Raw genomic sequence first — 71,725 nt, 5'->3', positions numbered from 1 at the left:
CGGTCGACCGCGCTGTTTAAGGAAGGAAATCGGGCACCGGACAGTGTCCGGTGTGCACCGGACTGTCCGGTGCGCCCGATGACAGAAGGCAAGATCAGCCTTCCAGAATTGCTCTCAACGGCTCCTAGCTGCCTTGGGGCTATAAAAGGGACCCCTAGGCGCATGGAGGAGAACACGAAGCAACCTTTGAGCATTCTTGATCATCCACACTCAGTCTTTGCGCATCCGTTTGTTATTCTAAGTGATTCGAGCTCCGTTCTTGTGAGAACTTTGAGATAGTCTTTGAGCTCGATTCTTGGCCGTGTGCGTGCGCATTTCGCTGTGGATTTGTGTGTGTTGCTTCCCTCCCTTACTCCGTGCTTCTTTGTGAATCGTAAGTGTAAGGGCGAGAGACTCCAATTTGTGGAGATTCCTCGCAAGTGGGATAAAGATAAGCAAGGCAAAACACCGTGGTATTCAAGTGGGTCTTTGGACCGCTTGAGAGGGGTTGATTGCAACCCTCGTCCGTTGGGACGCCACAACGTGGAGTAGGCAAGTTTTGTACTTGGCCGAACCACGGGATAAATCACCGTGTCTTCTCTGTGTTGAATTCTTTGTGATTGTCATATTGTGCAAGATCTCCTCTCTAGCCACTTGGCAATTATTGTGCTAACCCTTAACAAGTTTTTGTGGCTATAAGTTTAAAGTTTCGCAGGATCACCTATTCACCCCCCCCCCTCTAGGTGCTCTCAATTGGTATCAGAGCCGTTCTCTTCAAGAAGGGACTAATCGCCCGAAGAGATGGATCCTAAGGGAAAGGGGATGGTGGTCGACAACAACGAGAAGGAGTCTATCTTCAACGAGCCAAAGAATGACAAGTCTACCGACTTGGGCTCAAGTCACAAGCGCAAAGATGGGAAGAAGAAGAAGACAAGGCGCATCAAGGAGATTGTCTACTACGACAGCGACGAATCCTCTTCTTCCCAAAAGGACGACGACAACGACTACAGGAAGACGGTCAATTCGAACTTTTCATTTGATTATTCTCGTATTCCACATAGTTCGAATTCGCATTTGCTTTCCATTCCTCTTGGCAAACCTCCACACTTTGATGGGGAGGACTACGGATTTTGGAGTCACAAAATGCGTAGTCATTTATTCTCTCTCCATCCAAGCATATGGGAGATTGTAGAGAATGGAATGAAATTTGATAGCTCGGATAGCCCTATGTTTATTAATGAACAAATTCATAAAAACGCACAAGCTACTACTGTGTTGCTAGCCTCTTTGTGCAGGGACGAGTACAATAAGGTGAGCGGCTTGGACAATGCCAAGCAGATATGGAACACCCTCAAGATTTCTCACGAGGGGAACGACATCACCATGCTCACTAAAATGGAGTTGGTGGAGGGCGAGCTTGGAAGGTTTGCAATGATAAGGGGCGAGGAGCCAACCCAAACATACAACCGGCTCAAGACCCTTATCAACAAAATAAGGAGTTATGGAAGCATGCTATGGACGGACCATGACGTCGTCCGACTATTACTAAGGTCCTTTACCATTCTTGATCCTCATTTGGTGAATAATATTCGTGAGAATCCCAGGTACACCAAAATGTCGCCCGAAGAAGTCCTAGGAAAATTCGTCAGCGGGCGAATGATGATTAAGGAAGCAAGGTACGTGGACGACGCCTTGAATGGACCGATCAACGAGCCGCAACCTCTCGCTCTCAAAGCAACAAGAAGCAAGGAGGCGCTACCCAGCAAGGTGGCACAAATTGAGGCGGCCGGACTTAATGATGAAGAGATGGCTCTCATCATCAAACGCTTCAAGACGGTGCTAAAAGGTCACAAGGGGCAGCCAAGCAAGACCAAGACAAAGGGGAAGCGGTCATGCTTCAAGTGCGGTAAGATTGGTCATTTTATCGCTAACTGCCCCGATAACGATAGTGACCAGGAACAGGGGAACAAGAGGGAAAAGAAGAAGAATTACAAGAAGGCCAAGGGCGAGGCACATATCGGAAAGGAGTGGGATTCGGATTGCTCCTCCGACTCCGACAATGAAGGACTCGCCGCCACCGCCTTCAACAAGTCATCTCTCTTCCCCAACGAGCGTCACACTTGCCTCATGGCAAGGGAGAAGAAAGTAAGTACTCGAAACTCTACTTATGCTTCTTCTAGTGAGGATGAATCTAGTGATGATGATGACATAGACTATTCATATCTATTTAAGGGCCTAGATAGAACCAAGGTAGATAAAATAAATGAATTGATTGATGCCTTGAATGATAAAAATAGGCTTTTAGAAAAGCAAGAGGATTTGTTGTATGAAGAACATGACAAATTTGTAGAAGCACAAAAATCACTTGCATTAGAGATTAAGAGAAATGAAATGCTTTCTTGTGAGTTGTCTACATGTCATGATTCAATTGCTAGTTTAAAGAGCAAAAATGATGATTTAAATGTTAAACTAGAAAAATCTAGTAAATCAACATCTTGTGTAGAACATGTTGAGATTTGCACTAGGTGTAAAGATTTCGATGTTGATGCCTGTAGTGATCATTTAGTTTCAATTTCCAAACTAACTGAGGAATTGGCTAGTCTTAATGCCCAACTTAAGACTAGCAAGAATGAATTTGATAAGCTAAAATTTGCAAGGGATGCCTACACAATTGGTAGACACCCCTCAATTAAGGATGGACTTGGCTACAAAAGGGAAGCCAAGAACTTAACAAGCCATAAGGCTCCCATTCCCGCTAAGGAGAAAGGGAAGGCCCCTATGACTACTAGTGTTAAAAAGAACCATGCCTTTTTGTATCATGATAGAAAAAATTCTAGAAATGCTTTTAGAAGTTATGATGCTTTTTCACATGCTTATGATTCTTATGCTATGACTGCTTCTAGTTCTCATGTTGTGCATGATAGAAAGGTTGGTAGAAGAAATGTTATTCACAATATCCCTAGGAGAAATGTTGTTAATGCTCATAAGAAAGCTCATGGACCTTCTACAATTTATCATGCCCTAAATGCTTCCTTTGCTATTTGTAGAAAGGATAGGAAGATAGTTGCTAGGAAGTTAGGGGCAAAATGCAAGGGAGACAAAACTTGCATTTGGGTCCCTAAGGATATTTGCACTAACCTTGTAGGACCCAACAAGAGTTGGGTACCTAAGTCCCAAGCCTAAATTTGCCTTGCAGGTTTATGCATCCGGGGGTTCAAGCTGGATTATCGACAGCGGATGCACAAATCATATGACGGGGGAGAAGAAAATGTTCACCTCCTACGTCAAGAATAAGGATTCCCAAGATTCAATTATATTCGGTGATGGGAATCAAGGCAAGGTAAAAGGGTTAGGTAAAATTGCAATTTCTAATGAGCACTCTATCTCTAATGTGTTTTTAGTTGAGTCTCTTGGTTATAATCTGCTATCTGTTAGTCAATTATGCAACATGGGGTATAACTGTCTATTTACAAATGTAGATGTGTCTGTCTTTAGAAGAAGTGATGGTTCACTAGCTTTTAAGGGTGTATTAGACGGCAAACTTTATTTAGTTGATTTTGCAAAAGAAGAGGCCGGTCTAGATGCATGCTTAATAGCTAAGACTAGCATGGGCTGGCTGTGGCATCACCGCTTAGCACATGTGGGGATGAAGAACCTTCACAAGCTTCTAAAGGGAGAACATGTGATAGGTTTAACTAACGTGCAATTCGAAAAAGATAGACCTTGTGCAGCTTGTCAAGCAGGTAAACAAGTGGGAGGAGCGCATCACGGCAAAAATGTGATGACCACTTCAAGACCCCTGGAGCTGCTGCATATGGACCTCTTCGGACCCGTCGCCTATCTGAGCATAGGAGGGAGTAAGTATGGTTTAGTTATTGTTGATGACTTTTCCCGCTTCACTTGGGTGTTCTTTTTGCAGGATAAGTCTGAAACCCAAGGGACCCTCAAGCGCTTCCTCAGGAGAGCTCAAAATGAGTTTGAGCTCAAGGTGAAGAAGATAAGAAGCGACAACGGGTCCGAGTTCAAGAACCTTCAAGTGGAGGAGTTCCTTGAGGAGGAAGGGATCAAGCATGAGTTCTCCGCTCCCTACACACCACAGCAAAATGGTGTGGTAGAGAGGAAGAACAGGACGCTAATCGACATGGCGAGGACTATGCTTGGAGAATTCAAGACCCCCGAGCGTTTTTGGTCGGAAGCCGTGAACACGGCTTGCCACGCCATCAACAGGGTCTACCTTCATCGCCTCCTCAAGAAGACGTCATATGAGCTTCTAACCGGTAACAAACCCAATGTATCTTACTTTCGTGTATTTGGGAGCAAGTGCTACATTCTAGTGAAGAAAGGTAGAAATTCTAAGTTTGCTCCCAAAGCTGTAGAAGGGTTTTTGTTAGGTTATGACTCAAATACAAAGGCGTATAGAGTCTTCAACAAATCATCGGGTTTGGTTGAAGTCTCTAGCGACGTTGTATTTGATGAGACTAATGGCTCTCCAAGAGAGCAAGTTGTTGATTGTGATGATGTAGATGAAGAAGATGTTCCGATGGCCGCTATACGTACCATGGCGATTGGAGAAGTGCGGCCACAGGAACAAAATGCACGAGATCAACCTTCTTCCCCAACAACGGTGCATCCCCCAACTCAAGACGATGAACAGGTTCATCAAAAGGAGATGTGTGATCAAGGGGGAGCACAAGGTGATCATGTGATGGAGGAAGATGCACAACCTGCACCTCCAACCCAAGTTCGAGCGATGATTCAAAGGGATCATCCCGTCGACCAAATTCTGGGTGACATTAGCAAGGGAGTAACTACTCGTTCTCGATTAGTTAATTTTTGTGAGCATTACTCCTTTGTCTCTTCTATTGAGCCTTTCAGGGTAGAGGAGGCCTTGCTAGATCCGGATTGGGTGTTGGCCATGCAGGAGGAGCTCAACAACTTCAAGCGCAATGAAGTTTGGACACTGGTGCCTCGTCCGAAGCAAAATGTTGTGGGAACCAAGTGGGTGTTCCGCAACAAACAGGACGAGCACGGGGTGGTGACGAGGAACAAGGCTCGACTTGTGGCAAAAGGTTATGCCCAAGTCGCAGGTTTGGACTTTGAGGAGACTTTTGCTCCTGTGGCTAGGCTAGAGTCCATTCGTATTTTGCTAGCATATGCCGCTCACCATTCTTTCAGGTTGTACCAAATGGATGTGAAGAGCGCTTTCCTCAACGGGCCGATCAAGGAGGAGGTGTACGTAGAGCAACCCCCTGGCTTTGAGGATGAACGGTACCCCGACCACGTGTGTAAGCTCTCTAAGGCGCTCTATGGACTTAAGCAAGCCCCAAGAGCATGGTATGAATGCCTTAGAGACTTTTTACTTGCTAATGCTTTCAAGGTTGGGAAAGCCGATCCAACTCTGTTCACTAAGACATGTGATGGTGATTTGTTTGTGTGCCAAATTTATGTCGATGACATAATATTTGGTTCTACTAACCAAAAGTCTTGTGAAGAGTTTAGCAGGGTGATGACGCAGAAATTCGAGATGTCAATGATGGGCGAGTTGAACTACTTCCTTGGGTTCCAAGTGAAGCAACTCAAGGACGGCACCTTCATCTCCCAAACGAAGTACACGCAAGATCTGCTAAAGCGGTTTGGGATGAAGGACGCCAAGCCCGCAAAGACTCCGATGGGGACCGACGGACACACCGATCTCAACAAAGGAGGTAAGTCCGTTGATCAAAAAGCATACCGGTCAATGATAGGTTCTTTGCTTTACTTATGTGCTAGTAGACCGGATATTATGCTTAGCGTATGCATGTGTGCTAGATTTCAATCCGATCCTAAGGAGTGTCACTTAGTGGCGGTGAAGCGAATTCTTAGATATTTGGTTGCTACGCCTTGCTTCGGGCTCTGGTATCCAAAGGGGTCTACCTTTGACTTAGTTGGATACTCAGACTCCGACTATGCTGGATGTAAGGTCGATAGGAAGAGTACATCGGGGACGTGCCAATTCTTAGGAAGGTCCCTGGTGTCATGGAACTCTAAGAAACAAACCTCTGTTGCCCTATCCACCGCTGAGGCCGAGTACGTTGCCGCAGGTCAGTGTTGCGCGCAACTGCTTTGGATGAGGCAAACCCTCCGGGACTTTGGCTACAATCTGAGCAAAGTCCCACTCCTATGTGATAATGAGAGTGCTATCCGCATGGCGGAGAATCCTGTTGAGCACAGCCGCACAAAGCACATAGACATCCGGCATCACTTTTTGAGAGACCACCAGCAAAAGGGAGATATCGAAGTGTTTCATGTTAGCACCGAGAACCAGCTAGCCGATATCTTCACCAAGCCTCTAGATGAGAAGACCTTTTGCAGGTTGCGTAGTGAGCTAAATGTCTTAGATTCGCGGAACCTGGATTGAATTGTAGCATACATGTATTTATGCTTTTGATCATGTTCCTTTTGCATTTTGTTGCTTATTATGGTGCTCAAGTTGTACAAACACTCCCTGGACCTCACAAGTCCGTTGCAAAGTGATGCACATGTTTAGGGGGAGATGTGTTACAACTTGACCCTTTGAGACTAACCATGTGCTTGAGTTTGATGATTTAGTCTCGAAGAAGGATTGAAAGGGAAAAGGTGGACTTGGACCATGAAAGACTTACTCCGATGAGAGGGTAACTTATTCCAAGTTCATCTTTAGACTCTTATTGCCTATTTGCTCTTAATTGAAGATTTTGGTGAGGCAATGGGGTTAAAAGGGCCAAGATTGATCCCGTTTTGGTGCTTGATGCCAAAGGGGGAGAAAATAAAGGCCAAAGCGATAAATGGATCAGCTACCACTTGAGAAATTTTGAAAATAGTAGAATAGAGTTTTTGTTGTGTCAAACGCTTTTATTGTCTATTATTGTCTCTCTTGTCAAAAGTTGGCTTCTTGTGGGGAGAAGTGTTGATTATGGGAAATAGGGGGAGTTTTTGAAATCTTTGATCAATCTCTTTTGGAATGACTCTCTTTATGCTTCAATATGTGTGTTTGACATAGAGATAGAGATTTGAGTTTGATTTGAAAAAAAAACAAACCAAGTGGTGGCAAAGGATGATCCATATATGCCAAAATTGAATCAAAATAAATTTGAGTTTTATTTGAGTGATATTGCACTTGTTCTAGTTGTTTTATGTTGTGTTGGCATAAATCACCAAAAAGGGGGAGATTGAAAGGGAAATGTGCCCTTGGGCCATTTCTAAGTATTTTGGTGATTGAGTGCCAACACAAGTACTTAAATGTGAATCTTTGCCCATGGATGAACAAAGTGCAAATCAAGAGCTAGGTATGTTTCTAAGTCTTAGTACATTGGTTTTGTATACTAATATACTTGTCTAAGTATTGGAAACAGGAAGAAAAAGAGTTGGCTGTGTACAGTCAGGAGGCTTCGGTCTGGAGCACCGGACTGTCCGGTGGTGCACCGGACAGTGTCCGGTGGTGCACCAGACAGTGTCCGGTGCGCCAGGCTGCCTCGGCCGAAGTGGCCGCTCTCGGGAATTCGCCGACGGCGTACGGCTAAAATTCACCGGACTGTCCGGTGTGCACCGGACTGTCCGGTGAGCCAACGGTCGGCTAGGGCCAACGGTCGGCCGCGGATTCTGCGCGCGACACGTGGCCAAGCCAACGGTCGGAAGGGGGCACCGGACTGTCCGGTGTGCACCGGACATGTCCGGTGCGCCAACGGCTCCCGCATCTGCAACGGTCGACTGCGCTGTTTAAGGAAGGAAATCGGGCACCGGACAGTGTCCGGTGTGCACCGGACTGTCCGGTGCGCCCGATGACAGAAGGCAAGATCAGCCTTCCAGAATTGCTCTCAACGGCTCCTAGCTGCCTTGGGGCTATAAAAGGGACCCCTAGGCGCATGGAGGAGAACACGAAGCAACCTTTGAGCATTCTTGATCATCCACACTCAGTCTTTGCGCATTCGTTTGTTATTCTAAGTGATTCGAGCTCCGTTCTTGTGAGAACTTTGAGATAGTCTTTGAGCTCGATTCTTGGCCGTGTGCGTGCGCATTTCGCTGTGGATTTGTGTGTGTTGCTTCCCTCCCTTACTCCGTGCTTCTTTGTGAATCGTAAGTGTAAGGGCGAGAGACTCCAATTTGTGGAGATTCCTCGCAAGTGGGATAAAGATAAGCAAGGCAAAACACCGTGGTATTCAAGTGGGTCTTTGGACCGCTTGAGAGGGGTTGATTGCAACCCTCGTCCGTTGGGACGCCACAACGTGGAGTAGGCAAGTTTTGTACTTGGCCGAACCACGGGATAAATCACCGTGTCTTCTCTGTGTTGAATTCTTTGTGATTGTCATATTGTGCAAGATCTCCTCTCTAGCCACTTGGCAATTATTGTGCTAACCCTTAACAAGTTTTTGTGGCTATAAGTTTAAAGTTTCGCAGGATCACCTATTCACCCCCCCTCTAGGTGCTCTCAGCCTCGCCCTTCGCCTTCTTATAAACCTCCTTCTTCTCCCTCTTCCCATGCTTTTCTTGTTCCTGGTCATTATCATTATCGGGGCATTGTGCTATGAAATGACCAGTCTTACCGTATTTGAAACAGGAGCGCTTTCCCCTTGCTTTGTTCTTGTTGGGGTACTCCTTGCGTCCTTTCAGTGCGGTCTTGAAGCGCTTGATGATTAAGGCCATCTCATCTTCATTTAGCACGGCAGCCTCAACTTGTGCCACCTTGCTTGGTAGCGCCTCCCTGCTGCTTGTTGCTTTGAGAGCCACAGGTTGAGGCTCGTAGACGGGTAGAGGACCATTAAGAGCATCATCCACGTATCGCGCTTCCTTTACCATCATACGCCCGCTTACGAATTTTCCGAGTATCTCCTCAGGCGTCATTTTGGTGTACCTGGGATTTTCACGAATAAGGTTTACAAGATGGGGGTCAATTACCATGAATGACCTTAGCATAAGTCGGACGACGTCGTGGTCCGTCCATCTTGTGCTTCCATAGATTCTAATCTTGTTGATGAGGGTCTTGAGCTTGTTGTAGGTCTGCGTTGGCTCCTCTCCCCTAATCATTGCAAATCTCCCCAGCCCGACTTCCACCAACTCCATTTTGGTGATCATGGTGGCGTCGTTTCCCTCATGAGATATCTTGAGGGTGTCCCAGATTTGCTTGGCATTGTCCAAGCCGCTCACCTTGTTGTATTCATCCCTGCACAAAGATGCTAGCAAAACAGTGGTAGCTTGTGCATTCTTATGAATTTGCTCATTAATAAACACAGGGTTATCCATACTATCGAAATGCATTCCATTTTCAACTATCTCTCAAATACTAGGATGGAGAGAAAATAAGTGACTACGCATTTTGTGACTCCAAAAAGAGTAGTCTTCTCCATCAAAGTGCGGAGCTTTACCAAGTGGAATTGAAAGCAAATGAGCATTAGAATTGAATGGAATACGAGAATAATCAAATGAATAGTTTTGATTAACCGGTTTCTTTTTAGACGAGTCATCGTCATCGTCGTCTCTTGGTAAAGAAGAGGAGGCGTCGCTGTCGTAGTAAATGATCTTCTTGATGCGCCTCTTCTTCTTCCCGTCCCGCTTCTTGTGACTCGATCCTAAGTCAGTGCGCTTGTCGTCCCTTGGCTCGTTGAAGAGGGACTCTTTCTCCTTGTCGTTGACCACCATCCCCTTTCCCTTAAAATCCATCTCTTCGGGCGATTAGTCCCTTAGATGAAGAGAACGACTCTGATACCAATTGAGAGCACCTAGAGGGGGGTGAATAGGTGATCCTGTAAAATTCAACACTAAATTCCAACAACCTTGATTATAAAGATATTAGTGGGGGTTAATCAAGTCAATGAGACAAGCTCTTGCGAACATAGACAATCAAAGAGAGAGCAATCACAAGAGACACGCGATTTTATCCCATGGTTCGGCCAAGTAACACTTGCCTACTTCCACGTTGTGGCGTCCCAATGGACGAGGGTTGCACTCAACCCCTTTCAAGTGATCCAATGATCAACTTGAATACCACGACTTTTCTTCCTTATATCCTTTTCCCGTTTGCGAGGAATCTCCACAAGTTGGAGCCTCTCGCCCTTACAAGAGAGTAAGGTTGGGAAGAGCAACGCACACAAGACTAAAAAATGCAGCACACCAACGCACACAAGTGAAGACTTGAGCTCAAATGACACACGGGGAGTTCTCGACTCGAATGGAGCTCAAATCTCTAACACAACAAAGCGAATGCACGGGAGCAGAGTCTGGATGCCTTAGAATACTTAGTGAATGCTTGGGTAGCTCCTCCATGCGCCTAGGGTCCCTTTTATAGCCCCAAGGTAGCTAGGAGCCGTTGGAAGCCAACAAGGAAGGTCATCCTTGCCTTCTGTCGAGTGGCGCACAGTCACTGTAGACGGTCCGGTGCAGATATCCTTCCTTTTCTGGCGCAGATGACCGTTGCACCTCCGGGCCAGTTGGCGCACCGGACACTGTCGGGTGCACACCGGACAGTCCGGTGCCCCGTGCCGACCGTTGGTGCGGGCCACGCGTCGCCCGCGGATTGCGCGGCCGACCGTTGCACTTGCGACCGTTGGCTCACCGGACAGTCCGGTGCACCATCGGACAGTCCAGTGAATTATAGTCGTACGCCGCCGATTTTTCCCGAGAACGGCCTTTTCACCGGAGTCCAGCCTGGCGCACCGGACACTGTCCGGTGCACCACCGGACAGTCCGGTGTGCCAGACTGAACTGATCTTTGGCTGCACACAGCCAATCTCTTGCAATCCTTTTCTTTTCTTCTTTTCTCTGTTTCTAACACTCAGATAACTTCATTATTATTCCAAAACAAATGTACTAAGTCTAGAAACATACCTCATGTCTTGATTTGCACTTTTTCAATCTTTGGCACATTTAGAACTTAGAGAATATGTGTAGGGCACTTAATCACCAAAACATTATAGAAATGGCCCAAAGGCACATTTCCCTTTCACAAACCCGACCAATGCAACGGGCGGGTACGGGCCATGATTTTTAACCCAAAACCTAACCCAACCCAAAAAAACCTGACCTAGAGCCAAAAAACCGACCCAAATCGAAAAACCCGACCTATCATGTCCAACAGGGAGGCACGGGTCGACTCGCCCGACACTAGGCACAAGCTGGCTATGGGCCGTGCCAAATAAACCATGACCCGATCCGAACCTAATCCGATTCTTGAACACGTCTAGTCGTTACCAATGGCTAGTTTGGACACGGGAGGCTATATATATGACTCCAACCAACCATTTCAGAAATGTGGGAGCTAAGAAACAATACTAGAGAGTTGGGATACCATTCCTATAACTCTAGACAATCAAGTGATTAAAGGATCACTTAACGATTAGCCTAGGTGCTTTGTGAAGTGTTTAGGTTAGTTAGATCGCTATTATAGTGTTTGCTCTAGGTCAACCCCTAGTGGTATAAGTAAGGTTAGACGCCCTCAAACCCTTGGTGCATGCACACACAATTGTATTAGTTGTACCATGAGCGGTTGTTAGTCTTGTGAGATCAACCAACTATTGTGGTGTGGTCACCACCGTATACTAGAGGGAACAAGGCTCACGGTGTTTCAGCCGAAAGCTTGATAGTGGAGGATGGGGAGAATCCAAGAGAGGCCAGAACCAGAGCACCACTTACATGTGGAGAAGGCCCTGAGCTATCTATGGAGTTACTAGACCAAGAGCTTAACCCTCATGTGGACTTCTCTTATGTGGGGGGCTCCAAAGAGGATTAGTAGGAATCTTGCGTTCTTTTTTATACCTCGATAAAAATATCGGTGCATCAACGAAAGTTTGTACTCTACCGAATTTAAGCTTCCATGTTTATCTTGTTACCTTTGGTTGTGTTTTATCTTATTAACTAAATCTTAGATCTGAAACCTAGGTTGTAAAATTCTTTTTGCAGTAGAGATAGTAACATATAGTCAAAATCTTAGTTGCACATATGAACGCTTGGGTATCTGCATAGGTTTTTATTAACTAAAAAATAGAGGTTATAATTTAGTGCAAAAATAGATTGCCCAATTCACCCCCGCTTAGGCGTCACTATTTCTGTCGGTACCCTAAAAACAGGGTACCCACTCCTGCTATGTCAAGGTGAGCCTTCGGGGTCATGACCAGCCTAGGCTTGCCTCATGGGATGGATCGTTGTCTCCATCAAGCCCCATAAAGGAAGGAATCAACAACCTAAGCTATTGGTCTGGGACCCTGTAATAGGGCCCGGACCTCCTTGTGTCCCAACGGATCCCAAGCCAAAGGGATCCAGAGGGGACATAGGAGAAAGTGCTCTCTGGTTAAAACACCAAGCCTTCAGAACGACACCGAGCATGAAATACACCATCCGGACCTCAAGCCAATTGAGGTCTGGGATCACCACGTAGCCTGGATCCCCTCGGGGACGGCTCGAGCCCATTGTTAGGGAAGACTTGGGAAACAGTGTCACCACTTATCCCCAGGTCTGCCTCTCACCCAAGTAGGGGTCCGGTGCTAACACGTGGCCAGACCCCTAGCGTAAGATATCAGACGATGCCTGACGAAAGCCTCAGGCATAAAGCCTCTGATGAAATCCTCTGCCTCTCATTCCATAAGGATGCCAACATTGAGTATCGTCGGGACACATACTTGCCCGCGTAAGTAGCAGGTAGTGTGCCCTAGCTTTAAATGCACACGACGTGTTAGGCCGGTAACGTGTGGATTTTACTATTACCCACATGTGTCGTTTGGGTGCCCTTCATTATGACTTCCATTGTGCTTCGTGTGTTACCGAGGCATGAAGGGATGGGCGGAGAAGACTGGACGACATCATCTGTTACACCCTACGCACGGTAGAGTATTAGGCTACGCCGCAACCTACATCAAGGCATGTGTTCTAATTAGACGGTACAAGGTGGCAGGATAAGGACGCCAAAAGATCATGCAGTACCCAAGAAGGAATACAAACTCAGAAGATCGAGTGTTGTCAGCTCTATCTAGTTGTTTCCCATCCCATATTGTAAACTCTCTTAGGCCCACCTCTCAAGGCCAGAACTCCCTTCTAACATGCTTCAAACTAGGTTTGACAAGTATAAGTCACATGGTTCAGAGGATTGAGTGCAATAAAAGCAAAGGCCTTAAGGGAACGTCGCTGGTCCCGGACCATGTTCTAGATGGTCCTTGGCTTTATGAAGACCTCGAACCTCCAAAGTTGCCAAAGCTCCAGGAAGAGGGGAAAAGGAAAGGGAATCTGATAAACACGGTTGGAGGCGTTCACATCAGGAACAATCTGGTAGGGGTCTGGCCTCGTATACTCAGTCTAATCATAATCGGTTATAGTCTGGTGAGGTCACTCGTATGAACCCGATCTCTGGCACCCTCTGCGGAACTAGAGCAAAATGAGAGTGAGGGCACACTTATGAAGACATGCATCAAAACACCAGAACAGGGGCATCTAAGTTGAACTGAGCAGGGGACCTTATAGTGAAAATCTAGTCTCTACTACTTGCACCAAAGAAATGAGCGAGGGCTTGTACCCTCACTCCACTATACCTAGGTCAAGCCCTCACTCCACTATACCTAGGTCCGCCGCTGATGAGATCAGTTGGCACGCCGTCAAATTGAGACAATTCAAATACACGTTCCTGAAACACTTCAACATGAGATGTGCGTTGCAAAATAAAACTACACCTGCTTTGAGATGGTCGAGTACAACGCACCCAACCATAAGCTTTCAAAATTCTACGTGAGGCAAGTATAGGCACACTAACAGTGAAAATTCAAATGAGGAAACGGGCTAGACTCAAAAGGATTCAATACTAGGAAGGACCATTAAACTTGGTAGGCTTGAGCAGTCCAGTTTGAAACATTCATTTGCAAAGTAAATTAGATGGTTGATTATGACCTGAAGCACCCAAACATTAAAGTCTGTTTGGATTGCGGTACCACTCCGTCCAGAAATCAGAGAGCATTGCACCCAGACATAAAGCAGACCAAACAGATAATCTAAGCTTGTACTCAATATTTAGGTTCAGATGATTCTGGATCGGTATGTCCGTCTATCCAAACGCACCATTATGTTACTAAGTCACACTACTGCAATGCAGCATCAAATCAAAACAGTGAACAGGAAAACATTAGGAAACCAGAGAGTATTGTTCTTCCCTCTGTCAGCGCTTCCAGGTTAAGGCGGGAGCACCTCACCATGGTGCTGCCAACTTCGATGCAAGACGAGACAGATGACAGATCAATTGCCTGTCTCAACAAAACTCAGCAGCAATATTGCACAAAACAGTAGTAAACTGCCGTAGGCCACTGTTGCTGTAATCTCAGCACGTCGCTTTTGATTCTGAGTAGAAGCTTACACCAGTTACAACTAAAAGCACTATTAGCAGTTCTTACTTACACGGATTCTAGTATCTCTTGATACAATATTTGCAACTTTACTCTAAAAGCCTCCATCGGCCTCTGCTTCCTTGCCTTGTTCTCTAGGAGACGGCAATGGCTGATCCGAACCACCTTCTGTTGCATCTCCAAAAAGTTCCGCAACAACAGCAGCCCTTGCTGACTTCGCTTTTTCATCATCCCCAGACAGGTCAGGGGTTGGAGCTTCCTTTGCCTCATGGCTGCGAGGCTCGCTCGATGATTCTACCATAGCCTCAGCAGACACGGGTGTCTCTTGTTTTCCAGTGTCAGCTTCACTAAATTCTGTATTTCTGCCACTAGGAGCAAGTTCGGTGTTCAGCCGTCCATGCAAGGCAGCAGGAGTCTTCTCGGTGTCTGAATTTTCATCATTTCCCAAAATGTCACTGCTCGGGGCCTCCTTTACGTCTTGGCAGCTGGGTGGCTTATTAGATATATCTACCATGGCATCACCAGAAGGTGACAATTGCAGTCCTAGATCAGTTCCAACAAGTTTTGAAGTTTCATCACCAGGTGAATGTTCAGTGTTTAGCCGTTTCATCTCAGCAGTTTCATCAGTTCCTGAAGGCCCAGAGCTTGCAACCTCCACTTCCTGGCTGAGTTGCTCCCTAGATATGTCTACCATTGAAGGTGGTGGCAGTTGCAGCTCCGTGCCATCTTCACCAAGTTTCGCGTTTTCACTTGCATGAGCAACTTCAGTAGTTAGCTGTCTCTGTGCAGCAGCAGCAGCAGCAGACTCTTCCATCTTTGCATCTTTACGAGCCACCTTTTCGTCTTGGCTGAGTAGCTCGCTGGATTCGTCTACCGTGGCCTCACCAGATGGAAGCAGTTCCTGTTCTGTGTCAGCTTCATCAATCTTTGCATTTTCAGCACGAGGAGCAGAATCCTCATTTACTGATCCTTGAGCAGCAGCTTCATTTTTCGTTTCTTCATTATTCTCCAAAGGGTCACTGCTTGGAGCCTCCACCTCCTGGCTGGGCAGCTCACTACACATACATGTCATGGCCTCCTCACCAGAGGAAGGTGCCAGCTGCAGTTCAGTGTAAGCTTCACCAAGTTTCATATTTTCATCACCATGAGACTGACCATCATTGCATGCTTCACCAGATGCACGAGACTGGGTATCTTTGTATACTTCGCTGATGGTAGAAGTATTATTAGCTTCTATGCTACCACCTGGACTAGGAACAACAATTTCTTGAGCAAGCTTCACTTCAACAACAGTTTCAGATGAAACAAGATTGTGACCATCTGCTGCACATCCATCCCCTGTGCTTGTTGCCAGTTCCACTTGCATAACAGAAGTTTCATCAATTGGCTCGGGTCCTGCAACGTGCTCAGACGAGGCAGCAAACTTCGATTCAACCATGGTAGCAGCAGTTGCAGGAGAATCCATGTTCTCTGGGAGGGTAGAGGTGGTTTGAGTAGGCATAGTTTCTTGGCGATAAACACCAGCTGCTTTACTATCCACAAAATCAGCATCAGTTACTCGGGCAGCAGCATCCACCATTGAGTCTTCTGAAGAAGAATATCCTACTAAAGCCATGCTAGACACCGCTTGTGCAATTGAAGCCATCTTTATTTGTTCTGAACAATGAGCCTCACCACCTGAAAAACCATATGCAAAGTGAGTACCTGACACATGCTCAGTATCAGCATTAAACAATAGGTAGGAAATTACATTCACCTATACCTTGTGCTCTATTGTGATCATCAACAGAAGCAGCCTCCTGGACAACAATCATTCCAACATCATCAGCACCAGAAGGTTCTAACTTGTCAGCACAAACTTCTGCATCACAAGTACCTTTATCAGATTCAGCTGTCACCAGGGTAGTCACAGGAGGATCAGTAAAAATGGTCCCTGTTAGCATCATAAAGGCATTGGAACTCCTCTACGCTAATCACAATAGAAGGATCCTCGATACCTTCAGAGTCTGTTTTCCTTTGGCTAGTTATTAGGTCCACATCAGCACCACTGCTTATGTTCATGGTTTTAAAGTCGTTGCCTAGTCGTCCAGGCAAGAAAAGTTTCTGGGTGTCAAGGTCGCCTAGCTATGCCAGCATATGGCGTCCGCTTTTCAGGTTAGGCAATAGGCATCCACAGCATCTCCAAGGAGGCTGTGGTGGTCACCTTACTCGCAAAGGTACCCGCACACAGCGGAAAAGAAGCGACCCAATGCCTAGGCGGGAAGGAAATCGCTGCTGCGCACAACTCTCCCGCCTCCTGCCATTCCTTGTGTGTGCGGAAAGGGAGGGACTGGGAGAGAGATAAGAGATTGGGGAGAGAGGGAGAGGCAAAGACAAACATTAAACATACACGCTACGCCGCTGCCTACTTCTGCTTATACCACACTCACGACAAGTTTGTGCCACCATATCCTGCACAGCTTGTCCATTCCATGGCGGCTTGTCGATTCCCGACGCGATGCACCCATGCATGTCAATTCCACACTATGGTCGAGCTGTGCAGGACCATAAACCCTAAACCCCCGTGCGTCGATTTAGGATGTCTGCTCGCCCGCTCGTCCGCACAGACCCAGCACGCGGACGACTGGAGTGCTCGGACCTGCCTCTCACCTGCCACAAGCCATGTCCTCTTCATCGGTGCCCACCTCTGCCCTGCCATGTTGCCAGCACTCTCCACATCTGTTCTTTTTGAAAAGGCAGGAGCTTTGGCTGTGCAGCTGTGCCATGTCCCCGTATTTTTTGTGTGCATATAAAACAGAGCATGACCGGGAACATTCGTTCTGTTCCGGGAACGTGGGAACAATCTCGTTCCCATAGTGTTAAAACCTAGTCTGAGTAGTGTACCATGTTCCCATTCCTCGATCTGGGAACCTGGTTACTAATACTAAGGACCAGAGAGGACATCATATGAATACTGTTTTTGCTTGCTTACTTGTGCTTCTTTTTAGGTGATAATACATTTTTATGTGTGTATGGCATCGCCTAGGCAGATAGAAGGGGGCCACTCGCCTCGCCTTGTTGCATTAAAAACAATGCCTATGTTATCTTGCAATGTCCTGCTCCCCTCTAGATGATAATATAGCACCATCAACAGTTACATGCACTTCATGTGTGTGACGCCCTAGATCGTCTGTACAGAAATTAAATAAAATCATAATTGAGAACTTTTTCAGAAATTCAAATAGTGCACAAACCTGGAGTAGAGTCTGGTTCTAGAGCTGAAACCATCTTTGCTTGTTCCAAAACATGAGCATCAACCTCAATACCTGAAATGCCAGATGCACATAAGTAGCTAGATATCGAGTACCAACATAGATAATAAGAGCTTGATATATAGGGTGATGGGAGAAGTCCTTACCACGCAATTCAACTCCAGGTGATGCCTTTTGTCCAGATTCAACTAATAGAGGCGCATGTATACTTACGCCACTGTTGTTACCTGTTTCCTTATGATCAGCAATGACATTCTCCTTGACGCCCACTGTTTCGATCTCTGCAATCGATTCGATTTTTGCTTGTTCTGAACCCTTAATTTCATCACCTGGGGATAAAAGAAACAGCAAAGACATGTGCAGATGTTTATGTGAATATAAACTAATTGAAGTTTTAAATAGTGTGCAGACCTGGTGAAGATGTTTTTTTTTGCTCCAAAATATGTGCCTCCACATCTGAATAAGACAGCTGCACATGAGTGCCTAGGCCCATATAATCATTAAAAGATGGAAAATATATGCATTGTGCTGAGGCCTGAGAGCAAGTGGGGATTACCTAGCACATCCCTTCCAGGTAATGCAGGAACCTGTGTTCTTATGTCATTCAGGTCAACTGTTCCTCTTGCTCCCCCAAGATCAATAATTGCAGTCTCCTGGACGCATAATGCGTCAATCTCTGCAGCTAAAACCATCTTTGTTTGCTGTTCTGAACTAAGAATCACAATGTCTGAAAGAAAGGGGACAAGAATGATAATAAATGTCGGTCACAGTTACTATTGACCTTCAAAAAATAACAGCAAAGAACATATTATTCTATCTGAGACAAGAAATGTACTTTGGGTGTGAGTGGGCACAAGTGGGTTAGAAACTTAAATTGAGTACCTTGCACGTGTTCATCATTAGCAGGTGCTGATTCAGCAGGTGAAACCATCTTTGTTTGTTGCTCTGAATTGATTTCAGTGCCTGCAAATAAAAGGAGAAAGAACATACACAAGAAATGTAAGCCACTGTAACTATTGACATTGAAAGTAACAGCAGAGAAAGTACTGCTCTCCTAACAAGATACCTTGCATGTGTATGTGTTCATTTGTAGATACTAGTTCTCCAGTCGATGCCATACTGGTTTGTCCTGTTACATCAGGCAGTGCAGTTGTCTGTGTGCTCAAATTTGCTGCACCAGACTGAATAGAAGATACTTCCTTGACTTCTGATGACTGCGTTTCCATCGACACTTCAAATGCATGAATCTCCGAATTATTGTGTGCTTCGCAATTATTAAAATTATCATTAGCTTCTCCAATATTCTCTTGCATTGGAACCGCAGTTTCTTTATTTGGCTCCAATCCCATGACAGTTTCAGATAAAGCACTGCCAGCCTCTGTTGTGCAGTATCCATCTGAGTTTCTTGCCTCTGGTTCCACTTGAATAACAGAAGTTTCACCGATTGGATTAGGTGCTACAGTAAGAAGCTCAGATGAAGTAGGATCACCATGCTTCAGTACAGAGCAGTCTTCTTCCAACCCTGCAGCCTGAGGGGATTCATTTAGCGTAGAACCACAAACCGAAGTTCGTTTTGTCTGTGTCTCAACATAGTCTAATACAGCAGATTGCTTATCAACATAATGAACCATTTCTACAGTCTGTTCAGCTCCTTTAGCAATAGTAAAATCACCAACAGGTTCTGCCTTGCAGGCATCCATAAACACTACTGCATCTATGATCTCTTGGTTCTCAACAGTAGTTTCTTGAGTTTGTTCTACAGCAGCAAGTAAATTAGATGCTTCTGAATGGCTACCGGTGGTAAGATCTTCGGAAGGTTCTTTCTCAGATACAAGAGCTATCGTGGAACATGATGTCCCATGAACATCATCATGCAGTTGACTGTTAGTTCTGTCACCCAAATCCCCAGTTCCTTTTGTTCCCTCAAAATCAGTAAGAGCTGACTCTTGGATACCCACTGTTTCAGCCTCAATGCCAGAAGATTCTAACCTGCTAGCACAAACAATTTCAGCATCACAAGTAACTTTGTTAGACTCAACTATCAACAGGGTATTTGCAGGAGGATCATTTCTAGTATGCAATGTGTGGCATTGCTTATTTAAATCAGAATTCTCCGACACAATAACAGTGCTCCCTTCCATCAGTTTTTGTGTGGTTTCAACAGGACTAGCAATGGTGGCCTCACTTTCATTATTAGAACCATAATTTGCATTGGTGATATGGGTTGTGTCATCACCACCAGTCCTAACAAAGGTTTCTTCACAAGATACATGACCCTGGAGATCATTGTGTGTTTTGCAAACTGTGGGACAGCCATCGGTAGACACACCACATTCCATCATGCAGGACTCTTTATCAGATTTCGTGGACGAAGCATCCTGGGTAGCCACAGGCCCATCAGTATTCATGTCAGCACAGACCTCGACACTAGTCCCTTTACCTTCACATCTATCACCATCAGTAGGTACACCAATATCTGTCATGCTGGCCTCCTTAGATTGGGTGTGCAATGCATTCAGAGCTTCATCGGGGCCATCAGTATTAATGCCAGAATGGACTTCAACAATATTTTCTTTACTTTTGAAATTTTCACCAATTACTTGATCAGAGCAACGCTCATTCGAGTGTTCTGAGGGAGAATTTCTTGCTAATGATGTATTATGAGAAGGTTCATCGCCCAGACTGTGAGTTTGATTGCCACCAGAACTGTTAACCAAAGCTTCTTCTGTTTTCACCTGCTCCATCCTACTCTCCAAATTCTTCACTTGACCTGGAGGCCGATCTGACTCAGTTGATTGTAAAATAACTGGAAAATGACTAGAACCCCGAGAAACATCATCAGTTTGTGTGCCAACAATGTTCACATCATCCTGCTTAGAACCAGTAACATCAACAGAAGTACCTTCACTGGGCAAGATACCATCATCTTTAGTGGACCCATGAGTGTATTTATATGAGGCATCATGAAAGGCTTTTCTATCAAGTTGCGACAATTCAGACTGCCTTGCAGTTCCATCTGTGCATACTGCTTCTGGCTGGCAAGCAGCATGCTCAACTGTATCCCGCAATATTTCAGTTCCTGCACTAGAAGCAAGCATATTATCACCAGTAGTCGCAAGAAACACTTCATGCTTTGTGTGCTCTTCATCATTTGAAGGTTCTGATTCCACAGATGAAACGATATTTGTTGGTTGCTCTGAAACCATCATTCGAAGAGCAAAGATATGCTTAATGTCAGCAATCGGTATTAATGACCATTGAAAATTTAGCAGCAATAATATTCTATTCTTAATCTGCGCCAAGAATCGTGCCATGTGTGTGGATGAGTGTGTGACGATGAGTACCTTGCATGTGTTCATCATTTGCAGGTGCTGGTTCAGTAGCAGAAACTATTGTCTGTTCTGAACTATTAACTTCAGTACCTGTGAAAAAAAGACAGCAAAACCATGCATAAGAAACATCAACAATTACTTTTGACCAGAACGAATCACAGCAAACAGTACCTTGCATGCATTCAACATTTGCAGGTGCTGGTTCCACAGCTGATACCATCTTTGTTTTTGATGCTGAACTCTCAAACTGAATACCTACGAAAAAGGGAAAACAATAACATGTACAAGTCATGTCAGCCACTGTTACTGTTACCATGGAAAATAATAGCAAAGATTATGCCACTCTTCTCATCTGGACCAAGAAAATTGATCATGATCTGAGTAGAATAAATAATACCTTGTTGACTGCCTCCTGGAAGTTTTCTTCGTTCTGATTTTGAAACTGCAGGAGCCTGAGTTATCATAGTGGCAGTTGTTTCTTCAATACTTGTTGCGCCCAGGCCCAGAACATGGCTCCCCACGGGAATTGAAATGGCAGAAGGCATATAATTTCCAGGATTCTTCTGTCCTTCAGAAACAGAAGCATTGGTAATCTTCGCACTTAAAGAAGCAGCTCCCTGTTGCTCTACCGATGAAATACACACTGTTGTGGTCGGCGTTGCTGACATCTCTAACTTCTTTATGTCCTCTGCCTGCTTCAATCCAGTAAGTCGGGCACGACGTTCACTTGCAGCTGATGCAGAATTACTTCTGGTGCGTGGTTCTCGAGTTGACCCTTTCCTCCTCCTGCTTGATGCCCTATTTGGAGCAGCACTGTCAACCTCAGAAGGTAGTGCAGTAGCATCCTTGCCTGAATTCTGGGGCAAGGAAGCAGATGGTTCAAACTGGGCAGTTCCTGGTTTATGATCAATAGCAGGATTTGCAGTGTCCGTCTGTAACTGAGTAGCAAAGATTCTAGAACACACTGCCAAATGGTCCTTCCCTGTCATGTGTTGTTCTTGGTTTTGGGAATCAACAGAAACAGGTGCATTAAGGTGCAAATCAACTGGTTTATCATCTTCAGCAGAGTTGGCAGATGTGGCAAGAGTTATCATAGAATTAGTACAGGTGTCAAAACCACTAGGAAGAGTGTCTTCATTGATGGGGACAGCTATAGGTGTGCTTGGTTGAGAATCATATCCAGACTTCTCATACAATGGTGAGTTAATATTTGGTAGTTCATTGGATGTACTTTGAATTGAACTGACATCTCTTTCCTTCGTTATTCCTGATTTTTCATTTGGGATCACAGCAGAACCAATATCATCAACGGCAACAGAGGTGTTGTAGTAAGATCTTTTCATAGCTGATCTTTGTCTAGTGCTGACTCCAGTATCCTCGCTACTAGATGTTTTCTTTCTGCGGCGACGTGAAGCAGTTTGCTTCTCAACAGGCTTATCGGCCACCGCAACATGTGCTATTTTCATTAGTTCTTCAGAAGCCACGAGCATAGAAGGTGCAGATGCCACTTGAACTAATCCAATGTTTTCCTTAAGAGTATTTGGTGTCAGGGTGACAGTGTTGTCTGATGTTGTCACAGTCCCAGCACATATATCTTTTGCCACAGGTGTTGTAACAGTAGCACCTTTATCTCCCTCATTAACAGGAGGAGCACCCTTACCACTATCTGGTAACAATGTATCCAACTTAACTGTCACAAAATCCTTCTGGATTCCTGCCAGTGCCACAGCAGTGCCTTGTGATGAGACCTGAGAATATGAAGGAACATAACTAGTGTCTGCTACACCACTAACAGTTGAAAAGGTTGGGTTAAGACTAACATCATCTACACCAGATGAAGATAGAGATTTTGGTTTTCGGCCTCGCCTACGAGGTGTTTCTCCTGCTTGGCATTTCCTGCCCCTAGCTGATTGATGCGGTGGTGCAGAAACTGCTACATTATGAACACTCTGTAATGGTGTACCAATTTCATTCGGCACAGATCCTTCCAAAACAGAAACAGAACTGGAAACCTTGGTATCAGTACTGAACTCTTGTTTCTTGGTATCAGCTGGTGGAATAGAATGTATATTAACATCTGAAACAGCTGAATTGATTGCAGTAGCTGGTGCATCAGAGTGGATGGTACTTGCTGGTGTAGCAGAACTACCGTCCTGTGTGGTTCCTGTGTCTTGTTTGACAGCATCAGTCAGACCAGCAGTAGGAGATACAAAAACATCTGACCTTTTAGGTCTACCTCTCCGCCGTTTGGCTGGTGGAGAGTCACCGACAGTTGGGGATGCCTCCATCTTCGTTTGTTCTGGTTCTTTTGAACTCTCCACAAGAATTTCAGTCTTAATGCCTTTATTAAGAATATCCAAATCCTTCGACATGCCACCAGGTTGGGATGATTCAGGAGAATCAGCTTGACAAAGTTTTTCAAATTCTTCTTCAGTCCATTGGTCTTCATAAGAGCGAACCTATATGGGTATTCACGAATTAGCAAAGTTCATTAGACTACAATTGGAAGATACATTAAAAGACACTGTGCAACTGACCTCACGGGCTCGTTTACCCCTTCCATAGTGCTGTGTATCAAGGCCCCCAAGTTCACCCTTCTTCCTCACATTCACATTTACTGTTTTCACATTTGATGGCTCATAAAGTTTCATAGCATGGCAGAAGGGCTTCAGATCATCATCAGTTACAAGACGAGAAGGCAATACTCCAGGGTCTAGCCCACTAGTTGAACCATCCTGAACCACCTTTTGCCAAGCTGCCTGTGAAGACACAACAATATTACAAGATGGAAAACGTAGAAGATTTAGCTGAAAGCAACTTGCATAAATTCAGCATACCATTTCTTCTTCTCTCCTTTGCTTGTCAATAGATTCGAATATGTCAATCTCAGCTTCGCTGCAGTACAGCAAGTGAAGCAATGTTATGTAAATACAGACATTCATGATCTCGAGCAATCAGGTCTTACCTCCGAGCTAGAATGTCATTCAGAGCATCATCATCTAACACTGGAGCTGCTTCTTCCTTTTTAGACTCACGTAGGAGTGATTCAAGATACTCTCTTCGATCTTCAGCACTGAAATGGCACTCCATTGTATAAATTAGTGAGGGTGAAGATGGGACCTATGGGTGCTAAATTATTCTAGACAATAGAAGGATTTACCTTGTGTTATTGTCAAAAAAACCAGCAGTTATACTCTGATTAGCAACACCTAATTTGTGTTCTGCTGAAGCCCTGACTTGCTCTTCAACAGTTCGGACCTTTCATTAAAATAGTCTAAAAGTTAAAAAAATAATGGCAAGAAACTTTTCATCACAAGTTCACAACTAGAAGGTATTAATTTTGGTTAAACCAAGCAAAATTTCTTGAGATATTCCGGTCATAACAAAACTCACATAGGATTTTTGCTATGGCACAAACAGATAAATAGTAAAGAAAATATCATGAAGTTTTATATATAATCATTATCAAAGAACTTTTTAGTATCAAAGGCACAACTTTATTTGTTTGGATTTCACAAAAAATGTTCATTTCGATTGAGAAACATCAAATTGTGTTGTGCCTTCAAGCAATAGCAGCTTTATTAAGAGAACTATTAATATCCATGGTTTTCTGCACTCCCCTTAGCTAAGTACATCTATTATTATTCTGTGGTTTCCTAGATGAGATGGATTCCATCCATGGGCTCCCATGTGGCCATGTCCCTACTAATGAATTGAGCATGCCGTAATGCTTTGAATATTTTTTTGAAACCTCATGCATGTGGTACATATAAATAAAAAAACATGAAAATAAATTTTTAAATTCATCCAATATGTGAAGAAATGAAAGAGAAAAACAATGGTGTGATTCAGCCTACACGCAGATCAAAGCAAGGGAAAGGCTTCCCAGAAATTCCCTTCCCTAGACCACCCACATCGTGTGGTAGCTTTCAACACAAGCCACTGGATAAGCTCATTCAATTCATTAACTACTCTTTCCATTCCAAATTGCAAGTCATTTTGACTTCTCTAGGTATATGGCAAAAGCTATGAAGGTATACAGTACGTATAAATACATAGTAAAAGTTATGTAGCTAGAAATTCTTCATGTGGCTTGTGGCTCACGGTCGCTGCTGGACAGCTGACCGTCTGGCAAGAAAGGGGCTGCCTCACCCTCATCTTTGTCTGTTGTGTGATCAGGAGGAGGAGACCCTAAACCATTTGTAAGTTTCCTGCGTCTTCTCACGTGACGTTTGGTTTCAGATTCTGAAATATGTCCGTTTGCAGCACCTTGCTCCTAACCATGCGACCTCTTCCTTTGAAGATTGGTGGGAAGGAGTTGTCGCGGCACCGGGTGATCCAACGCATAAGGGGCTGTCAAAGGGCCTCAATTCTTTGATCATACTTGGGGCTTGGGCCATCTGGAATCACCGCAACCGTTGTGTTTTCAATGGTGAGCAGCCTTGTTTTAGCATGGTCATCAAGTGGGTCAAGGAGGAGTCTCACATCTGGTGTAGGGCTGGAGCCAGTGGATTAGATAGCATCCTTTCCGCTCCAGCGCACTAATCGGCGACCTTCTGTTTTGGGTTTCCATGGTCATGAGTGCAGTTGTTCATACTATCTTTGTATTTCTAGCTATCCTCTAGTGTGTGTGGGTGTGTGGGTTCGTCTTGCTTTGTATGAGGTTTTTATCCTCACCTTTTCTTCTTAATATAATGATACGCAGCTCTCCCGTGTTTTCAAAAAAAAAAAAGCCGAAACATCGTATAGTTTGGAACGGAGGGAGTAGATAAACAAACTATCAACATAACACCAAAAGAAAACCATCTACCGTTTCTAAACGTAAAACAAGAACCTCCTTCTTTTGACCAATCCTGTGGGCCCTAGCCTGTGCTTGCAGATCAACCTGGACAATAATCAATCAGTAGTGAGCAGCATGCAGTGTTCTCTTAGAAGAGCAATAGAGTATATATAACGTTATAATAGAGTATATATAACGTGATAACTAGATATTTAGCTACCTGAGGATTCCAATCAGTATCAAATATGATAACTGTATCGGCAGCTTGGAGATTGACCCCAACACCTCCAGCTCGTATACTAACAAAAAGAGGTAGAAAACCGATAGAGCTAAGTATTTGTTTGTCATTAGATAAATAAGTTTAAATAAATATTAATCAAATCAGTAGCTCAATCATACTCGTGAGTTTGCTAAGCGTCACATTTTATAAAAACTTGCGATACAATTGTAACATACCTAAGAAGAAAAATGAATGCTTGAGAATTAGGATCGTTAAATTTATCGATAAGAGCTCCTCTTTCATGGCCAGAAGTGTGCCCATCCAATCGAAGATATTTATACTTTTTCCAAACCAAGTAATCCTCCATTACATCAAGCAATCTTGTCATTGTAGAAAAAAGTAGAACCTGGAAGATTATAGTTGCCATCAGTGATCCAGAACTAATCAGTAATCACCACAAAAGGAACGAAGGCACGAAAAAAGGTAAGGGACCAGAGAGGGAAGAACATTCCAGTTCAACCAGCAACTAGAGAGAAAAATGAACAATCAAATTACAAGTCAAATTATATCCAGATACACTCACCCTATGGCCCGTAGCTTTGAGTTTAGGCAGCAATCTGTCCAACATCTCAAGTTTTCCGCAGAGCCTCAAAATAGATGGTAGGTAATGTTTAGGTAGGTAGCCCTCAATCTATAAAGAGAACCCAAATTGTTGATGGCAAACATAAGGATTCAAAAATAACAACAACAACAACAACAGTGAGGAAGAAATGGAAGATGTATTCTACCTCTTCAACATGAAGCTGGCTCAAGTATGGATGGTTGCATATGTTCCTCAATTCCATGACAGAGTTGTGAACGGAGCGAACCTAAAGATAATAAAGTAGTATCTTAAGGACCAAATCCTTCAAATACTTAGGAAATGATCAATAAAACATACCAGCTAGCACAACTCAGAACAGTAAGATGATACACACCTTAACGGCTCCAATTCCACCAAGATTTTCTTCCACCCTTGTCATGAGAAGTTTCTGATAAGCAGATGCCTCACATCTTACAAGTCTTTCAATTTTTTCAGGAAGCTCATTTTCGACCTGAACTTTGTAAAACAAAACTTTCATAATTATCTGGACACAGACAAAGATGAGAAAGATAGGAATACAACAAGAATCCAAATTAATGAGCAAATTGCTAAGAGCTAACCAAGATATTTGTGCCAATGCACTACCCCTAAGTTACTTTCCCGCGTTTCTTCCATTTCACTTTCACTTATTTGTATGAGTTACATGTGAAATCATAGTAAAAAGGGCTTTGACTCCTTGGTTGCTTTAGGCGCTTGGATGTTGTGGAAGCATAGAAATGGTGTTGTCTTCAATGGCTCCCATCCAAATTTGGTGGAGGAAGCTTTCTTGTGGTCTTTGGCTGGGGCTAAGGGTTTTTCTTACCTCCTAGCTCAAAGTCGGGTGGTTTAGTTTTTTTCTCTGTTTTAGTGTTGGGGTGTTTGTCAGCTGACAAACGCTCTGTCCCTGCCCCTGCTCCAGTTGTTCTTTCTGGCTGGGTGGGTTCGGTGTGTGTGTTTATGTGTGTGTGTGTGTGTGTGTGTGTTTTTGGGTGTTGTTCTGTCTGTTTCGGGGTATTTTTCCCCTTTTCTTCTTAATATATTGATGTGCAGCTCTCCTGCGTGTTCGAGAAAAAATGAGTTACATGTGAAATCACCGTAAGTATCCAAGTTTTAACATAATCAATACTTTACTTTATCATTTTCATACGAGGACTTGAGTTATCTTCGTATAAAATGTTTATTAGTTTTTGTAACTTATTTGCAATTTTTGAGTGAAACTAGAATAATTTATGAATTTATAATATTGTGGTGTTGGTTCTACAATGTCATCGTGATTAGTAACTTTGAACTGCATGATGTCAATTTTATCGGTTTCCTTTCCTACATTTGATCTATCATATACATGATTATGTATTGCTTAATTTATGTATTTGTTGGATGGTTGGACAATTAATATCATCGGGACGAACTACCCGACAATTATCTGGTACCTACCAGAGTAGTATCCGTTATTCGTTTCTTACCCGCCCGGATTATTACCCGGTCCCGTCCTATATCCGTCCCGAATCTTAACTACCCGTATCCGGTCCCGTATCCGAAAGAAATACATTAGGGTAGGATATGGGATGACCCTGTATCCGGCTGTATCCATCCCGTTTTCATCCCTAGAGGTTGGCCTACCTTTATTTATGCATGCTTCTATGCCTCTAAAGTTCTGGGATGAAGTTTTTGTTGTCGATGAATATCTTATAAATCGCACACCTACTAGTTACTTGATTATTCAACTCCTTTGGAAAAGTTGTATCAATAAACCCCTGATTATTCTTTTCTTAAGGTCTTTGAGTGTGCATGGCATCATAAGACGGGACAATAATGTGAAGAGAGGTAGAGGTTGACCAAACTTGACATGGGAGGAGGCAATCAAAAGGGACTTGAAGGAATGGAATATCCCAATGGAGTTGTGTTTGGATAGAAGTGCTTGGAAAGAAGCTATCCACGTGCCCGAACCGTGATTAGGCCTTTTCCTTTTAGTGCTCTCAAAAGCTTTTTCCCTCCCCTTTCTCTTTCTCCTTTTGGTGACAGCTTGTTGGGTTTCAACTCTAGCCTACCCCAACTTGCTTGGGACTAAAAGGCTATGTTGAGGTTGTTGTTGTTGTTGTAAGGTCTTTGAGTGCGCATGCTGCCCAAATTTACGCCCTTAGGCTATCTCTAGCAGCCACCCTATCCCAACCGCCTATCTCACTCTATTTCAATCTCCACCATATAACTCCACCCTATAAACAATGCAATCTACAGTGCAAACGATGATTTACACGTCCATATACACGCTCTGCTAGAGATAGCCTTATTATACTCACAAACTATATTTTAGGTCCATTTGTTGTGTTTTCCTAGGTTAAGCATGAAGGGTACAGGTGTTTAGAAGTATCCACTGGGCGCATTTATAATTCTCGTGAGCTTGTCTTTGACGAAGAAGTTTTTCCTTTTATTGAACTTCGCCTTAATGTTGGTGCTAAACTAAGGGCATGGATCATTAAGGCGAACTTCGCCCCAATGAGGTCAGGAATGAATGTGTAGGACCATGGATCATTGCTGGGGATTTTAACAAGATTTAAAGAGCTGAGGACAAGAATAACTCCAATGTTAATCGATCTTTGTTGGGAAATTTCAGAAACTAGATCAAATTTTTGGAGTTAAAAGAAATTCCGCTGGTTGGGAGGAGATTCACGTGGTCAAACCAGAGAGAAGACCCTACCCTTGTCAAGCTGGATCATGTCTTCTGCACTAACGGCTGGGAAGAATTTTTTCCGGATTGTATGCTCTATAGTAATGCCACCGAAACCTTTGACCATTGTCCCTTGACTCTCAAGCTCAAGGTGGATCTAAGGAGGAAATGCAGGTTCCATTTCGAAGGTTTTTGGCTTAAGTTCCCTGGGTTCGCGAAAGGGTCTCTAGCCTAGTGGTTAAGGACTTCCGAGTAGCACCTCCAAGTCCTGGGTTCGATTCCCCCCGGGACCGAATTTTCAGGCTTGGTTAAAAAAATCCCCTCGCTGTGCTCCATCCGCTCTCGGGTTACGATGTCCTATGCGCCACCCTCCGGTTGGGCCGTTGCAGAGTGGACAGTTGACGCCGGCCCGTTAGTGATGGGGGGCCAGGGTTCGGGGATTTTCTCGGCCGAGACCATTGTTTCGGTCTCTTCTTAATATAATACCGGGAGGGCGGTCTTTCCCTCCCCGGCCGAGTTTTTTTTAAGTTCCCTGGGTTCCTGGAGGAGGTTGCTGCCTCTTGGAATCAGCCAGCTCGTTGTTGCTGTCCTCTTGAGAAAGTGTCCATGAAGCTTAAGAGATTGTCCAAAAGATCGCAGTCTTGGGGGCACAAAATGGGGGGCAATGTTGGGACCCAATTGGGCTTAGCTCGCGAGGTGTTACACAGATTGGAGATTGCTCAGGATAATAGGATTTTGTCTGAAGAAGAGGTTTGGTTACTGCGAAAACTGAAACAGCATTATCTTGTCCTCACTTCATTGGAAAGGACAATAGCTTGCTTGAGGTCTCGGAACCACTATTTGAAGGAAGGAGATGTGAATACAAGGTTTTTCCATATGCATGCTTGTTTTAGAAAGAAGAGGAATTTTATTTCTCATTTGGAGGATGAGGGCAGGATTGTTACTAATCATGACCAGATGCAGGAGGTGTTGGATGGGTTCTTCTCCAATCTTTTGGGGGCTGAAATTCAGAGACCATTCACTCTTAATTTGCCGAATTGCCACAGAAGTGCAGTTGACCTGAGCGCTTTAGAGTCTCCTTTCTCCGAAAGGGAGGTTCAGGATACGATTGCAAGCCTTCCCAATGATAAAGCACCTGGTCCTGATGGATTCACAGGGAGGTTCTATAAATCTTGTTGGCACATCATTAAGACAGATATAATGGCTGCTCTGGAATCTCTTCGTTTTGGGAATGCTCACAGATTGGGGCTGCTGAACTCAGCATATCTTGTGCTTATCCCCAAGAAAGCGGATGCCTTGTCAGCCAGGGATTTCCGGCCTATTAGCCTATTTCACAGTTTCACTAAATTGGTCACCAAGCTGCTTGCTAATAGGCTCGGCCCCCACCTTCAGGGGTTGGTTGCAGCTAATCAAAGTGCTTTTGTAAAAGGAAGATCGATTCATGACAATTACATGATGGTGCAACATTCTATTAAATCTCTTCACAAGAAACGAGTTTCAAGTTTATTTTTAAAACTGGACATCTCCAAAGCTTTTGACTCCGTTTCTTGGGCTTTTCTTATTGAGGTGCTTTCTCACCTTGGTTTTGGAAATATTTGGCAGAATCTGATTTCGAATTTGTTGGCTTCTTCCACTCAAGTGTTGTTAAATGGGTCTCCTGGTCTTCCTATTAGGCATCGGTGAGGGCTTCGCCAGGGTGATCCCCTTTCTCCCATGCTATTTGTTCTAATTATGGATGTCCTCAGCAATCTGTTTCTGCTAGCCGAAGATAGAGGGTTGCTTCAGAACCTGCAGGGAGCGAATGTTCGAAATAAAATTTCAATATATGCTGACGATGTGGTACTGTTTGTCAAACCTATGGTGGAGGAACTGAATTGTGTTAAGATGATCTTGGACTGCTTTGGTTCAGCCTCTGGACTGGTCTGTAATATGAATAAGAGTCGTGCCATCCCAATAAGGTGTAGCGAGCAGGTTGTGCAGCAGGGATGCAACCTTCTCCTTTGCAGTTCAGCTTCCTTTCCTTGCACCTATTTGGGGCTCCCAATATCAGATAGAAGGCTCAGGAAGGCAGACCTTATGTCCTGGGTTGAGAAGATAGCAGATCGACTCCCCAATTGGAAGGCTCGACTTCTTAATCTTGCTAGTAGGACGACGTTGGTGCGTTTTGTTCTCTCTGCCATCCCAATCTATCTCCTCATTGCCATGAATATTCCTAAGTGGGTGATCAAATCGATTGACAAGATTCGTAGAGGTTTCTTATGGAGAGGCAGAAAGGACGTGAATGGAGGTGACTGTTTAGTCTCTTGGGATATCGTTACAAGGCCGCTCATCTTTGGTGGGCTTGGGGTCCCAAATCTGTATTACCAGAGCTGGGCACTGCAAGCTAAATGGTTGTGGCTGGAGAAAACAGATTCTAACAAGCCTTGGCATGGTTTAAAGCTGCCTGTGCCAATGCAAGTAAGGAAGTTCTTTCAATCTTCGGTTATTGCTGTGGTTGGAAATGGGAACAGGACTTTATTCTGGTCAGACAGATGGATAGATGGCGGCTGCATCAAAGATTTTGCTCCTGATGTTGTTTCTAGAGTTGGTAAACACACTGTCTCCACTAGAACAGTGGCCCAAGCTCTTGAAGGCTGGCATTGGATCAGTGACATATTGACGCCTCTTTCCTGGGTTGGGATCCAACAGTTTTTGCTGTTATGGGATGCTGTAAGAAGAGTAGTTTTAACACAGGAGGCTGATAAACATATCTGACTGCATACTTCTTCTGGCCAATTCTCCTCAAGGTCTTGTTACGAAGTCTTTTTTATGGGATCAATTACTTTTGAACCTTGGAAGAGGCTGTGAAAATCTTGGGCTCCTCCAAAGTGTAAATTTTTCTTGTGGCTGGCTATTCGGAATAAATGTTGGACATTTGATAGATTGGAAAGGAGAGGTCTGGACCACCCAGAGTCTTGTCTTTTATGTGATCAATCGCAGGAAACCATCCAGCATCTTTTGTGTACCTGCGTCTTTGCAAGACAGTTTTGGCATACCATTCTTTTGCCCTTGGGTTATGGTAATCTCTCTTCGTCTGGAGATGAGACCTCCTTTGCCGATTGGTGGCGGAAAGCAAGTAAGAAGATTCATAAAAGCAAGAGAAAGGGTATGAACAGCATCATCATTCTGGGGGCCTGGTGTTTATGGATCCACCGCAACAAGGCAGTCTTCAATGGGGAGACCCCTTCGCTGAGCTCTATCAGATGTGTCTTTCTTGATGAGATGGGGTGTTGGATTAAGGCTGGAGCTAAACACCTTCAGAGTTTAGGCATTGAGATCACGCGTAAATTACACAGGGCCTAATCTGTTGGGGGAGGATGTACTGTGTGAGTGGGTGTTTTGTTGGGCCTGTTCAGGGCTATGTACCTTGGTCCATTTTGGACCATTTCTTCTCTAATTAAATGATGCGCGGCTCTCCTGCGCTTTCGGAAAAAACAATCAATCTTTCACCTTCATCCAACTTAAAACTCGACTGGGGAGGGAAAGACCGCCCTCCCGGTATTTTATTAAGAAGAGACCGGCGAAAGTGCCTCTAGCTGAGTTGGTTAGGTGGTCTGAGTAGCGTCCTGGGTTCGACTCCCAGTGGGAGTGAATTTACAGGCTATGGTTAAAAAAATCCTCACATCTGTCCCACACCAAAGCACAGGTCTAAGGTCCGGCCCAGGTCGCGGTCGTTCTCACATGGGCTATGGTGCCACTGTGTATGGGTGGGACGGGGGTTCGGGGGGTTTCTCGACCTACGTGAAAAGGTAATCTTCTTAATATAATGTTGTGGGGCGGTCTTACCCCCGCATGAGTTTTTTTAAGAAGAGACCCAAACATGGTCCAAAATCCCTGAACACTGGCCCCCCATCACTAGCGGGCCGTCACCGCCCACTCTGCAATGGCCCAGACGTAGGGTGGTGCGCAAGACGTAACCTGGGAGCGGGCGGGGCACAGCGAGGGGATCTTTTTAACTAAGCCCGGAATTCGCCCCCGAGGGGATCAAACTTAGGACCTAGAGGTGCTACTGGAAGCCTTAACCATTACGTTAGAGGCCCTTTCGCTTCACCTTCATCCAACTTTGACCTGCTAATGTTAATGCTACTGAAGAAGTTTTTGGAGATTCTAGTAATGCCAAGCATGAAGAAAAATATAGTGAAGTTGTTGTTCAGGTGTCAGCTAATGTAGCAACTACTTTCTGCGTAGTGTCATTTGTCCTCTGATCATCTATTATCAGCACCTGGACCACTTGTACATGCGTGTGCTGCTCCTCACCACTATTATCATCTCTGGCCTAAAGGGGGAGGTAATGACTTGCCAGAAGCATCTCCAGAACCTGCAGAATCCCTTGTTCATGCTCCACCATCACAAACAAGACCAGCGCAATCACCAGAAAAGCATAGTCACCATGGGGCTCGGTCTCCACAAGAGTAGGAGCTTTAGAGGTCAACACTTCATCATCAGACACAACAGCACTTGTTTACACAAGTCAGAGGCTCCATACAAGACTTCAGGATGGCAAAAAATCTCGCATTTTATATGCTGCCTAACTACTACAGAGGAACCTCAAGATTTGTCTGAAGCTTTGGCTAATGAAAATTGGAAGATATTATGGATACTAAATTTGATGCACCAATAAAAATGATATTTGGCATCTAGTTTCTTCCGATAGTGCCAAGAATGTTATCGATTGAAAGTAGGCCTATAGAATCAAACAAAAGACAGATTAAAGCTTAGATAGATATAAAGTCAAGCTGGTGGCAAAAGGTTTTAAGTAGCGGTATGGCATAGATTGAGGAAACCTTCACTCATGTGGTTTAGGTAACTACCATCAGGATCATTCTATCATTGGCAGTTTCTAGAGGATGAACATTGAGGCAACTTGATGTTCGGAATGTGTTTCTTCGTGGCATTTTGGAGGAGGAAGTCTACATGAGAGACATTAGGTTATGAGAGTAAGACACAACCATGTTATGTCTGCAAGCTAGATAAAGCTATTTACTGAAGCAAGCTCCCAAAGCCTGGTATTCTTGATTCAGTGAAAAATCGTTGCATCTAGGCTTTAAGGCTTCAAAGACATACAGTTCTCTGTTCTTTTACAGCAAGGGGGTGTTACTATATTTCTCTTGGTCTATGTTGATGACATCATTGTTGCTAGCTCTTCATAGGATACTATCGATTTTATGCTCAGAGACTTGAGTGGTGATTTTGCGTTAAAAGACCTGGGGCAGCAGCACTACTTTCTTGGCATTGAGGTTTAGACAACTGATGATGGTATTCATTTGTCCCAAACTAAGTATGCTTTAGATTTGCTCAGCAGAGTTGGATTGATGAATTGCAAACCCACCACAACTCCACTTAGTACTTCAGAGAAATTGAGGATTGAAGGTGAATTGCTAGAGCCAGAAGATGCAACAAGGTGTCAGAGCATTGTGGGTGTGGGTGCCTTTCAGTACTTACTTTGGCATGACCTGATTCAAGTTTTTGGTCAACAAGATGTGTCAGTTTTTGCATGCACCTACCGCTCATCATTAGAGCATTGTGAAGAGGATCTCAGATATGTCAAGTTTACTCTTAAACATGTTCTAAAAATTGTAAAGTCTCCTATGCATGTGAGTGTCTTTACTGATGTAGATTGGCCTACTGATATTGATGATAGGTGTTAAGTGGAGTCCTTTTTACTAGAGCTGAAGGTTTCTCGTCCTCCGGTTGCAAGGATTTGGTCCATTTTGTAAGAAAAAATTACCTAGAGGACTTTTGGAGGACAGAATCATATCTACAAAAGATCAAGTTGCAGATGTTTTTACAAAGGCACTTACTATGTAAAAGCTGGCTTCATTTAGAGACAATCTTAACGTGTACAAGTTATGATTGAGGGTGGTGTTAGAATAGTGTACTTGTATATCAAGCTACAGTCATATCAGATCAGTGGTCCACACGGTTTCTTTAGTCCCCGTTTCGTCTGACTAAACTTTAGTCACTTTTAGTCCCTAAAAAAGCAAACATTGTGACTAAAATGGGGTGACTAAACTTTAGTTCTTTAGTCACCAAGGGGGTGACCAAAAGGGACTAAAATGGGATTTTTACCTCACTTGCCCTCTTCTCTTTCTCCGTGCAGCAGGCAGCCACTAATTAATAGGGGTAATGCAGTCATTATTCACACTAATTAATGCTCTTTAGTCAGGTTTAGTCACTGGAACCAAACAGGATACTTTAGTGTCAGGTGACTAAAGGAACCAAACGGGGCCTTAATAGAGGAAGACCTTAACCAACTCCGATTAAAGATAGGATAGAATCAGGTTTAATTTGTCCTAGAGATAGCAAAGTTAGAATTGGAGTCGGTTAAAGTACGTTGAAGTACGTGTACCCGAGTTGAACTCCATGTCATGTTGTAATCCTAGTGGCAGTATTATGTCCTATATATACTCAGCTCCCTCGGTCAGGGTGAACAGCTTAAACCTGGTGTCATGTTTTCTTAGACATGTAAGGGCATTCTTGAAAGTAAAGTTTTTTAAGTTACTGAATACTATGGTATTCAAATGTCTTGACAAAACTATGGTATTTTTACAACATTCATAGTATTGTAACGTGTTTGGAAACAACATCTAAAACTAGAGTATTATAGTGTAAATGTACAAGGAGCTAGTCAAGTGATGAAAACTTTTGGGTTAGAGTAGAGTTTCAAATATTCCAAATATACCATGGTATTCACAATACTACGGTTTTGAAAACAAAGTATTCTGTAACACAAACAAACACCTCATTGTATAAAATACTGCAGTATCTTCAAAAAGCATGGTATTGCCAAAACTCCAAAAATACTACGTTGCCAAACAGGCCCTAAAATTCACAACCCAGCCAATGTCAATATGGTGGAAAAGACACAACTTCAAGGTAGATAAAAAAAATAGTAGAACAAAGCATAAAAAAGTTGCCTCCTCACGTATATTAGTCGTCAAAGTTGTAAAATCCTGGCTGCACATGCAACAATATACCAAAATGGAAACTACTTCAAATCAATTTAGCGCGAACAAAACTAGATAGCCTTCGAATCAATTTAGCGCGAACAAAACTAGATAGCCTTCGAATCAATTTAGCGCGAACAAAACTAGATAGCCTCATAAACGCACATGGAGAAAACTAAAAATAAATGACTTTGAGCTACCAATCATGAAGAATGCAGACCAACCAAACCTACTGAGAATGCAATGGATTGCTGGAACGTCAGTATGCAATTATTTTATTCCCAAAATAGGCATTAAGATTGCTGAATCAAAGCACCTTATGCTTAAGTCTTCTGAGTACAAAGGGCCGAAGAACCTGGTGAAGACGATTTATGATCAACAAGTTCTCCTCCTCTGAAAGTAAGGCCTTTAAACAGAAAAGATAATGCAGTCAAACATCATTCCTTAGAACAGAACAGTCCATTACTGAGGCCTGAGGGAAACAAGTAAAACTGAGGTTGTACCTCATCAGGTGAATTATCACCATTACTTTCAAATGGTTTGTTAAACCACTGAGAGAAGTCCTCTGACGAATTAAAAATATTGGGCAACAAAAAATTTAGAAGTGCCCACAGCTCCTCGAGATTATTCTTCACAGAAAAAGCAGGCCAAATTAGCATAGAAAAACAGAAAAGGTGGTCATATATATTAGTGTTCCAATTGTTCCAAAATATAGGTCATTTTAGTTTTGTCACAAACCAAACTTCTCTAAATTCGACCAACCTTACGGAAAAATATAATAGCATCTACAATACCAAACAAATCAACTATCATGACATTACATGGTAGACTCAACAAAACGAATCCTATGTCATAGCAGTTGGTGTATCTTTCAAAAAACGTGATCGAAGTTAGAGGACTTCTGACAAAACAACCTAATTTGAAAAAGTGAGTGGTATATATTACTAATATGGAGCATTTGGTTCCAGATGGCTCCTGACCTTCCCGCTTCCCCCGACGTCTCACCTCCCCACCAGCCCTCGCCGGTGCCCACTCCGGGGCCGGCGACCACCTCCCATCACGCTGCTGCCTCTACGGATCCCTCCCCCCCTGAGACGTCGGCCCCGATCCTCACCCCTACCTCTTCCGCTGAAGCGTCTCCCTGTGACATCCTTGGGCGGTCCAAGTCTCAACGATGGACGGACAGCAACCCTGACTCGCCGGACGGAGATCAGTCCATATTGGCGGCGGGCAACCGACCGTCTTTTCGTGACGTCGTCCTCCACCCGCGATCCTCTCCTGGTGCTATTTCAAGGTCGCCGTCGCCCAGAATCCTTGCCGAGCAGTCGTCTTCCGGGGCAACTGCTACGCAGCCATCATCGAGTGTGCCCTCCCCACTTGAGATCGCGGTACAGAGCCCCCATATCTCGCCGGGGTATAAGCACCGCTGGTTTCGTGGTCTGGAGAGAGCCCCGAAGAAGGATGCCGACGGTTGGGTTAAAGTAAGGTCGAAGAAGACAAGGCAGCGGAGTGCTAAATTGTTGCGGGCTAGCAAGGCTGTGCCCGTCGACTTGATCGGCCGCTGTTTCAACTGCTTTGCCGACGACCACTTCGCTGTGTCGTGCCGCAGGGAGCCAAGGTGTTTTCGCTGCAAGGCTCTGGGACATCGATCCTATACATGTCCAGGGCCGATGCGTAACGACAACAGGCTCACGGTTCACCGGCGGTTATCTAGAGGCTCCGTGTGGGATAGACTGGGTTCAGCTGCGCCGGCGGCCGGTGTTCAGACAGCAGTGAAGACGACGTCTGTAACCAAGCCTTCGCAGCAGGCTTCTAAAGCGTCAGTTTGGAACCGGCTCCGCATCCCGGCTTTTCATCCAAGTCGATTCGAGGGTCGTAATAAGGTTTGGCGCAGGATTTCACCCCCTAGTGCTGAAGGTGAGAAGAGGAAGGAGACTGTGTCGACGACCGTCGCGACATCGTCCACGGTCATGGAGGTCGCAACTGCCGCACACTCGCAGCAACCCCTCCCGCCTCGCCCACGTCGCAGGCGCCATCGCAAGCGCCGTTCATCGTCGAGGGGTGGTTCGGATCCTGGTCAAGGCCAAGATGGAGCTGTCTTGCCAGGAAGTGATGAGACCCCTTTGGAAGGAATAGCAGTACAGTCTCATGTGCCTTGCATCATTGGCTGGAATAATCTTCTAACGCAGGCTGAAGATGATTTGAAGAATGCAGTGTCTATTGTTGTTATCAGTGACTTGGTGATTCCGATTGCAGAGATTGCAGAGGCGATTGCGCTTAAGTTGGATGTTGAGGCATCTTCTTTGGTTTTGCGGCAGTTTACCAAGGCCAATCTATTGCTCATGCTTCCAAATGAGTGTTTAGCTCTGGTACTAACAGAGAGGTGGAGCTTGATCAGATCCAGCACGTTCTCGTTGTTGTCCAAGAAATGGTCCAAGTTTTTGGGTTCGTCTGGAGTGAGCCTGCCGATCCCTGTGGAAGTGCAACTGACTGGTATTCCTTTACATGCATGGGAGTTATCAACAGTTCAGCAGCTACTGAATCAGTGTGTTTGGGTGCATGAAGTCCATCCTGATACCCTGGAGCTCCGGAATCTTGACGTCTTTCGTTGTTCTGGATGGTGCTTTGACCCGGCAACCATCCCTGCTTCCAGAGACCTTTGGATTGTGGAACCTACGGGAGTTAACACTGAAGATGGAAGGCTTGGCCTTGTGTATCAGATTTCTATTAGTTTCTCGACGTTGAGGAGTGATCGGTTGATCCCTTCTCAAGATTCCGGAGTAGATGGTGGTTTTTCAAGACAGAGGAGGCGTCATCGTTCCCGCTCTCCTCCTCATGGCGGTGATGATAACGAAGGCAGGGAAGACGGTGGGGAACCTCGGAGAAGGAGATCAATCTTCGACCGTTTGGGCTCAAAGTCCGAAGCATCGCATCGGGACCGTGGTGGCACCTGCCCCCCACACCTTTCATCCTCTCCGGCTGTGGACGTGGTAGTCTCGCAGACTCCGTCTGAAGCCGGGTGGGGAATGACTTCTGATGATTTGGCTGCGACAGGGACTGATTCTGTTGATATGTCTCCTATGATGGCCATTGCTCCGGCGACAGTGCTTGTCCAGGGCGACCCCCCCAGCCCTGTCGATGAACCTGCTGCTGTTGAGCCTTTGTTACCGGTTTCTCTTCTAGCCAGCGGGACACCTAAGGGCGCCACAGTTCCGGCTGCAGCGCTTGTCCAGGGCGATCCTTGTCCTGTTGATGAGCCTGTCGCTGTTGAGCTGGTGATGCCGCCCCCCTGTTCTGCAGCGGCATCGGGGCTGTCCGGTGGTGGCCCATCTCATTCCTCCCTGCCAGGACCATCTTCCCCCTCTTCACCCTTGAGGGCTCCGGCAGATTCTTGCACTTTGGGAGGAGGCGAGAAGGAGCAGGCCATACAGGTGCCACCCCCGATATCCCCGTCTCGGGTCACAGTCGACATGGGTGGGCAGAAGTCAGCTTTGGTGGATGTGCGAAATTCGAGTCGCCTCGCACGGAACAGCCCCATCATTACATATTTTCGGCAGAGGAGGAAGAAGGACAGTCAACCAAAGCAGCTGTTAGACACGTCCACGCCCCCCCCCTACGGCTGCTATAAAGTTTATTGATAGGCTGACCAAACCAGCAGGTGGGATTCTGAGGGCGCCAGTCAGAAGGCCGCGACAAGGCAAAGCTACAGCCAATGAGGTGGTACCCCGACGCAGCAGAAGGGTCGCTGGAGTAGGAGTGGAGAGGCTGCCTCCTCCTCCACCGGCCACGCAGGGCAAGAAGCGTATCTTGAAGGAACTGGGTATTGGGAATGCTGAAGAATCTGAAAGTTTAAGGCCAGAAGACCTTGATGAGTATGCCAGGGTTTTCAGCAAAGGGCTTTCAGAGGTGCAGATCACGGCCATGGCAGCGCTATTTGGGTGGTCTAGGCCTATGGAGATGCTGCAAGGCGGACCAATCTGCTGATTTTTTTTTGGGTGTCCCTCACTGGTAGTCGTTCTTCTTTCATTCCTTATGGATCCCTCCAAAATTCTAATCTGGAATGTACGAGGCCTTAATGGGGCTGCTAGGCAGGATGTTGTACGCACTTTGGTGGATTCAGCTCGAGTTGATGTGGTTTGTCTTCAAGAGACTAAAATGGTGGATGTTTCTCGGTTCCTTTTATTGCGGATGCTAGGACCAGCTTTTGATAATTTTGTTTTCCTACCTTCTGTTGGTGCTAGTGGTGGCATTTTGGTAGCTTGGAAAAATAGCATTGGTGTTTGTGCTGGCAGTAGGGTGGATGAATATAGCGTCTCTGTGAATTTTCATTCTAGCACCAGCTCTCCTTGGTGGCTTACATGTGTGTATGGTCCACAAGGGAACCGTGACAAGATTCAGTTTTTGCAATCTCTTAGAGAAGTAAGAGCTCTCTGTAATGGGCCGTGGCTTGTGCTCGGGGACTTCAATCTGATTTTAAGGGAGGAAGAGAAGAATAATAATAACTTAGACCGTGCCATGATGGGTAGATTCAGGAGATGGGCAAATGACTTGGCTCTTAATGAAATTCCGTTGATTGGTCGGAAATATACATGGTCAAATGGGCACTCTAATCCTACCCTGGTCAAATTGGATAGGGTTTTCTGCACAACAGATTGGGAGGAACAATTCCCAGATTCTCTTCTCCAGAGCTCAGCCACGGATGACTCCGACCATTGCCCTTTGCTGCTTGGGTTTCATGATTTCAGCAGAGGAAAAGGGAGGTTTCACTTCCAAGCTTTCTGGACTAAGATGGAGGGTTTTCATGATGTGGTAACTCAGGCCTGGGCGTCTGTTCCTGCAGGGCCTTGCCCACTTATCACCTTGGCCAAGAAATTAAAAACAACGGCTAGATGTTTGCAGAGCTGGAATGACAAAAAAGTTGGGAAGATTAAACTGCAGCTTGAGATGGCTAGGGAGCTCCTACATCAATTAGAGGTGGCGCAAGACAATCGCTCTTTATCTCCTGCTGAATTGTGGCTCCGAAACATGCTCAAAAAGCACTCCCTTGCCCTCTCCTCTATTTCTCGTACCATGGCAAGGTTGAAATCGCGGATTGGATGGCTCAAAGAAGGGGATGTCAATACCTCTCTTTTTCATGCACAAACAAGGTTCAGGAAGAAAAAGAATTTCATTGCAGCAATTCACTCAGAGGATGGGCAGATCTGGACCGCCCAGGAAGGAAAGGCAGCAGCCTTCTTTAATTTTTATCAAGGGTTACTTGGTACTGCAGAAATAAGGAATGTTACAGTGGATCTGGATGCTCTAGGGATGCCATCTTATGACCTTGCTGCCCTTGATGTGCCTGTCTCTGAGGAGGAAGTCTGGGATACAATTAAGGCCCTTCCTTCGAACAAATCCCCGGGTCCCGACGGGTTCACTGGTAGATTTTACAAAAGATGCTGGTCGGTAATCATGACTGATTTCATGGCGGCCGTTCACTGCATTTGGGCTAGAAATTTCAGAAACCTGGGTCCTCTGAATTCAGCTTTCATTACTCTTCTTCCCAAGGTGGAGGGGGCCACTAGTGTGAGGGATTTCCGCCCAATAAGTCTGGTTCATAGTTTCGCGAAGTTGGTGACTAAATTGTTGGCTAACCGGTTAGCAGGCCGGCTGCAAAATATGGTTTCCCCCAATCAAACCGCTTTTATTAAGAAACGGTTTATTCTGGACAACTTTATGCTAGTCCAGCAGACGACCAAATTCCTACATTGTCAGAAGCAGGCTCGTATCCTTCTCAAGCTTGACATTTCAAAGGCTTTTGACTCGGTTTCGTGGGCCTTCCTTCTCGAGGTCTTGAAAAAACTTGGTTTTGGTCAGATCTGGTGTGATATAATAAGTGGGCTGTTAGCTACCTCTTCTACCAGGATTTTACTAAATGGTCTGCCAGGGGATTGGATTGGGCATCAACGCGGGCTGAGGCAGGGTGATCCACTATCGCCTATGTTATTTATTCTTGTAATGGATGTCTTGAATCTGCTTGTGCAGCGAGCTTCTGAGGAAGGGCTTCTTCAACCTCTCTCTACAAGGAATATGCAGCCCCGTATCTCGCTGTACGCGGATGACGCAGTGATATTTCTATGTCCGACTGCCCCAGACATCAGTATGGTTATGGATATTCTTCATTTATTTGGTTCAACTTCGGGTCTAAGGACTAATATCCAGAAGAGTAGTGTGTTCCCAATCTGCTGTGGGGAAGAAGATTTGAATTGTTTACAAGACTTGCTGCCATGTAAGGCCTTGTTCGGTTATTCCCAATACACATGGATTGGATGAGATTGGAAAAAATTCTTTAAGAACTTTGACTTGTTTGGGATTCAAACCCATCCAATCCCACTCAATCCACATGGATTGAGAGCTAACCGAACAAGGCCTAATATTTCAGATTTTCCATGTAAGTACCTTGGTCTGCCTTTGTCTCCCAAGAAACTCACAAGGGACCAGGTTCAGGCCATCGTTGATAGAGTAGCTAGCCTTCTGCCAGGATGGAAAGCTGAACTTATGCCCAGGGCTGGTAGAGCTATTCATATGCAGTTTGTCATGACGGCAAAGATGATTTATGCAGCTTTGGCACTCGACATTCCTGTTTGGGCCATCAAAGCTATTGATAAGTTGAGGAAGGGCTTCCTTTGGAGGGGCAGGAAAGAGTTCCGTGGTGGTCATTGCCTCTTGGCTTGGCCTAAGGTTACCCGTCCAAGGAGCTGGGTGGTCTTGGGATTAGTGAGCTAAAGAACCTATGTTGGGCTCTGAGAGCTCGTTGGCCATGGCTGCAGAAAACAGACCCCAGTAGGCCTTGGACGGACTTCCCCACTCGTGTATGTAAGGTGGTTAAAAATCTGATCGCTGCAGCCATTATTACTAAGCTCGGTGATGGAGCCAATACCCTCTTCTGGAAGGATAGATGGTTGGATGGGAAATGTATTAAGGACGGCAACGTATCGTGTGCTCAAACCGGTACCGTACTCACATGCGCATATTAAATCTCGGCCATCCATCTCCCATCCAACGACAGCCGGCAATTTTGCGAAATACTCCTTCCACCTCTCCCCACCTCCCTGTGCAATTTTCGCGAAAACCCCCCTGGACGCTTCAGCTAGCAGGCAGCGTGACGCTTCAGCTAGCAGGCAGCGTGATTCTTCTTCCTTTGCCTATCGAACTGGACACAGGCAACGAAGCGCCGCCCACGATCACACCATGGACACACTAACAGATGATGTCCCCGGCGCCGTCCTAGTGCAGGACCGGCTGCAGGTCGCCGCCACCACCGACCGGCTGCAGGTTGCCGTCGCCGACCAAGCGCAGGTAGCAATGCCCCTTCTCCACCTCTCTCACACTGTGGCAGGAAGACATTGTGACCTCTCATTTTGGTCGTTCATGACTAGGGAGGCCAAGTTTCGAAGGAGATGAACAATTTGGCAGCTCGTCGCCTCTCATTTGATGTTTGGTTAGATGAACCACATGTTACATCAGTTGATTCATCTTCTCACAGTTTAAGTACACCAACAAAGACTTCATATATTCCCCCAATGGTTAGCTGAGAACACTTTTGTTCATTATTTTGGCATGCACGATAATACTAATGGTAACCAACCCTCGTCTTACATTGCAGTATTCGTATTTCAAACCTATATGTGCAGATGAAACGAAGCCTGTTGTTGGGATGTCATTTGATTCTACGGATGATGTGGAAGAGTTCTACAAAGCATATGCGAGAGTGTAGAGAGGAAGAATGGACTGAATCACCACACACCCATTGAGGGTGGGGAGCCTGTTATATATAGCCAATAGGCATGCATGGAAGGTACATGTATGGAAGGCTATTCCCTGTACAAGGAAACAGACCTAGGCTATAGATAGAAAGTAATCCTAGGCTATACAAGGCAGCTAGCCAATCTAGGGGATTACAATCAATCGCAATCAGGCTCTGATTGATCCTGATATATACATATCCTAATACCCGCCCGCAGTCTGAGCGGGAGAATCACGGACGCAAAGACTGGTCCGAAAATCGGTGAAGAGCTGTACGGGCAGACCCTTGGTCATGATGTCGGCAAACTGGTGCGTAGACGGAACATGAAGAACTCGGAACTGCCCCAGAGCTACCTTCTCACGGACGAAGTGGATGTCGATTTCGATGTGCTTCGTGCGGCGGTGATGGACTGGGTTGGCTGCCATGTACACAGCGCTCACATTGTCACAGTAGACCACGGTCGCGTGCGGGATGGAGATGTGCAGCTCATGTAGTAGCTGACGCAGCCAGCAGCACTCGGCAACAGCATGGGCCACAGCACGGTACTCTGCTTCGGCGCTGGAGCGAGAAACAGTCGTCTGACGCTTGGACGACCATGACACCAGATTGTCGCCGAGGTAGACGCAGAAGCCGGAGGTGGAGCGACGCGTGTCGGGGCAGCCGGCCCAGTCGGCATCGGAGTAGGCTGTGAGCTGATCAACGGCGCCGGGTCCCAAGTGCAGACCTGCCGACAGGGAGCCCTTGACATAGCGCAGGATGCGCTTGATTAGCGCAAGGTGTGGCTCGCGAGGGTCGTGCATGAAGAGGCAGACTTGCTGGACAGCATAGGCCAGGTCCGGCCTTGTCAGGGTGAGGTACTGGAGAGCACCAGCGAGGCTCCGATACTCCGAGGGGTTGGCGACTGGAGCGCCCTCGGAGGCAGACAGCTTGGTCCGGGCATCCACCGGAGTAGCTGTCGGGTGGCATTCAGACATGCCAGCGCGCTGGAGGAGATCAACGGCGTACTGCCGCTGAGAGAGGAACAGTCCACTGCTGTCTCGTGTCACCGAGATGCCGAGGAAATGGTGGAGATCCCCGAGGTCCGTCATGGCAAACTCCGACGATAGGCGGGAGGTGACGTGCTGGAGAAGAGCTGGTGATGATGCGGTGATGATGATGTCGTCGACGTAGAGGAGGAGATAGGCCATGGCGTCTCCCGTCTTGTAGATGAACAGGGAGGCATCCGTTTTGGAGGTGGTGAAGCCAATGCTTCGGATGAAGCTGGAGAAGCGCTGATTCCAGGCTCGCGGTGCCTGCTTAAGCCCATACAAGGACTTCTGCAACAGGCAGACAGAGTTAGGTGCAGCGGGGTCGACGAATCCTTTCGGCTGCTCGCAGTAAACAGTCTCCTCGAGGTTGCCGTGGAGGAAGGCATTCTTCACGTCGAGCTGCCGGATGGGCCAGTCTCGGGACGCAGCAATGCTGAGGACGGTGCGGATCGTGGCCGGCTTGACGACTGGGCTGAATGTTTCGTCGTAGTCGACGCCTTCCTCCTGGGAAAAGCCACGAACGACCCAGCGTGCCTTGTGTCGGGCGAGGGAGCCGTCGGAGTGGAGCTTGTGTTTGAACAGCCACTTTCCAGTGACAATGTTCGCACCAGGCGGCCGAGGTACAAGGCGCCAAGTGCTGTTGTCGATCAACGCCTTGTACTCGTCCGCCATCGCAGCACGCCAATTTGGATCGGCCAGGGCACTGCGATAGTTCGCCGGAATTGGCGAGGCGACGGAGGCGGAGAAGCCGAAGCGCTGGACAGTGCGGAGGGAGCCAGTCTGTGAGCGTGTCACAGGCCGGTTTGCTGCAGTAGATAGGAGCCGAGCCGCTGGAGCCGCTGGGGGCGAAGCTGGTGCAGCCGCTGTTGGCGCTGGAGGTGCAGCAGGCACAGGAGCCACCTCCTCGGTGACCGGTGCTGCTGGGGGCTTGGCGCGGCGAGTGTAGGTGCTGCCGAAGCGTTGGCCACCAGGCGGAGGAGCCGCCGACTGCCCCACTTGGGGCCCTCGAGCGCCCAGCTGTGGCCCGCCCGCAGGATGAACCCGGGGGCCGAGCTGAAGGATGGCCGGGTCTAGGAGCACCTGGAGATCATCCTCGCCGCTGGCAGCGAGCGATGGAGGAGTGCTTGCTGGTGCCGGCAAGGAGGTGAGGTCCTGCATCAGAAAATCAAGTGACGACGGCATGGAGCCCGCCGATGGTGCAGCCGAGAATGGGAACACAGACTCATCAAAAATGACATGGCGCGAGGTAATGATGCGGCGAGTGGACATGTCAAGACAGCGATAGCCCTTGTGGGAAGATGGGTATCCGAGGAAGACACAAGGAGTGGATCGAGGGGCGAGTTTGTGGGGGGAGGTGGCAGTAAGGTTCGGATAGCAGAGACATCCGAAGATGCGAAGGGAGGCATAATCTGGGAGTGTGCCGTGAAGTATGTGGTGAGGTATTTGGTTTTGTATGGAGGAGGAGGGGCGCCTATTGAGGAGGTAAGTTGCTGTTGCGAGGGCCTCAGCCCAGTATGGAGGTGGCATGAACGCATGGAGCAGCATGGTGCGGATGGTGTTGTTGGTAGTGCGGAGCATGCGTTCGGCCTTGCCGTTTTGTGGTGAGGTATAGGGGCAGGAAAGGCGGAGAGTAATGCCATGACTAGTGAGGAAGGAGGTGGTGGCGTGGTTGACAAACTCGGTCCCATTATCGGCTTGGAAGGATTTAGGTGTGGTACCAAACTGGGTCTGAGCGTATGCAATGAAGTCAATCATGTGGTGGTGCACCTCAGATTTGTGACGAAGTGGGAAGGACCAGCTGTCATGGGAATAATCATCGAGTATAATAAGGTAATATTTGAACCCAGAATTGCTTAGTACGGGAGATGTCCAGACGTCGCAGTGAAGTAAATCAAACGGAGCATGAGTTACAGATGTTGAATGACTAAATGGGAGGCGCACATGCTTGCCTAGTTGACAGGCATGGCAGAGGCATGGCGAGTTTTTATTGTAGGAGATGACCGACATGCTTCGAAGTTTGACGAGGCTGGAAGGACCGGGGTGGCCGAGGCGATGATGCCACAATGACGACGTGGTGGCGAGGCTGCAGGAGGGAGCTGTGGTGGAGGGGTAGGTGTAGAGGTCGCCACCACTATTGCAGCGAAGAGTCACGCGCCCCGTCTGGTTGTCCTTGACAGAAAAACCGGAAGCGTCAAATTCAATTGAACAAGAGTTGTCACGGGTGAATTGACGAACAGAAAGGAGATTGCGCACAAGTGCAGGTGCAACCAGAACATTGTTAAGACGGTAGGTAGAGGTGGGGGAGGAGAGTGTGGATGTGCCACGGCAGGTGATAGGTATGGTGGTGCCATTGCCAACTGTGATGCCGAATGGGGGAGGGGGGAGACGGGAGAGGAGTATACCAGCCGAAGACGACATGTGAGTTGTGGCGCCGGTGTCAAGGACCCAAGGAGAGGACCCCTGGAGGGACATCTGGTTCAGTGCGGCTATGAGGCCAGCCTGATCCCAGCCGCCCTGCTCTGCCATTGGTGGAGCAGGGTTGTCGGAGTACGGGACAGGGGCCAGCGCAGTGTGCGCCTGGGCCTGAGTGAAGGGGCCGAGGATGCCAGGACTGCGCCAGGCTGGGGTCGGCACCGGCGGGCGCCAGGGCTGCTGATGCACCCCGGCGGTCCAGGGGGGGTAGCAGTACCAGGGGGCGGCAGGAAACCTGGGACCGCCGCCGGAATGGGATCCGCCCTTGCCTTTCTTCTTCCAGCGACCGCCGCCACCACCTGGGTTGCCGCCGCTGTTGGAGCGACTGCCGTGACCGCCCGGTCTGCTGGCTGTGGAACCGCCGCCGTTGGTGGTGGGGGCGGTGCGGCAGCCGGTGCCGCATGATGCGTGGAGCGCCGTCTGGTCCGCAACCGTGCCTTCGTTGGCGAGGCGGAGTTCCTTTAGCACGAGCTTCTCGCGAGTGGTGGCGAAGTCCGGCAGCGGGTGTGAGTCGGCGATGTTGTCGGCGGTGCTGGCGAAGCGTGGGTTGAGGCCACGGAGGAGGTTGAGGACGAGCTCCGCGTCAGTGATGGTGCGGCCGACATCGCGGAGCGCGTCGGCGGTGGCCTTCATGCGCTGAGCGTAGTCGTTGATGGAGGAGTCGCCCTGAGTCATCGAGTGAAACTCGTGGCTCAGAAAAATGGCGCGTGGAGCCTTGTTGGCCTCGAAGAGGCGCTTTATGGCGACCCAGAGTTCGCGCGCGGTCTGGTTTGGAGCCGCGGCGAGGCCGATGACGTCGGGACCAGCCGAGCCGAGAAGCCAGCTGCGAACGCAGGCATCGGCGATGCCCCAAGAAGGATCTGTGGGACGGGCTTCCTGCAGTCCGTCAATATGCGAGAGGAGAGCGAATTTGCCACAGAGAGAGGTGAAGAATGGTTCCCACTGGTTGAAGTTGGGTTTTGCCAGCTCAAGAGTCACTGGGATATGATTCTTGACATTGATCGTCGCATAGGGGGCGACAAACACAGCGGGGGCAGGATTGGTGGCTGCGTCGGTCATGGCGACCTAGGAGGGAGAAGAGGCGGCGCAGCAGGGAGGTGGTGGCGCTGCGGCACAGCAGGGTGGGGATGGTGCGGCAGCAGGGAGGGAAGCGCAGGATCTAGAGAGCTGATACCATGTAGAGAGGAAGAATGGACTGAATCACCACACACCCATTGAGGGTGGGGAGCCTGTTATATATAGCCAATAGGCATGCATGGAAGGTACATGTATGGAAGGCTATTCCCTGTACAAGGAAACAGACCTAGGCTATAGATAGAAAGTAATCCTAGGCTATACAAGGCAGCTAGCCAATCTAGGGGATTACAATCAATCGCAATCAGGCTCTGATTGATCCTGATATATACATATCCTAATAGAGAGAAGGCGGATTTTCAGTTCGGGTTGGTTCCCAAAATTTGTCTCTTGATGGTCAAATTGTGAACAAGCGGTATTTGTGTTCAAGGAATGGTTTCAAGAGGAAGAACACAACAGATGTACCCACTAAGAAACAGAAGAACATTGCCGAGTCAAGATGCGGATGTGATGCACATATTTATGTTAAGCTGGGTACAGATAAGAAGTATTATATCTCTTCAATGGTTGAGCAGCATAATCACACACTTGTCTCACCTGATAAAACTCATCTTCTCCGATCAAACCGTTCAGTCAGCCAGAGAGCGAAGAATACATTGTTTACATGCCACAAGGCGAGTGTAGGTACCTCACAAGCATATAGAATTCTACAAGTCAGTGATGGTGGGTTCAACAATATTGGATGCACGAAGCGTGACCTTCAGAACTACTATCGAGGGCTTAGGGATAAGATAAAGGATGCTGATGCCCAACTATTTGTTGCACAGTTAGAGAGAAAGAAAGAAGTAAATTCAGCCTTTTTCTATGATTTTGTTGTTGATGCACAAGGGAAGTTGGTCTATGTATTCTGGGCTGATGCCACTAGTAGGAAAAACTACAGCCACTTCGGTGATCTAGTGTCTTTTGATGCAACATATAGCACAAATCAATACAATATGAAATTTACACCTTTTACTGGTGTGAATCATCATATGCAAAGTGTGTTTTTTGGAGCTGGATTCTTACTAAATGAGAAGATCGAGTCTTATGAATGGTTGTTGAAGACATTCCTTTTGGCAATGGGAGGAAAAGCTCCAATCCTTATGGTGACCGATGAAGATGCAAGTATGAAATCAGCAATTGCCTCTAATCTTCCTGATACAGTACACAGGTTCTGCATGTGGCATATATTGGAGAAAATACCTGAAAAGGTTGGCCATGCCAAAAGTAATGACAAGGAGTTTTGGCCCATGTTAAATGCTTGTGTGTGGGGTTCAGAGACTGGAGAAGAATTTGAGATGCGGTGGAATGCTTTCATAACTAAGTATGGTCTCGAGAATAATGAGTGGATGGCTAATAGGTATGCCATTCGTGAGTCATGGATTCCAGCATACTTGATGGATGTACCTCTTGCAGGGCTCCTTAGGACCACCTCGAGATCTGAAAGTGCAAATTCATTCTTCAACCGCTTTATCCATCGCAAATTATCATTTGTTGAGTTTTGGCTTAGATTTGATACAGCCTTGGAATGCCAGCGACAGGAGGAGTTAAAGGAGGATCACATGAGTATACATACCACACAACTTTTGAGGACACCATGGCTCGTGGAGAAACAAAATAGTATGTTGTACACACGTACTGTGTTTAAAAAGTTTCAAACTGAAGTGCAAGCTGCTAGAGATCAATGCTCTGTTGTAAGCATTACACACTTTGATAGTGTCAAAATGGTGGTAATTAATGACGGGTGCGTAAAGAACAGGGTGGTTCGCTGGTGCACATCAAATATATTTGGAAATTGCTCATGCAAGTTATTTGAAACAATGGGAATTCCTTGTCGCCATATCATTTTAGCGTTGCGAGGTGAAAAGCTAGATGTACTACCAGAAGCTTATATTCTAAAGAGGTTTCAAAAAAGATGCAAGAGGTAAAAAATATTACATAACTTGTTGTTATACTTTTCTTATATGACATGACCATGATTTTGTTGTTTTTTCTTTAGAGAGAGTGTGTATGACGAGGAGGGCAACCTATTGGATGAGAAGCCCATAGATGCTAATGAAGCGGAGAAAAGGAAAAAGATAGCCATGGTACGAAACAAGGTTGAAGATTTAATTCAGCACACGAAGAGTTCAAAGGAAGGAATTGATTTCTTAGTTTCAAGTGTGATGAACATAGAAGCTTCTCTTGGTACCATTGTACCTACCACAGTGCAAACTAAACAACAAGAGTATGAGGATTTCATTGGATGCCAAATTCCATCTCAAGTAGATATACATCCACCAAATGATGTTCGATCCAAAGGACGGAGTAAAAGAATTAAAAAAACAAAAGAACTGCCCAAACCTCGCAAGCTGAAAATTTCGAGACAGCAGCCACCAGCAGAATAGATGATTGTTTCATGTGTTTTCAATTTAAGTTTGTATGAAATCTTTAAGTTTGTGGATTATGCGATAGTTCTGGTGCTTATTTATATTTTCTGGGTTGTAATGTGAAACTCTGCACACTGAAAATGTAATCTGAAAATACAATTCTGGTGCTTATTCATAATCTGCTCTTTTACCATTATTGATTTAATGTTGAGGATGTCGTTGGATGGGAGAAGAATAGGCAAAGGAAGAAGAATCACGCTGCCTGCTAGCTGAAGCGTCACGCTGCCTGCTAGCTGAAGCGTCCAGGGGGGTTTTCGCGAAAATTGCACAGGGAGGTGGGGAGAGGTGGAAGGAGTATTTCGCAAAATTGCCGGCTGTCGTTGGATGGGAGATAGATGGCCGAGATTTAATATGCGCATATGAGTACGGTACCGGTTTGAGCACACGATACGTTGCCATTAAGGACATAGCTCCTGCAGTGTTTGATTTGGTGCCCCCGCGTCTTGCCAACAGACAGTTGGTCAAAGATGCGCTCCCTAATTTTCAGTGGGTCTCCGATGTGAATGGGGCAATTTCAGTTAGAGTCATTGCTGAATTCTTGGAACTTTGTGAAGTGCTTGATGCAGTTGAGCTCCATCCTGGAATAAGGGATCGCCACTTATGGAAATTCAGCGCTTCAGGGGAGTATACAACTAGTTCTGCTTATAAAGCTCTCTTCCTTGGTTCGGTTCAGTTTGAACCAGCAGAACGTGTGTGGAAATCTTGGGCTCCTGGGAAGTGCAAGTTCTTTATATGGCTTGTGGAACATAATAGGTGCTGGACTGCTGACAGGCTTATAAAAAGAGGACTAGACCGACCTGAGCAGTGCCCCTGTGCGACCAAGAGGCTGAAACCATGAATCATTTGCTGGTCAAATGTGTTTTTGCCAAACAGTTCTGGTTTCATTTCCTTAGTTTAGTGGGGCTGCAGGATCTGTGTCCAGCTCATGAGGATTCCTTTGAGTCGTGGTGGAAGTCTAGCAGCTCTCGGGCATCTGATTTTTTGAGAAAAGGTTTTAATTCTTTAGTGATCCTAGGTGCTTGGACCATTTGGAAGCATAGGAATAGATGCGTCTTTGATGGTTGTAATCCCAGCCTGGTCACAGCCCTTAGAGTGGCTAGGGAAGAGGCGGTGCTATGGTCCTTGACTGGAGCCAAGGCCTTGTCCTTCCTCCAAGTTGATGAGTTGCTAGCTTAGATCAGCGTTGTGGGTCGTGTTTCCTCCATGATAGTCGGTGATCCTTAGTTAGTCTCTAAGTGGTGTGTGTGTTCTGTACCGGGGTTCTATCCCCCTTTCTATTCTTCTATTAATGCAATGATACGCAGCTCTCCTGCGTATTCCAGAAAAAAAAATATATTACTAATATAGAAGGGTAGAGGTCATTTTAGATCAGCAAATAGCTGGTGCAGAAATTATTGAAAAGCAAAGAGTGAACTAACGAATAACAGTACAAATGCAAACATCAGAACCTGAAGAGGTGTTCCTGTCAATAATATCCGATGAGAGCTCCGATAAAGCTTCAAATCAGCATTAAGTTTACAAGAAGCATTTTTAATACGATGCCCTTCATCGATTATTATATAGTGCCATTGTATTTTGCTTAGTTTTGGCCTATCATGCTTGTTCATCAAGTACTCATATGTTGTCAGAAGAACATTGAACTTCTGATGAACAATCATCTCTCTGAAAGAAAATAGCTGAAGTGAATAAATCTCCACATAGACTAGTGCAAGATGAATTGAAAAGGTTAAAATTTACTTGAACATCCTGCGCCTTTCTTCAGGAGGACCAGCATAAGCAATTTTATTTATACTAGGTGCCCAGAAGCTGAGTTCAGATTCCCATCCAGGAAGAACAGATGATGGTACAACCACGAGAAAAGGCCCACGGTCATTTTTTGTTTCCATAAGGTAGCATATCAAAGAGATTACCTACCACAGCAGGGAGGCAAATAAGGATTCATGTGCTATTTTAAACATCTAGAAAACAGATGAAAATAAGTGTTGAACATATTGCACTAGGTCTTACTTGTACTGTTTTACCAAGGCCCATCTCATCTGCTAAAATACCATTCAAATTATTATTGTACAATGAAACCAGCCAACGCAAGCCATTCATTTGGTACCTGTACAATAGCAAGCAAGTAGCAAACCAATAAAAATGTATGAATGATCAAATACATGACAGCAACAAAAAAATAAATGACAACAATATCTGATCACACACAAAAAATTTAAGGAAACAAGATAATAGCAGAATGACTAGTGCAGCTTACTCTCGCAATTTGCCGCCCTGAAGATAAGATGGCTGATCATTTACAGTTTCCTTTACACTAGAAAAAAGTAAGTAACAATGTCAGAAATAGAAAAGGGTTAAGAATTTAATTAGCAAATTATGAACATTACAATAGGGGGATGTCTAAAACTAAGGACATGCTTGTATTTCCCATTGACAAAGGAAGATGGATTTCATCCAATTCATAAGTACCTGTGTGCCAGTTGATAGTACTTTTCATTACTTTCCAGATAATGCTGCGAAGAGGAAATTACACTTGAGTAAATATCAAACATGAAAGAATCAGAAATCTATATACCAGAAAACTATGTAACCTGTGGCTGGTAGCTCTCATCTTCAATGTCGTTTGCAGTGTCACTCTTATCAGTAACAAAAGATGAGCGGCCATCTGTGGACTTTGCACTCTGTAATTTGTTCCCAAGTTTCTGAAGATATTTCTCAGTTTCACGCAATAGTTGCTTGACACGATCAGATTTTGCATCCTACAATGTAGCAATATTTATCAGAAAATAAGTAGAGATTAAATGACAGCTTTGGTGAGGCATGTGCTTTCGGCCATTCCTGTATATATCCTCATGGCCATAACCGCTTTTGGTCCCAAATCTTTGGTGTTGCTTTTTTCCAATAAACGTTGGTTACATTTCTTTATGCTATTTGTACCCGTCACCGGTTTATGAATGAGTGCTATTGGCGTCCCAAATGGGTGATCAAACCTATCGATAAAATCCGGAGGGGGTTTCTATGGAAAGAAAGTGAGAATGTAAACGGTGGAAGCTGTCTTGTTCCATGGGAGATAGTTACAAGGCCTCTAAAACTTGGCAGGCTTGTAGTTTCTAATTTACAATTCAAAAGTTGGGCCTTACAGGCTAAATGGTTATGGCTGTAAAAAACTGATCCGTCCAGACCTTGGCATGGGATGAGTCTTCCTATACAGCAGCAGGTCAGACAGTTCTTTAATCTGTCGGTATTATCTGTGGTAGGAAATGGGACCAATACTCTATTTTGGTCAGATAAATGGTTGAATGGGAATGCTATCCATGATATTGCACCAGCCGTTGTCTGTATGGTTGGTCGTAGAGTCATCTCTACCAGGACTGTAGCTCAGGCACTTGACAACTGACAGTGGGTTAGTGATATTGGGAGTCATCTTTCGCTGATTGGTATGCTATTTGAAGTTATGGGATGTTCTTGGAGTGGTAATGCTTTCACAGGAGGCGGACAGACATGTATGGATGCACACTGCTTCTGGACAATTCTCATCCAAGTCTTGCTACAGAGCCTTCTTCATGGGTTCCATCTCCTTTGAGCCATGGAAAAGATTGTGGAAGACTTGGGCTCCCCCAAAATGCAAGTTTTTCCTTTGGTTAGCAATAAGGAATAAGTGTTGGACTGCTGACAGGCTCCAAAGGAGAGGAATGCGGTACCAGGTGTGTTGTCCCCTATGTGATCAAGAGCAAGAAACAGCCCAGCATATCCTCTGCACCTACAGTTTTGCCAGACAATTTTGGCATCATATTTTGTCGCCCATAAGGCTAGGTGATCTCACTCCGGAGAATGATGAACAATCCTTTGCTGTGTGGTGGGGAAAGGCTCTTAAAAAAATGCACAAGTGCAGGAGGAAGGGCTTCAATAGCGTCATAATTCTTAGGGCTTGGTGCATATGGCTTATTCGTAGTAAGGCTGTTTTTGATGAAGTGAACCCTTCCATTAGCTTGGTTAAAAGGTTGTTTTTAGATGAGTTGATCAGTTGGGATAAGGCGGGAGCTAAGCATATAGACAGTCTGGGGCTTATTGTCGCCTTAAATAGGGTCTAGTCGGGCCTGCCAGCCCTCTCCTTTGCTTTGTTTCGCCTTATTTGTTGTTGGAGAGGAGGCATGGGTGTTAGGTCTTGGTGGTCAGGTCCAGTGTTTGTTTTTCTGCCCTCCAGGGCGTTGTATTTCGTTCCATTTTGGACCTTTCCTCTCTTATTATAATGATGTGCATCTCTCCTGCGTGTTCGAGAAAAAAATGAAGGGCTAAGATCAAGATACCATTAAATCAAAATAAAGCAAGACAAAACTCACCTTGACCATTCTAAGATAACCTTCAACATCATTGTTCTTAAGCAGGTTGATTTTCTCGCGTTGGATCCTATCCAGTTTCTCCCGATGAATTCTTTCTTTCCTTTTGTGAAATTCTTTTATGTATCGATTGAACCCCTTCAAGCGCTCTCTCTTAACCTTGAAGTTATCCTCGAGTTTCTCTCTGCAAAAGACATCGCTTAGAGATGACTTCAAATGGTTCAAAGAAATGATGAAAGCAACAGAGATTGTTATCCAACCTGTAAGCTTCAATATCAGCAAAGAATTCCTTCTGTCTCTCACGAATTCTCTTTTGCCTTTCTTCCTTCATTTTCTGTTCAATTTTTTCAAGCTGTTTCACCCGCCGCCCATGCCTATGTTTCTTCAGTGATTTTATGCGCTCTAAGTCGGATGTATTAGGCTTGAAAAAATCCAGCAAAAATTCACTGCATGAAAGAATAGAAAAAGAGAAACAGGGATCACATAGTTAAAATGTTAAACAGACATATAGTCAGATTAACAAAAGAATAACAATGATTGGGGGGGTTCTCCAACGACAACCAACCTGCGTACACGACGTTGAAGTGGCAGAAGCTGAAGCTTTTTCAATTCAATGACGCTCTTGGTCTTTGCAGAAAGATCTTCGGATGAATTAACGCTCTCCTGAAGACCAAGGAAATTTAAATTTTGTAACCAAGGTTTATAGCTTATAGCCATGCAACAGAGGACAAGATATAAATCCAGAGGTGTAAACAAGAAACACACACAAATGCACTGACAGTATAGCATACATATATGATAACGAGAAAAAATAATGTCTAGAAGGATAATTCTGAAATTGTTAAAATAACATTGTCGTGAAATAGAAATTTATAAACAAACATATAAAATCATATCTAATGAAATTTTCTCATTCGGGCTCTCAAAGGGAGAAGTGAAAGAGAGACCTTTAGCTCCTCATATGTTGCTGACATTCTGCTGTGTACCTTATGCTGCTCCAATGTTCTCTTTTGTTTCTCATTGTAAATTCTCTTCTGGTAATCTAAGATCCATTTTTCCGTCATTGTGTGCTTTGGAGATGACAATAAATCCTCATGCTCTGAGAGGTCCTCATCTCCTTCATCAGCAGCCTGCTCAGGCACAATATCTGCTACGTGGCTACAATTTTCAACATCATTACCAGCTCCAGCTATCTCTGGAGTCCGATCTATTCCTTGTATATTGGAGTTGTAACCATCAACAGGCATATGGTGTGACTTTGAAGGTGCAAGTGATTCTTTAGTTTCCTGATTCAGAAGCTGTCTAGTACCACCCAAAGCAGTAGATCCCTGGCCTCCCCAACTTAAATTCTGGTTCAAAATTTCAGCATCAGTCCTATGGATATCCGAGGCGATTCTTCTTGTATCTCCTTGATAATATGACTGTTGTGGTCGATATGGATTTTGAGATGCAGTTTCTTGGGAACGCATTTCAGAACTAGTTCCTTGCATAACAGAAGCTTGCTGGACATTTTCTACTTCCATCAATGACTTCTCCTGTTCAGCTAACTTGATTTTTTTTGTAGCATTTTCTGGATCCTTCGATAAGGAATCATCCTCTGCAATACTTCCTGCAGATGTGGCTGGAAGTCTAGAGATATCAGTTTGCCTACAAAAGACACCAGAGTTCTCCCGACTGCTACCATTTTCCTTTCCCAGAGCATCAGACACTCTGCCCTCGCTGCCCCTTTGACCTGCACTGTCACCTGATTTTCATGTACAAACCAATCATTGATATGACAAAACAAAAATCAAATAGATCACAATGTGTTTTTTAGTTCTTACTTTCTGCAGGAGGCCCTCTGCCCAAAGCAATTTCAAGATGTACCTTCCTGGGCTGCAAATTATTCCTACAAGAAAAAACAGCTTACATGGGTGCCAGAAAATGAAGTTCGGATGCCATGCTCTGAAGCGTTGATATACTCAGTAAAACTACATGAAGAAGATATACGAAAAGAAAAGCAGACCTAAATGCAAGAAATACTAAGCACTGTGCTCTGAGCTGCTTCAGCTGCTGTTCTTTAAATGGTGTGTTGGAAGAAATGTGAGACATTGGACTTGGCCCAGTACTTCTACTCGGAAGTGAAGATGGCCTGCGTTCCTGAAATGATGCCTCGCCTCTCTGTGGCACCCTGATCATACCTTGCCTTTCTTGCATGGGACTTCCCTGGAAAGTTACATTACATTTGCCTCAAATAAGAACTCTTGAAGATTGCATTAGCTATTGAAAGTACCGTTATAAATAAACAGATGAGCTGATGTTAGATGAGTAACCAAAAAGCTTCTCAAGATGGCTGGTGGAAGCAGGTTACACCAGCCAGATGATGAATCTTGCTAGGAAACCAATTAAGGCATCATCATGGAGATACATTGAGACATGTATGATGCATCAAATACATTTCCGTTTAATCCCAAATTATGAGAATGAATACATAACCCTCCTGACTTCCAGTGGACAACATATTATCCAAAAGGTATAGTAATGATATCCAAAAATAATGTGCAAGTCCATGCACACATAGGATCTCCAAGTATTAAAACAAGGGCCTTACATGAGAAATCCCAGGCTGAGATGCAACTTTAGATGAATGAGGTTCAGTGCTTATAATGCTGGAAACCAACTCCTTGCCTTTGTCCAGAAACTGTGAGCTAGCTCCGAAGGAAGAGGGGTTGTATGGAGGAACTGTGGGAAATTCCATCTGTGGTGCAGAGGCAGAGTTAAAAGCTCCTTGTGCCCCTACATTAACTTTCCCTGAAATATAAGCAAGCTCATCATCAAGAAGATAAGTAATTGCACTACTTTATCTCACCTTAGACTATTATATCTGTTTAAGTATAAGTACCTTCAACAGTAACTCCAGACCTCACTAAATTATGAATAGAACCTTGAGAATTCTTCAAGGTTTGAACTTGTGGATTTTGGTTCCAGCCAAAACCAGGATTAAATAAACTTGCTCCACCCTGTATACTTTTCTGCAACTCGATTGGAGCACCAGTAGAAGCCAGCCCTTCAGGAAAATTTGGAATTTGACCCATTGAGAATGGATTTGATGGTTTAGTCTTGTCCATTGTCCTCCCAGAAGGACCTTCTGAGCGAGTCCTGAGAAAAGGTGCACCACCATGTATAGGTGGTACCTGACCAGTACCACCTTGCAGTTTATGAGGTTGCTGCTCATGCTCAATTCCCATGGAAGGCTGACCTTGTCTACCAGCCTTACCAACCTGTTTCCCCTTCCTGGTATTCTGTCCAGTGGAGATAACATCTGACTTTGAGTTGTCTTCTGAACGCAAATCACCAGCTCCTTTTGAATCCATCCTTTTTCTCTTGGAAGAGGTTTTCTTACTTGTTTTCTCATCGGATTTCAAAGAATCATGTGAATTCATAGATCTGGTGTCCTCCATCTGCAGACTTGCAGGGCTTTCAATGCCAGAGGATCTACCGCTTTTTTGTGACATGGAGCCTTGATGAATATCAGCTGCTGAGAAATCTCCCCTATTTGGCCCTGTGGGTACCCTACCTGAAATAGATGCCCCATGTCTTATCATATCGGTTGAACCTGATGACATAAAAGAAGTGTCAGGAAGTAAAGTTAACTATTGAATATCTTTTTTCAAATCTGCTTACCTGATGGAAGCTGCCATAATCCAGCTTGTCCACTACTTTGGGAAGCATCACTTCCGACCATGGGAGACTGGTTACCAATGACCTCCTTGTCCTTTGACATGACACCACTAGAATCCCCTGCCTGAGGACCACCAGCAAATGGAATTCGTGATGATCGCAATGCATCCATATCAATTCCATGTTGGTTCACAACTGTCTCCATAGCCCTGCCAATTTTAGAGACAGTATGAAATATTTTTAATTGGGAGAAGGCAAAAGCAACAACCTACATTGTTACACCCCTATATAACCTGCTAAAGTATGTAGCATCCTTTCACTTGGCATTTAAAGCATTCATGTAAAAAGTGTAACCAAGATTATTTGTTTCTATAGTTTGCAGTTTCCCGGGGGAGGGGAGATGTCATGTGGGAATTGCAGTACTGCAGACGCCAGCATAACGCATGAGTTCAGGTTCCTGATGATTCTACTTCGGAATCAAGTTAGACTAGAGTTCAGATTAGAATTCATTGAATTGGAGAAAGAATCCTTACTAGAATTTGAGAAGTCTATCAAGATTACGTTAAGGTTGTAGATTCTTAATTTTGATCATGGATCCTTTTCTTTTTCTGTGTTTGAGGACTATATGTCCACTCATTGTCAACCAATTAATCAATCAAGAAGTTATAACCCAAACATTTACCCCCGAGCCTTGTCTTTTGGCACAACGTTGTCACTGTGCTGCCAACGTTCAAGTGCTCAGTTCTGCATCCATTTCCATAGCATCACTACTCCCTACACACTACACAGTTACCTACCGCTCTCCATGAGTGGCAAATCATCTGAACCCAATAAGATATTACGTCTAGATAGAGCACCTAATTCCAGTGGCACGAAGTATGAAGTTCCTCCAAACACAGGTCGCAACTTTTGGTACTAGGGCAGGGCAGACCTAGTGCCGAAAGCTCCCACATGAGTGAGGTCGGGGAAAGGGATAAACCGAGGCAAGCTTTCCCCCGCAAATGCAAAGAGGCTGCTTTGAACCAACGACCTGGTAACTCAGTGAGGCAGCTTCACCACTGCACAGGGCCTGCCATTTTTTCCCTTGGCTGTGGATGTGCGAGTGGGAAAGGCAATACTCATTGTGGTGGGATGAGGGAACCTCCAGTACTCTCTCCCTCTGCAAGCCATCAAATTCTGAGCCCCAAAAGGAGGAAACCCTAAAGAACCACTCCCTTTGCAAACAATCCATTTTCAAACCCCAAAAGAAGCAAGAAACAATAAGGACAACTGATTTCCCAAAACCCTCCCCAATATCCAAATTCAATCAGCATCTCACCCAGAATCTGCATAAGCCACAAGGATGAACCGTTTTTGCACTGTGGCAGCCTTTTCTTCTTCCCCCTTCTTACAATACCACAATACATCAAGTAGGAGCCATATACCGTATCGGATATGTAACCGATATGCCTTGGTGATGAATAAGGTCACAAGAAACATATAAGTCGATATCCCTTGGTGTATGCTTCTTGTGAACGATGTAGTGCTAATCGATGAAAGTCAGGCAAGAGTAAATAGAAAACTAGAGTTGTGGACTTGTGGTGGGAGACTCTAGAATCCAAAAGTTTTAGACTTAGGAGAACTAAAACATAATATATGTTCGTTTGGATGGTCAAGTAGTGCCTAGGAAGAACACCTTTAGGTATTTAGAATAAATGCTACAAAGAGACGGGGATATTGATGAAGATGTTAGACATAGAATCAAAGCAGGATGGATGAAGTGGCATCAAACATCTGGCGTCCTATATGACAAGACGGTACCACATAAGCTAAAAGACAAGTTTTATAGGATGGCGGTTAGACCCACTATGACGTATGGTGTAGAATGTTGGCCTACAAAAAAAAGACAACATGTTCAGCTGGTAAATGTTGCTAAAATGTGTATGTTGTGTTGGATTTGTGCACATACAAGAAGGGATCGAGTCCAGAATGATGATATATGTGATAGGCTAGGCGTAACACCAACCACTGTTTTCAAGTCGTCCAATTAAAAAAAGGGGCGTACCCAGTGTCGTAGGCTTCCCGCACTGTGCGGGGTCTGGGGAAGGGCTTTAAGCGCCAAGCCTTACCCGCATAATATGCAGAGGCTGGGGCTCGAACCCGGGACCTTCCGGTTACAGACGGTAGGCTCTACCGCTGCACCAGGCCCGCCCTTCTTTTCAAGTCGTCCAATTAATCGTGATTAATCGCGATTAATTGTCCAAGTCGGTTTGGACCAATCACGATTAATCGCCCAGGTCGATCAGCCAGAACGACCAGCAAATCGTCCGACTTGAAAACAATGACACCAATTGGAGAAAAGTTTGTCAAACATAGGTTGGGTGGTTTGAACATGTCCAACGAAGACCTCCAGAGGCGCTAGTACATAGTGGAATCCTAAAGCACGATAGCAATGAGAAGACAGAAAGAGGAAGACCGAAGTTGACATGGGATGGAACAGTTAAAGGAGACTTGAAAGGATGGAATATATCTAAAGATTTACTCCCTCCGTCCCAGTATATAAGGCGTAACCACCTCAGGTTCAAAACCAAGAAATGAATTTAATTCTCTCTATAAACACTAGTACTACTACTACATCGATGTACGTGTGTCTAGAGAGAGCATGCCTTATATTATGGGACGGGAACAAAAAAGTTGTTACGTCTTATATTATGGGATGGAGGGAGTAACCTTGAATAGGAGTGCATGAAAAACAGTTATCCATATGCCCAAACCTTGACTTGTGGATTCTATTGGGCTTTCTTGTTAATTTGCTGCTGTAACTTAGATTTTTTATATGCACTATTGTTAATTTAACTTTAAATATAAAACGTATCCAAGTATTAGGTTTTTTCGAAAAATGATGTATCTGTGTATCTGTATCCATGCTGCATAGCCCCCTTCCCAGCAGGTTAAGGTGGCTATGTTTTTTTAATAAAAAAAGCAGATTTGTTATGTTATAGGACCCATGTTTCCGGCGTCCCTTATGTTTGCTCCAACTTTGAACTCCCAAATTGACTGGTTAGTCAGTCCTATAGCACCAGAAAAAAACTTGTTTCAGTAAAATATGATAAATGGTTCCTCAGTTAAGTTATGTACCATTCTGCCTGTGTCTGATTATTCGTAGTTTTAGCAATTAACAGATTTTACTTTATTTTGTATTTCTTTTCTCCTTTATTAGGGCACATCCACCACCTCATTCATTTTTTTTTGCAACTCCAAGGTAAGAACAGTATGGCTATTAAATCAAAGAAACCAAAAAGAATAAGTCAAGTTCCAGGCCATTTAGAGACTCCGTAAGAAGAAACTGAAGAACACTAAGAAATTTTTTAGTCATTTTCTCATTTCTAAAAGTAGCAAAGTAAATATCCACCTTGATATGACTTGATATGGCAGTGATTGCTCCTTTCCACTTAGTTTCATATGCTGACATATCTGGAACATCGAACATTAAATAAGAAGCAAGTTGGTAGAGATTTTTACTTTCCACGCCCTTTTGTATTATCGGTTGAGCTGCATACCACGTAAAGTTTTGTTGCTAGTTTAGCAGGCTCATCCTTCGACTCCTGGATAAGTTTATGTAGAAGTTTCGCAGCCTCCATCTCAACATGCTGAGATGAAGCCATTTGTGAACCAGCCTGTCATCATAGCAGGTCATTAAAAAATGCAACAAAAATAAGTATTCAGTGCAGACTGTGGTTCATGTTGAACTAACAAATGTGGTAGACTTTAAGAAATATAAAATGGTGTAGAGGTGCAGAGACAATGGCATGATGTTTCAGGACTACTTTAGTGTATGCAATCTATGCCTGAACCAGTAGCAGGTTTACTAAGCAAAAACAGAGACCTAGGTTTTGCACATTCCTCACGCAGCACATGGTCCACTTTAGTTATGGGTTTTTGTGGATAAAACAGCATACATACTGCAATACCGCCAAACAAAGTTTGGATTGACCTCCACTGATTAAAAATACAATCAACTTCGCTTAGGAAAGCATTCAGCTAACTGTTGTTTAGATAAAACTGATCATATGTAAAATATGTATAAGTAGGTAGCATTTACATAAACCTATTCTCTGGGTTTCAGAGCTGGTTTTCGTATCCAAGCCCTATCCTAACCTAAGCAATCATTGTCATAGGTGGTCAGTCTTACTTAAAAATATCTTTCTTTGCATCATTTCAAGATCCAAACAACCCCTAAACGTCGATATGCTCGACCAACTCGCACACGTTGTGTTCAAAGCCACTAAGAAGCTGGACGTAGCAACGAGGCCTCAAAAAAATATCCCTGTATATTTCACGCCCTAAAATTAGCCTACCGAGGTAGTAACCCTATCTCTATCTGGAAAACAGAACCACACTGATTGTGACAACAATTCCCAAATCTTGGTACAAGGAGACCAAACCTACAACTTAGACTAGCACCACATAAGAGAGGAACACCCAGGGAAGCCGCGGCGACTTACAGTGATTGGGGATCGGAGAAAACCCTAGCGGGAAGAAGGTAAGGGAGAGGGCGGGAGCCGCGGAGCCGCCGCGCAGGAGAACTAATGGTCTCCGGCGGCGGCGGCGGCGGCGTGAGAGTCCAGTGACCGCTGCGGCGATGGCAGGAGCGACGCCTACGTGCCCAAGCTCGAATTCGTCGCCTCCGCCATTTCCCCACTTGGAGTGCCTCAGTAGACCCCTGCAGTGCTGATGCACTCTCTCCCGGTTCCGTGTGGTATTCGGCTTGTGTATGGGCTTAAAACTGATACCGGGGCGTTGCGAAAAAAACTGTTATTGGGCCGGTTTTAGGCACTATTTTGTGCTCCCTCGGTTTTTTTAATTGACGTTCTCTAGTTCAAAATATACTATCAACCCTCAAATATTTATGAATAGAGGTAGTATTATATATAGTATTATTTAAAGTTTAAAATAGAAGATAAAATATGGAATAAGATGAAAGAGTTACCGAATTGAGGAAAATAAAGAAATTTAAAAAATAAGACATGTTTGGTTTGTTGTCTCACTTGTCACAGTTTGTCACGCCTAAGGTTAGACAGGTTTGATCGAGTTATGCGTGTGTTTGATTTGTACTCACAGTTATGGCATGATTTTTTCTCATATTGCATAGGTCTCACTTATCAATGACTGATAAAAGTGTTGCAAGCTTCCCTTAAACATGACATAATGTGGCGCAGAATTTAAGTGTCTAACCTTAAGCAAGTGTGGCAAAAAAATGTGTGCCAATTTATGGCACCTTAGGCATGCAATTAAACATACCCTTAATTCCTATGGAAAGTTTTTCTATAAGGACCTTTGAAACAAAAGATTGAATCATATCAACTTTTTAAAATTTCCTGTGAATGGCATTCGCTATAATAATTTTGGAGGAAAAAATATAAGGTCCAACCTCATGATTTCTTTCCTTTGTATCCTGCATTCCTATATTTTTTGCATTCCTATATTTTTACTGCATGATCTAAATACATGTTTTGTGGCTTTCATATGTTAAAAATTCATGTGGGATTCCAGTAGCATGGGTATTCTAATAATATGTTTTTTCATATTGCTGTGTTTTGATAATCATGTGTTCAAATAAGCCATTAAAATAAAGAGTAGGTCTCGTATCCTCTAAAAGTGCTTTCTATCTTATTGTCAGGGACCATAATTAGGGGTACCCTCAAGACGCCTAATTCTCAGCTGGTAACCCCCATCAGCATAAAGCTGCAGAGGCCTGATGGGTGCGATTAAGTCAGGGATCGGTCCATACGAGCGACTCGATCACGCCTCGCCCGAGCCTAGCCTCGGGCAAGGGCAGCCGACCCCGAGAGGTTTCCGTCTCGCCCGAGGCCCCCCTTTTTAACGGCGGACACATCTCCGGCTCGCCCGAGGTCTTGCCTTCGCTAAGAAGCAACCCTGACTAAATCGCCGCACCGACCGACCAAATCGCAGGAGCATTTAACGCAAAGGTGGCCTGACACCTTTATCCTGACACGCGCCCTCCGGCAGAGCCGAAGTGACCGCCGTCACTTCGCCGCTCCACTGACTGGTCTGACAGAAGGACAGCGCCGCCTGCGCCACTCCGACTGCAGCGCCACTTGACAGAGTGATGCTGACAAGAAGCCAGGCCTTGCCAAAGGCGCCATAGGAAGCTCCGCCCGACTCAGGGCTCGGACTCGGGCTAAGCCCCGGAAGACGGCGAACTCCGCTCCGCCCGACCCAGGGCTCGGACACGGGCTAAGGCCCCGGAAAACGGCGAACTCCGCTCCGCCCGACCCAGGGCTCGGACTCAGGCTAAGGCCTCGGAAGACGGCGAACTCCGCTCCGCCCGACCCAGGGCTCGGACTCGGGCTCAGCCCCAGAAGACGACGAACTCCGCTTCGCCCGACCCCAGGGCTCGGACTCCGCCCTGGCCTCTGCCGAACGACCTCCGCCTCGCCCGACCTAGGAGCTCGGGCTCGGCCTCGGCCATGGAAGACAGATTCGACCCCGGCTTCAGAGGAGCCTCCACGTCGCTCGACCTAGGGCACAGGCCCGCCACGTCAACAGGAAGCGCCATCATCACCCTACCCCGAGCCGACTCGGGCCGCAGAGAACAAGACCGGAGTCCCATCTGGCTGTCTCCACCAGATAGGCAATGATGGCGCCCCGCTAGCCCTGTGACGACGACGGCTCTCAGCTCCCTTACGGAAGCAGGGGGACGTCAGCAAGGACTCAACCGCTCCGACAGCTGTCCCTCCGCCAGGCTCCGTCGCTCCTCCGACAACCACGACATCACACCAGCAGGGTGCCAAGATCTCTCCGGCTGCCACATTGGCATGTACTTAGGGCGCTAGCTCTCCCCCGCTAGACACGTAGCACTCTGCTACACCCCCATTGTACACCTGGATCCTCTCCTTACGCCTATAAAAGGAAGGACCAGGGCCTTCTTAGAGAAGGTTGGCCGCGCGGGGACGAGGACGGGGCAGGCGCTCTCTTGGGGCCGCTCGCTTCCCTCACCCGCGTGGACGCTTGTAACCCCCTACTGCAAGCGCACCCGACCTGGGCGCGGGACGAACATGAAGGCCGCGGGATTTCCACCTCTCTCACGCCCGTCTCCGGCCACCTCGCTTCCCCCCTTCGCGCTCGCCCACGCGCTCGACCCATCTGGGCTAGGGCACGCGGCACACTCACTCGTCGGCCTGAGGGACCCCCCGGTCTCGAGACGCCGACAGTTGGCGCGCCAGGTAGGGGCCTGCTGCGTGTTGACGAGCAGTTTCCCGTCAAGCTCCAGATGGGCAGTCTCCAACAACCTCTCCAACCCGGGACGGTGCTCCGTTTCGGGAGTCTTGAGTTCATCTCCCTCGACGGCAGCTACGACATGATACTCCTTCCACCGCCGCGCGACGACGACAATGGCGGCCGACAACCCGCCCGCCGGCGACGGAATCGACGACATCTTCCCCGCATGGTGGAAGAACGACATTCGAGCTCGCCCCGTCCTCTCCCCCGCCAACGGAGGAGGAGGCGGGGCAACCAAGGCCAAGCGGGAGGCCGCACTTCGTTGGCTGTCGAGCGAATCGACGTCCCCAGCGCCCCAACGGGGGGCGCGTCGGGCGTCGACTTCGTGTCTGAGACGAAGGCGAGAGCCGTCCCCCCGCGACACGCCAATCCCGAGCAAGTGGACGACGCCAGCGCGCTCGCGGAGGGCCTGCAGGACGTCGCTCTCGTACCTAAGACGACGGCGCAATCAGTCCCCGACGTGACTATGTCGCTCCTCGTCGACCAAAAGGTACTGACTGATTCCCATCCTACGTCATTTTGACTCGGCCTCAACCCGCCTAGCGACCTCGCTTTGGCGGGCGCTCTCGTTGAGGCGAGTGCAACCCCTCTGGGGTTTCGTATGTGGTCGCCTTGGGACCGATTGACGGACGTCTCGACCTACAGACCCTCTGGGTCCGAGGAAGATGATGATCCCAGCTTGTGTCGGGATTTCTCTGGATTTGGCAACCCCAGTGCCATGCGGGACTTTATGACCGCATGTGACTACTGCCTCTCCGACTGTTCCGACGGTAGCCGCAGCCTTGACGACGAGGACTGCGGCCCGAGCCGCGAATGTTTCCACGTCGAGCTAGGGGATCCCTCCAAAGGCAACCACCTCGGCATGCCGGAGGACGGTGATCTCCCTAGGCCGGTGCCTCGCGCCGACATCCCGCGGGAGCTAGCTGTGGTCCCCGTCCCGGCGGGGGGTCACGACCCACAGCTCGAGCAAGTCCGCGGGGCGCAGGCCAGGCTCGACGAGGGAGCAGGAGCGCTCGAGTCGATCCGCCGGGACGTCGGGCAGGTATGGGCGGGCCAGCCCCCGGCCGGAGAAATACATCACCTGCCCCAGGGTTTCCAGCACCGCGTCGCCAACGACGTCAGGGTCAGGCCGCCACCCGCATCCAGCGAGGTCGGTCAGAACCTGGCAGCCGCGGCGATGCTCCTCCGCGCGATGCCGGAGCCATCAACCACCGAGGGTCGGCGAATCTAGGGAGAGCTCAAGAATCTTCTGGAAGGCGCTGCGGCCCGACGGGCCGAGAGCTCTGCCTCCCGAAGGCAGGGATACCCCTCAAAACCTCATGCCGCGACTTCCTGATTCATGCGGGAAGCCTCGGTCTACACCGGGCGCACGCGCAACACCGCGCCTGCGGCCCCGGGCCACCTCGGCAACGAGCACCATCGTCGCGACCGTCGGGCTCACCTCGACGAAAGGGTGCGCCGAGGCTACCACCCCAGGCGTGGGGGACGCTACAACAGCGGGGAGGATCGGAGTCCCTCGCCCGAACCACCCGGTCCGCAGGCCTTCAGTCGGGCCATCCGATGGGCGCCGTTCCCGGCCCGGTTCCGACCCCCGACTACTATCACAAAGTACTCGGGGGAAACGAGACCGGAACTGTGGCTCGCAGACTACCGCCTGGCCTGCCAACTAGGTGGAACGGACGACGACAACCTCATCATCCGCAACCTCCCCCTGTTCCTCTCCGACACTGCTCGCGCCTGGTTGGAGCACCTGCCTCCGGGGCAGATCTCCAACTGGGATGATTTGGTCCAAGCCTTCGCCGGCAATTTCCAGGGCACGTACGTGCGCCCCGGGAATTCCTGGGACCTTCGAAGCTGCCGACAACAGCCGGGAGAGTCTCTTCGGGACTACATCCGGCGATTCTCGAAGCAGCGCACCGAGCTGCCCAACATCACCGACTCAGATGTCATCGGCGCGTTCCTTGCCGGCACCACCTGCCGCGACCTGGTGAGCAAGTTGGGTCGCAAGACCCCCACCAGGGCGAGCGAGCTGATGGACATCGCCACCAAGTTCGCCTCTGGCCAGGAGGCGGTCGAGGCCATCTTCCGAAAGGACAAGCAGCCCCAGGGCCGCCCGTCGGAAGAGGCCCCCGAGGCGTCTACTCCGCGCGGCGCCAAGAAGAAAGGCAAGAAGAAGTCGCAAGCGAAACGCGACGCCGCCGACGCGGACCTTGTCACCGCCGCCGAGTCAAGAACCCTCGGAAGCCCCCCGGAGGTGCTAACCTCTTCGACAAGATGCTCAAGGAGCCGTGCCCCTACCATCAGGGGCCCGTCAAGCACACCCTCGAGGAGTGCGTCATGCTTCGGCGCCACTTCCACAAGGTCGGGCCACCTGCAGAGGGTGGCAGGGCCTGCGACGACGACAAAAAGGAAGATCACCAAGCAGGAGAGTTCCCCGAGGTCCGCGAGTGCTTCATGATCTACGGAGGGCATGCGGCGAATGCCTCGGCTCGGCATCGCAAGCAAGAGCGCCGGGAGGTCTGCTCGGTGAAGGTGGCGGCGCCAGTCTACCTGGACTGGTCCGACAAGCCCATCACCTTCGACCAAGCTGACCACCCCGACCACGTGCCGAGCCCGGGGAAATATCCGCTCGTCGTCGACCCCGTCGTCGGCGACGTCAGACTCACCAAGGTCCTGATGGATGGGGGCAGCTGCCTCAACATTATCTACGCCGAGACCCTCAGGCTCCTGCGCGTCGATCTGTCCTCCGTCCGAGCAGGCGCTGCGCCCTTCCACGGGATCATTCCTGGGAAGCGCGTCCAGCCCCTCGGACGGCTCGACCTTCCCGTCTGCTTCGGAACGCCCTCCAACTTCCGAAGGGAGATTTTGACGTTCGAGGTGGTCGGGTTCCGAGGAACCTACCACGCGGTGCTGGGGAGGCCATGCTACGCGAAGTTCATGGCCGTCCCCAACTACACCTACCTGAAGCTCAAGATGCCGGGCCCCAACAGGGTCATCACCGTCGGCCCCACGTACAAACACGCGTTCGAATGCGACGTGGAGTGCGTGGAGTACGCCGAGGCCCTCGCCGAGTCCGAGGCCCTCATCGCCGACCTGGAGAACCTCTCCAAAGAGGTGCCGGACGTGAAGCGACATGCCGGCAACTTCGAGCCAGTGGAGACGGCTAAGACCGTCCCCCTCGACCCCAGTGGCGACACCTCCAAGCAGATCCGGATCGGTTCCGGGCTCGACCCCAAATAGGAAGCAGTGCTCGTCGACTTTATCCGCGCAAACGCCGACGTCTTTGCGTGGAGTCCCTCGGACATGCCCGGCATACCGAGGGATGTCGCCGAGCATGAAAGGGAAATGTGCCCTTGGGCCATTTCTAAGTATTTTGGTGATTGAGTGTCAACACAAGTGTTTAAATGTGAATCAACGCCCATGGATGAACAAAGTGCAAATCTAGAGCAAAGGTATGATTCTAAGTCTTAGTACATTGGTTTTGAGTACTAATATATTTGTCTAAGTGTTAGAAACAGATAGAAGAAGAAAAGGAGAATGTTAACTGTGTACAGCCAACAGGCTGTTTCGGTCTGGGGCACCGGACTGTCCGGTGGTGCACCGGACAGTGTCCGGTGCGCCAGGCTGCCTCGACCTGAAGACCCCGCTCTCGGGAATTTGCTGACGGCGTACGGCTAAAATTCACCGGACTGTCCGGTGTGCACCGGACTGTCCGGTGAGCCAACGGTCGGCCAGGGCCAACGGTCGGCCGCGCGATCAGCGCAGGACACGTGGCCGAGCCAACGGTCGGAAGGGGGCACCGGACTGTCCGGTGTGCACCGGACATGTCCGGTGCGCCAACGGCTCCCGCATCTGCAACGGTCGGCTTCGCCATTTAAGGAAAGGAATCGGGCACCGGACACTGTCCGGTGTGCACCGGACTGTCCGGTGCGCCCAACGACAGAAGGCAAGGATAGCCTTCCAGATGTGTTCTCAACGGCTCCTAGCTGCCTTGGGGCTATAAAAGGGACCCCTAGGCGCATGGAGAAGAACACCAAGCATTCCTTGAGCACTCTTGATCACTCACACATCAATCTCGCGCACTTGTTCGACATTCTAGTGATTTGAGCTCCGTTCTAGTGTGCTAGTCTTTTGAGCTCAAGTCTGGGTCTTGTGTGTGCGTATTCGCTGTGATCTTTGTGTCGTGTGTGAGTTGCTAATCCCTCCCTTGCTCTGTGATTCTCTGTGAACATCTTTTGTAAGGGCGAGAGGCTCCAAGTTGTGGAGATTCCTCGCAAACGGGATTGAGAAAAGAAAAGCAAGAACACCGTGGTATTCAAGTTGATCATTGGATCACTTGAGAGGAGTTGAGTGCAACTCTCGTCCGTTGGGACGCCACAACGTGGGGTAGGCAAGTTTTGTACTTGGCCGAACCACGGGATAACCACTGTGTCATCTCTGTGATTGGATTCTTGTGGTTATTGTGTTTTGACTCCTCTCTAGCCACTTGGCATAAACTGTGCTAACGCCTAATCAAGTTTTGTGGCTATAAGTTTAAGTTTTTACAGGATCACCTATTCACCCCCCCCCCCTCTAGGTGCTCTCAATTGGTATTAGAGCCATTCTCTTCAAGAAAAGGACTAACCGCCCGAAGAGATGGATCCTAAGGGGAAAGGAATCGTGATCAACGATAAGGAGAAGGAGTCCTTCGTCAATGAGCCCAAAGATGACAAGCCTACCGACTCCGGCTCGGGTCATAGACGAAAGGAAGGGAAGAAGAAGAAGACGAGGCGCATCAAGGAGATCGTCTACTACGACGACAGTGATGAGTCTACATCTTCCCAAAAGGACAACGACCACAACGACTACGAGCAAAGGAAACCGGTTAATTCTAACTTTTCTTTTGACTACTCTCGTATTCCGCAAAGTTCAAATTCACATTTGCTTTCCATTCCACTCGGCAAGCCCCCACACTTTGATGGAGAGGACTACGGATTTTGGAGCCACAAAATGCGTAGTCACCTATTCTCTCTCCATCCTAGCATATGGGAGATTGTAGATAGTGGAATGCACTTTAATAGTTCGGATAGTCCTATATTCATTAATGAGCAAATCCATAAGAATGCACAAGCTACTACTGTTCTTCTAGCCTCATTGTGCAGGGATGAATATAATAAAGTGAGTGGCTTGGATAACGCCAAGCAAATCTGGGATACCCTCAAGATCTCTCATGAGGGAAATGACGCTACCTTGCTCACCAAAATGGAGTTGGTGGAGGGCGAGCTTGGACGGTTCGCGATGATAAGGGGCGAGGAGCCAACTCAAACATACAACAGGCTCAAGACCCTTATCAACAAAATAAGGAGCTACGGAAGCACACGATGGACGGACCACGACGTCGTCCGACTAATGCTAAGGTCCTTTACCGTTCTTGATCCTCATTTGGTGAATAATATTCGTGAGAATCCTAGGTACACCAAA

General features: G+C 46.6%; 1 protein-coding gene across 3 annotated transcripts; it reads right to left on the bottom strand.

Moving 5' to 3' along the window:
* Positions 1–14,064: 14,064 nt before the first annotated feature.
* On the bottom strand, positions 14,065–63,743 carry LOC100383943 (uncharacterized). Of its 3 annotated transcripts, none has more exons than XM_008649930.4 (41): positions 63,469–63,743; positions 62,524–62,640; positions 62,376–62,437; positions 58,988–59,193; positions 58,206–58,919; positions 57,915–58,114; positions 57,330–57,529; positions 57,148–57,212; positions 56,272–57,068; positions 55,890–55,987; positions 55,585–55,770; positions 55,328–55,508; positions 53,579–53,746; positions 53,457–53,500; positions 53,245–53,301; positions 52,998–53,094; positions 52,728–52,900; positions 52,439–52,652; positions 36,666–36,791; positions 36,479–36,568; positions 26,867–26,983; positions 26,678–26,758; positions 26,473–26,580; positions 26,126–26,295; positions 25,890–25,968; positions 25,700–25,774; positions 24,050–24,147; positions 23,855–23,962; positions 23,727–23,784; positions 23,427–23,648; positions 21,287–23,348; positions 21,061–21,144; positions 20,902–20,979; positions 18,624–20,753; positions 18,440–18,520; positions 18,114–18,284; positions 17,969–18,013; positions 17,704–17,886; positions 17,540–17,611; positions 16,069–16,167; positions 14,065–15,983 (listed from the first exon to the last, which is right to left on the bottom strand). In XM_008649930.4, the coding sequence occupies exons 2-41, from the start codon at positions 62,626–62,628 to the stop codon at positions 14,401–14,403; spliced, it is 11,487 nt and encodes a 3,828-aa protein (XP_008648152.1). In that variant the 5' UTR covers positions 62,629–62,640; positions 63,469–63,743; the 3' UTR covers positions 14,065–14,400. The 3 variants fall into 3 exon arrangements, with proteins under 3 accessions (XP_008648152.1, XP_008648154.1, XP_035816044.1); XM_008649932.4 differs by having other exon boundaries at positions 58,206–58,880; positions 63,469–63,741; XM_035960151.1 differs by lacking the exons at positions 36,479–36,568; positions 36,666–36,791.
* Positions 63,744–71,725: the final 7,982 nt, after the last annotated feature.

The sequence above is a fragment of the Zea mays genome, chromosome 6 (assembly GCF_902167145.1).
Source record: "Zea mays cultivar B73 chromosome 6, Zm-B73-REFERENCE-NAM-5.0, whole genome shotgun sequence".
In the NCBI taxonomy this organism is placed as follows: domain Eukaryota; kingdom Viridiplantae; phylum Streptophyta; class Magnoliopsida; order Poales; family Poaceae; genus Zea; species Zea mays.
This window is presented reverse-complemented; position numbering and strand designations above follow the sequence as displayed.

Excerpts from the sequence above, each read along its gene's own strand:
- LOC100383943 (XM_008649930.4), bottom strand. The coding sequence starts at position 62,628 with ATGGCTTCATCTCAGCATGTTGAGATGGAGGCTGCGAAACTTCTACAT. Across the intron at positions 53,747-55,327 it reads GTTATCTTAGAATGGTCAAG|GATGCAAAATCTGATCGTGT; the intron begins GTGAGTTTTGTC and ends GCTACATTGTAG. Across the intron at positions 20,980-21,060 it reads AAATGTTGAATGCATGCAAG|GTACTGAAGTTAATAGTTCA; the intron begins GTACTGTTTGCT and ends TTTTTTTCACAG.